Source organism: Glycine max, chromosome 1 (genome assembly GCF_000004515.6).
Source record: "Glycine max cultivar Williams 82 chromosome 1, Glycine_max_v4.0, whole genome shotgun sequence".
Lineage (NCBI taxonomy): Eukaryota > Viridiplantae > Streptophyta > Magnoliopsida > Fabales > Fabaceae > Glycine > Glycine max.
Genome location: NC_016088.4, coordinates 9453854 through 9518846, shown reverse-complemented (window position 1 = coordinate 9518846; position 64993 = coordinate 9453854). Strand labels below are relative to the sequence as shown.

The 64993-nt window shown below is 33.2% G+C and overlaps 1 protein-coding gene and 1 non-coding gene across 2 annotated transcripts; one reads left to right on the top strand and one right to left on the bottom strand.

Moving 5' to 3' along the window:
- Positions 1–21170: 21170 nt before the first annotated feature.
- LOC112998043 (small nucleolar RNA R71) lies at positions 21171–21277 on the top strand. The gene has a single exon (XR_003263065.1). It is a non-coding gene; the product is annotated as a small nucleolar RNA R71 (small nucleolar RNA).
- Positions 21278–36859: 15582 nt separating this feature from the next.
- On the bottom strand, positions 36860–41483 carry LOC100819745 (truncated transcription factor CAULIFLOWER A). The gene is made up of 8 exons (XM_003516406.5): positions 40945–41483; positions 39513–39591; positions 39247–39311; positions 39015–39114; positions 38872–38913; positions 38662–38703; positions 37346–37464; positions 36860–37167 (listed from the first exon to the last, which is right to left on the bottom strand). Exons 1-8 carry the CDS (start codon positions 41127–41129, stop codon positions 37068–37070), a joined length of 732 nt encoding a protein of 243 aa, XP_003516454.1. The 5' UTR covers positions 41130–41483; the 3' UTR covers positions 36860–37067.
- Positions 41484–64993: the final 23510 nt, after the last annotated feature.

Below are 64993 nucleotides of genomic sequence, written 5' to 3'. Positions count from 1 at the left end.
ATGTTTCTTTTATTTTCATAGTATGTTTATGCTAGAGGATAGGCGAGCAGCTCATAAGGCATGTGGTTGAATAACTGTGTTGAAATAATTATACATCTTGATACATTCTTTGTACCAGTGGTGTCCAAATTTGTCACACCTTATGCCAAATTTGGCTTTTAATAATATAATTCGTCATACAATTTTATTGTTTGATCTAGTTCACGCGGAGTGTGCTGTGAACAAAAGAGCCCATGCTGTAGTTTTAGTTGTAGAATTTCATCTTCCAAGTCATTGACTCGTGTTAAGGAAGGATGAAAAGCACAAAAAGAAAATAATTATAAAACATTAAAATTACAAAATTTAACAAATTGGGTTACCGTGTGTCGGCAAAGAATCTCCAATTCAATGCCTATAGCTAGAGGTGTACAAAAACCGGTTTGATAAAAAATCGAATTGAACTGAATCCTTTTAATCAGTTTGGTTTTAAAATCTAAGTTTATGAACTATTTTGGTAAACCAGTTTGAGATCAAACTGGTTCTAAAGAACCGATCCTAAATTGAATTAGTTAATTGATTTTGAATTGGTTTAAAAATCAAATCAGTTTAAAATCATTTTAAAAATTGAATCCCTTTTGTAGAAAAAATTTGATTAAGCGAATCTCTTCTATTCTTCAGTGTAGGTTTTTTTTTTTTCAAACTGATCCAAGTGAAAATAAGTTTGGTTTTGGTTCGATTCCATCGAGTTTTTTTAAATGCCCCTTATAGCTATAAGGAATATAGACATCGAGTTGAGGCACACAAGGAAAATGAGATGGTTCAATTTTAGATGGAAAAAGCCAAGTGCTCCAATCCAACGACATGGGTATTTTTAGTCCAATTTATTTTTAACTTAATTTATTATATTAAATAAAAGTTGGGCCAAACAATTGTTGATAAAAGCTCTTAAAATAAAAAGATATCTTTTTTTTATAAAGGAAAATTTTAAAATAAGGAGTTTTTCACTAAGCCACTCTGAGCAACTTATATTTGACTTGTGCGGAGCTTATTTGTGTGGGTGCTCCCTTGGATACTCAACTAAAGACGAAATTAAAATTAAATTAAGATATACAATAAGGAGATATATTGGATTATAATTTTGATGGATTTTAATATTTTTATAAATAAAAGTTAAATTATTTAATCACGACTTTTAAATGATATAACTAAGTCTTATGATATTTAATTATTATTATGATATTTTAAGGAATACAACAAAATCTAACAATATTCATTTAAGATTTTTTATAACTTAAAAAAAGTCATATGATATAAAAAAAATTTAAAGATTTTGATGGATTCTTTTTTAGTATAGATTTTGATGGATTTTATGTGACTTTTTAATATAAAAAAATTATACATCAAACAATCCTACAAAAAACCTTGAGACTTTTTTGGATTCTTTTTTTTTTCTCATTACTCATAATTTCGTCTCTCTTTCTTGAAGCACTATTGGAGAACGCACATTCTACGTCAGTTAATTTACACATATGACGATTGTTATTAGCCGTCATCATAGACAACATCATAAAAAGTCTTCACTTTTTACGATGGTTAAATAAAAAACCGTCTTAGAAAAATGTACCTTTCTAAGATGGTATTTAGCTAAAAATCATCTTAGAATGATATCTTTTGTTAAAAATCGTTTTAGAATGATAAACTTTCTAAGACGATTTTTCAAAGAACCATCTTAGGATGTATTTTTTTAAAACAAAAAAAAAATTAAAAAATTTGAAGATTCTAAGATGATTTTTGAGAAAACCGTAGACAATTTTTTTAAAACCATCTTTGAATGTATTTTTTTTAAAAAAATAAAATTTAAAATAATGGTTTTCACTTTCTTTTACTCTAATTAAAGAGAATAACGGCTCCAAAAATTTGTGATAGTAAAAATAACCTATCATCTCTTAATTAGAAGAATATATATATATATATATATATATATATATATATAATAAAAATGGTTGTTTTGCCTCTGTCCTTCTATACTTCATGAATGTTCACAACCACACAATCTAGAAAGAAGATTGTAAACAATGAATCATCCTAATTCCTATCATTTAATTAAAGTGCAATTATCATTATCAATAATCAAAATGAATCATGAGGCACATGATAATCCACAAAGTTTGACAAAACTAGAACCAACCAAATTGTATCACTCTACCCTACATCCCTACCAATCAAATTTAAGCTAAAAAATAAAATGTTTCTTAACCAATCTTAGGTACCGATGCTGGATTTAAACTCAAGTTATATCAAACAAATAATGAGGAAAAACAAAGGAAGAAAGTTCCTAATTATTTTTCCATCAAAGTATTCAATCATTACATACAAATAGGAAAATAAAAGTGATTTTTTTCATTAAATAAAAAAAAATCAAGGAAAAATAACCTTAACGGTGTTCAAGTTTGTTACGTCAAATTTTGCTTTCTTCAGGATTGTTTTTTGCATGTATTGAATTGCAAACTTCACATGTAATAGGAAGAACCAAATATAAATGGAAAAATCGTAGGGCAATGACAATCTATTCTCATAAGAAAGAAACAAGGGCCATGAAATCAGATGCTAGTTATGTGTATAAAGTATATAAATATTCATGGAGAGGATTAAAGATACTCATATGTTGCAAAATGCAAACTACAAATATTCACATACCCCTGTCAAAAATAGCAATCATTCATCATAGGTGTTACATTACTCCATAATAAACTATAGCCTAGGTCAATTACTTTTGAAGAAATAGCTTATAAAAAAACCATCTTTACAACATCCTTGTCACTCATCACAAAACATGTTTATGAACCTAATAGATGTCTAGAAAAGCTATAAACTCCAGGCGGGATGGATAGGGACCTTCGTTGGTATTAAAATAAACCTCCCCCAATCTAACTTTTGATCATAATATATGGTTGGTAACAAACCATAGACTAAGCCTGAAGGTGATTTTAATAGCCTCAACGTAAAGAAGCATTAAAATATGAATGAGATTATAGATTAGTAGTTTTGGTTAGATTAATTCTATAAAAAAGGGTGGTAGACACTGGCACCATTCATCAAGAAAATAAAATATGGTGCAAGATGTTCTAGAAATACATTTCATTGAATTATTCTAGGTCAGAGGAGAATTGTACATACACTGGGCCTTAGCTCAGGATTTGTCCGTAGCGTACTTTTAATAAGACCTGGATTGCCAAAAGCGATAAGATAACAAAATGACTAGATCAATCATCAATCATATGGTAAACAATATTAATAATTGATCACTATAAATTAATAAGAAATCCTACTTTAAATCATCTTTGGCTAACCTATACCTGATAAGTTTGGAAAAATTTAGGCAATATATGATGAAAGACGATAAACTTACAGCGTAAAACATGACAATGCAATTTGTAAATGGCAAGATTAATTAACTATTTGATAAAAGACTATAAACTTACAACGAACTAGAATATTTTGTTGGCAGTGGAGCCATTATGGACTTATTAATCTTGTTAATCAATGCATGTATATCCTATTCAAAGATGTTGAAAGCTTAATTAGGTAAATTAAAAAAAGGTTTACAGAAAAGAAATGAAAATAGTAAATATATATTGAATCCAATTCTATATATAAGTATAACCATGCAACTAAATGAGTGTTGCTGATACTATATCATGAAAATCTTAGTTATCAAATAATTATATGATAACCATGAGTTCAAAACATAACAAATTAGGATATAAAGATAATGTAAATTAGCATGATTTCAGTCCACATAACCCAATATAAATGTTCAAACATGGAAGTTTGATGATATCATGTGAGTCAAATGGATTGACAAATGTTTGTCTGATTGATAATAAACTGAAACTTGTTCATCCAATAGCATAGATAAATGTATTAAATATGTTCCACAAAGAAAAGATACAGGAAATAAAAAACTTATAATGAAAAAGAAACTTACAAATGCTATGAATGCAGTCTTATGCGCTGTCATTTCATATATACAACATCCTGGATATTTATGCGCAGTAGATTTCATGAAAGGGGATCTCTTCTAATAAGCACATTATATATAGAACGACAACTAGGACCATTATCCACTAGAAATTAACAAAACCAAAGGAATAAGATATAAAATTTTGTTCTTCCTTATTTTTGTTATTCTTAATGTGTTTGGATGAAGGATTTAAAAATTACTTGGAAATTTAAATACATAGGATTTTGATTGCCTTAATTTAAATTCCTTTCATTTGTAAATATTTTGTTTGGATGAAGCAATTCAATTTCTTATATTTTAATTTCCTTGTTTGGATAAAGTAATTCAATTTCAATGAAATTTAAGTTTTTATTTTTAAATATTTATTTAAAAATTAAAATTTCAATATTGAATGAAAATAAATGAGTCATTTTTTAAATAGTTAAATATTCAAAATAAATTTAATGTTATAAATATATAATAATAAATTTTTTAATATTTAATAATTAAATAATCAAAATAATTGTAATGCTAAAAAATTTTAAATCTTACACAATATTCTTGTAATAACACACAAAAAAACTTGGATTAAATAATACTGCAAAATTAAAAGATAAATGATATATAATTCCTTATTCTTACTAAAAAAAATTAATTACCTAATCTCTTAATAATTTTAAAAAATATATTAAAATTAAATAATTATGTAATTTAATGATAATTATCTCATACAAAATTCAAATAATATTAATTTTAACGGAAGAAAATACTAGTAACATTTACAAGCTATTTTAAGGGTTAGGTTAAGAATGCTTATTTAAGAGAATCAACATATTCTTCCAAAAAAAAAATAAAGAGAATGAACATAAGAATTTACAATTGATTTATAAAGTAGGTCTAATTTAGATTTTAAATAAACTTTCCCAATTATAAATTTTTACCTATTAAGTAAAAAAATCCATAAAAAACACTAAATCTACTTAACTTAAAAAATTATAAAAAGATTGAATGACATAAAAAATTAATAAAACAAAATCCCACATAACCAAAAAAATCAACGAAAAGGAGCTAGTAAAACGTGAATAATGTGATACTTAATTAACAGACACACTACCAGCGAAAGGGATTTCGACAGCAAACTCTATGTAGCAGAAGACGGAGAGCATGGCGGAGAACCCGGACACCACGTAGGACAGCACCACCGCCGGCCCCACCTCCCTTGCCTCGATTCCGGTGAGCACAAATATTTCGGCGCCGATCACCGCCCAGATCCCGAGCCACATCAGATCCCACCAGTTCAACGTTTTCTTCATCTGGTGGCTGCTACGCGCCCTCATCTCCCCCACCTCCGCACTCTCGTTGTACCGCGTCAAGATGCGATCCTTCAGCCTCCACGTCTCCATCAGTGCCCTGAGATGGAGAGAGAGCGTGCGGCTAAGAGAGAGCTATCGTGGTGAGAGTGGCTGAGATGGAGAGAGAGCATGTGGCTGAGAGGGAGAAAGAGCTTGAGAGTGACTGGGAATTTTAATTCCTCTATTTTTTGTGAGAATTTGAAATTCTGCCAATTTACTTTATTAAAATGTTTCAGAAAAATGATGGTATTTTAATTACTTCTAAAATACCTATCCAAACAGATCATTTTACAAGGAAGCATTTTAATATCTCAGTTAAAATACTTTACTCACTTTAATTTCTCTATCCAAACATACACTATAGAAAAAGGTTTGGTAATCTAGAGCACAAAAATACTTCTGGAATAATATACTAAAAATGTCATGCATCAGGCAGGAAAATAACCTAGCACATGTAGCAACCTTAAATACTGGAACCAATAGCAATTGATAAACATATCCAAGGAGAGAGAAGCCACAATCAAAACCAGACATACTATCAGAGAAGAGAGGCATACATATGCAAATCATTTAATATAAAGACAAAAAACAAGGCACACTATAACACATTTAAATTCAGTTTAAATAGTGCAATTACCAAAGCCTCAAATTAAACTTTGAGATCTTATACAATTTAGTTACTTCCATAATTAACTCAGGCTTTCTATTATGTGAAGACACCATGACTAAAAGAACTATAAATTGCAAGACAATTCTAATAGAGGACCAAACAAACCTGAATACGGTTGCGATGAGCAAAATCAGAAACAGCTCGGTGCTCAAACAAGCCTTGCAACTCTCTTTGTCTTTCCCTTTCTATTTTCACAAGCAAATCAACTAGAGCTTGTCTTCGACGCAACCTTGACATGTCCCACCGAACATGCTCTGGCTGACTCTCATCATTATTAGCTACTACATCGTGGGCTTGATCAGCTTGAGCACCTTCATGTAGTTGAGCATCCCTCCGGCTCCCACGCGAACCTCTCTGCTGGCTAATCATTTGCACCAATTCACTGATATTTCTTACCCTTTCTCGCTCCATTTCTCCAAGACATTTTGCTCTCCGACTATTGTTTATCTGACTCACATTAGATAAATGATCACTAATACCATTTTCCATCCATCCCTGAACAATCTGTCTAACTCTCTCCTTTTCAACTTTGCCAAGATCAAGAGATTGCTCTCCCTGCTAGACCCATTATGATCCCCATGTGCATTCCTTGATCCAGTTTGATGATGTGACCAAGTACCATAATCATTTTCACTTTCACTTGCTCCCCCAAACTTCCTTTATTCTCACTGCCTCGACTATCAGACATGGTACTAGACACATTGGTATGAGAGTTAGAATTCCTCTGGTGCCGCAACCTTACCCTCATCCTTTCACATACCCAGTTCAACAAATGTTCATCTTCCAACTCATGCCACATTTGCAAAATAGCATATGCCTAAGTGCTCGGCCTCTCCATAGCCCCCTCTTGCCCAGAAGTTGGAAACTGCGAGCCCCTCAAAAACGAAGAATCCAACTTGACATAAGAAATGTATGTCAGTAGTATGGTGTCAATCATACATATCCACGTACAATTTCACATTTTCATGTCAACATTTGAGAGTAGCTGCTAGGGAAATATTTTAGAAAAAGTAACAAGATAATCATTTAGCGCCCTATTAGAATAACTGTTTAAACCATTGACCTCTATGTGTGCAGATCTATGAGAGCATTCAGTTTGACGAGCAAGGCGAATCTTCTTCAACACATATCTATGTTATCAAGAGACGGAAGTTTAAAAGCATTACCAGTAATGATTTAAGGAATTGTATATATTGTTGTTTAAGCATTAAAGTACACAAGTGAAAAGAAACAGATGAAAAATAAAAGAGGTCAGGTAGGTTTGATTCTCACTTTTTTCTTTTCATGCTTATGTCTCACTAGAAGCACTGAACAAAAAGTACCTTTTCCAATTTGCTCAAGTATTTCACATTGCTCCATGTCATCAATTTAGTAAGAGAATTCCCGCCCCTGGATACATTCCAAGTCAAACACATTAAATCCTTACAAACAGATTAGATGACAAAAAAAAATGGAAGGTAGGTAAATAATTAAACCATATTTGCGATTTACAGTGACAATTATTCTACTACACTAAGCGACTAAGAAGTAAGAAGGGAAACTACACTAGCAGCGGAGTTACTCAAGAATTTGCATATGCTTGCAAGTTAACCTTTCCCCTTTCTGCTTTCTCAAAAAGAATAGGAAAAGTACAATACAATACAATACAACACTGATTATTCTACAAAAAGAAACCAACAAATAGTAACCGATAATCATAAGAAAACAAAAAAAGGAAATAAAGTATTCAAAAAATAGGTCCAACAATGCTCATTAATACATAAAAATAAAGATCGCACGGTTAAAGAGAAGTAACCACGGATCACACTCGGTTATGCACTAAAGTTGAAAAATGATTCACGTGAAGCATTAGTGTCTTTCCACTCGTTTGTAGATAATAGTGTATGTAAAAAATGTTTTGTTTGTTCAACCACGATGAGGCATAATTCATACTTAGCTACTTGAAGTAGCGACAATTATTGAGATCACTACGCATGATTAATGATTTGCTCTCTGACCTACATTTCTTGAAACCATGAGGCACTACAATAATTAAGCAGTAACACAAACACATAGCCGAAAAAACGTTAAAAGCAACGAATCAAAGACAACAAAGTCTAATGCATAAGGAAAAAATAACATGGAAGTGAATGTGAACACCGCAAGTGACGAAAACAGAGAGAAATCTAAACTCCGAAGCAGGTAAGAGAAAAAAGAAGATGAGTGAAGAAAGAGCATGGAGAACAGTTGAATTAGGAGGAGAAATGAAAGGAAAAGAGAAAATGCACCTGAGTTGAGTGAGTTGGTGGTTGCAAGAAGCGAGTTGAAGTTGAACACGAATCCGAGGGATTGAGAATGTAGAAGGGAGAGGAGTCACAAAGCAAAGAATGCGAAGTTAAGTATTGGCAGAGGAGGTGCAAAATGACACCATTGTTTGGGAAGAAGAATAAGCAGGCGAAGTTGCAGAAGAAGCTATTTCTCCATTCTTGCTTAGAAGAAGAAAAGGACAAATCCAGAGAGAGATTGCATTGCAGTATTATTTATTAAACAGCCTGGGTAGACCAAACTGAAGTGGGCATGGAAGAGGGTGGTTAAGGAGGTTGGGATTATCAAGGGTGATGGTTTGATGTAGCGGCGATGTAGGCGAAGTCAAGGCCCACCTTGGAGACGATGTGGAAGGGGAGGGTGAGGGCATCGAGGATGAAGGAGATAAAGGAGGTGGTGTCGTCGAAAGTCTCGACGATGACCTCGCCATCGCGGTGGGGGACGTCATGGCAGTGATGGGTTTGAAGTCTGTGAGCATGAGGTTTGATCGAGATTTAGAGTTGACACGATGGAGGGAGGTGACGAGGGAAGGGGGAAGTCGTGGTTGGTGACATGGAAGGCAGTCCAGTGGGGTAGAAGAGAAAGAGGGGGAGTCGAAGAGTCAGGGAGAGTGAGAAATGAGAGAGGAAAGGGAAAAATAAAAATTAAAACAACTACTTCTAAAACGGTTTTCAAAAAACCGTCTTGGAATTTCTCGAAACTGTTGTAAAATAGTACTTTCTAAGCGGTTTTACGAAAATCGTCTTCATTAAACAATCTCGTATTTACAAAATTGTCATCGCGTGACATTCTAAGACGGTTTAGCATAACCGTCTTAGAATATGCGTTGTAAAAAACAACTTTTTTTAGTAGTGAATGCAATATAAACATTCATGTACAATACTTCATAACCTTTAATACCTTAATAATCTTCAATAACTACATGTTCATTTATCATTCTTATGTATTTATCCCACTTCTCTGTAACAACTTTTCATTATTAAAATATAAATATAATCATTTGCTTGTATTATAGGCACGTAGACATTTTGGCCCATGAGAACTCTATCTTTTTATATTTGTGATTCTTTATGACACTCCTTGTGTCTTATTCAACTTTTCATTATTAATACAAATACAATCATTCTCAATTATATATTCAAATTGAGATTTGCTTCAACACTAGAAAGGATCGTAAACTTAAATACATTTTCTAGCATGCAATGTGTTGGAGGATTTAATTGATGAGGAACAACATCATTTTTAAAAATGGTAGGACGAGCTATCTCGAATCCGTCTCATCTATTAAAACTTGTTCATGGAAGTGATTATTCACCACTAGAAAAACCAGATTTAACATCAGCGTATTAACATCGGTTTTTGACAAAATTGATGTTAACGTAAATGCGGTGGCATAATTGTAAATAATGTGTATCCGTTAACATCGGTTTTGAAGAAAATTGATGTTAACGAAGTGACGCTAACATTGGTTTTGAAGAAAACCGATGTTAACGAAGTGACATTAACATCGGTTTTCAGAAAACCAATGTTAATGTCGCTTCATTAACATCGGTTTTCTTCAAAACCGATGTTAACGTATGATCAGTTAACATCGGTTTGTTGAATAAAACCAATGTTAACATTCACATCAATTTGTTAACATCGTTTTTTTGTTGAAAACCGATGTTGAACTTACATTTTAAATTATATTTGACGCGACCTATTTTGCTTGCGCTCTCTTCTTCTCCGTGTACCCTCTCACGCTCTCTTCTCCATTGCACTGTTAACATCGAAGCTTGTTGTTCTCCATTGCACTGAAGACCGTGATAGGTCACTTTTTGTTGTTCATCCCCAACTTACCTAGGTACATTTCGTCTACCTGTGTTGTTCTATTGAATAGCTAGGTCTGTTTTTGGAACTCGTGGTTAAGCTAAGGACCTTTTTTGGTTTCTAGTGCAAGGATTGAGGAACTCGTGGTCACCTGAGGTACATTTCACTTCCAGTCTCGCCGACATTGTCGCTGTTGGGTTCGAGGTAAGCTTCATGTCTTCATTGTAACTTTGTGCTTCTGCGTACGTGCTCTTTGTTCTTATAGATTGTTAGTTAGTTTGTTAATTAGTTACTACTACAAGGGTTTGGAATGCAACTAGTCTTGCTTCGAAAGTTGTGTCAAAATATTGCCTTATTTTGTTGAGTTGTTTCTTGGAAGCATCTACTTTCTTCCTTCACTGTTGTTGTGTACTCCTTTCTTTCATGCTCTAGTTCTTGTTTCCATGCTTCATATCCTATAGCTTTTTGGGATAGTGCTTGTTCAAGTTGTTTGGCCTTATTGTTCACAGCTTCAACAACTTCTATTGATGATTGCTTAGATTCCCTAACACTGTTGAGCTTCTTTCTCAGTTCTTGAAGTGTCACTTTGGCCTTATCAAGCTCGGAAAGAGTTTTGGATTTTGTGTTCTCAACACTTTGTAGCTGTTTATTTATCTTGTTCAATTCTGTTTGGGCCAAAAGAAGTTGAGTCTCCTTTTCCAACACATTCTGCAAATCACACAAGTTACTAATCATGAATCATATCTTCTCAAAGAAAGACACTATCAATAATGAAAAATGATAGAGTTGTTGGAACCCAAAATCATGCAAATGAAGCACTTATGCAAAATTAGAAATCTCCTAAGGTTTAGGTAACAAAATATAGTCAAAGTAAAGCTGACATCATCACAAAAATAACCTGCAATTAGATATTAACATGTACTTTCTAACTGTTTCTTTATCTTAAGGCTTATTTATAGGACGACTAGTAGTGATCCTGTACTTTTTTTTTCTTACTGGTTTTCATTAATGATTGGTGCTACTATACCATGTTATTAACTACTAAGTAAGCATAGTGGTGTGATTTATTTTAGTTGACTACTTTATTTTGGCTTTATTAATTCAAGTGACATGTATCTTTGTAAGGGTTAAGACTATGAGGACTTTGCTATTTTTCTTTTATTAATCCTTGAAACATAGACACTGGAAAGTGGGCATCGCATTGGTTCTTCTGTTTCAACATTGGTTCCATGAATTGACTGATTTCTATTTTTGGCTTGTTCTTTGTAAGTTGTTGTACCTATGTGCAATTATTTTTTAGTTTGGAATGAGTGATGTGGTGATTGCACGATGGTAGAAGTATGGTTAGTTTGAGTGGTTGTTCATGTCTTTTATGAATAATTGGAATGAGGAAGTTGGTGTTCTTGTAGATTTTGATGAGGGAACAATTTCTCTTTCTGATTTGGGAATTATATTTGGTAGTTGCTACTATGTATAAAGTGAAGCCTCAATTTAAGATTAAATTACTATACAACAAAATGTGATTAATGAAAACAATAGGTTTAGGGATAACATTGCTAAATAATCCTCTTGAACATCAAATTTCTCCCTTGGACACAAATCCTCATCACAAAGCTAAATCAGCTGCATCACCTGTGATATGAGGGTCAACCACATTTGAGATCAATCCCACCTAATTCAAAACACTGTAACCCTTGGTCATATCAAAGGAGGTGAAAGCAAATAACTGATTCACACACACACCATTATTTCCAAAAAAAAGGACAAAAACCAACCAAAATGTAGATATCATAATGAATGAGGTCCAAATGACATCAATATTCACATGTTCTTTTGTGTTATTTTCCCTGCTCAATCAATATATACTAGAGATGTAACAGCCAAAGAAGCATCTGCACAATGTGCATAGGCATGAGCCTTTCACAAAATAGATACGTTATACCTAAGATAACTTTATTCTAAAGCTCAATATGATTGAAAGAAATGAAGCATAACTAACTTTTTTTCTTAATTCTTTTTTCTTTGGTTAATTAATTATTTCCAAATTAGAGGACTAAAAAATTACTTAAATTCAAGGGACTATAAAAATTACTTTCCAATCTAAGGGAGCAAAAGAGTCTAACTTTGTTTACTACATCAACAAGGAGTCTAACTTTGCTTTTAGGTTTCAAACTTGGTCTTAATTTTGACAGCATTAGTTATATTTTGACACTATATCAACATTTTACTCATAACTTAAGCTATAGATCTCTAATTATGACGTTCTTTATATGCTAGGAAAGTTAATAAAGATATCTACAAACTTTGTAAAAAGGATGAATTCGGGAATTTTGGTGTTAAAATTCAGTTTTAGAGTTAGACGAGAAGTATTGGGCGAGCATGCATGACATACCTTTTGTCTTTTGAGCATATATCATTGAATTCGAGTCCAAGTTAGGCAAATGAGATATCGTTGAAAAACTTATTCCATGGGCTAAGGGTAATCTTGGGATTAGGAGATAATTAGTTATAAAAATTACTTTTCAAAATGTTGAACTATATGTATATATAAATGGATTTGCCATGTCCTGATCTGGTTTGTAGTTTTGACACGCTTATTTCAAACCTAATACATTGTTGTCTTTTAAATGTAGGTTGTGAAGGTTCATTAAGATACTTGGTATGTAGACAACACACTAGCACAGACATTGCTCCAAGTCATTGGTAAGCATAAGCTCTTGTCCATCAATATTTTCTTTGAAACATGTAATTAATTAAATTACTTTGCAAGATTTGTAGATACTTCTGTTAAATTATTATATGGATGATAAATTTTTGGAACTGATTGGATGTTTAATATCAAGAAATAGTATGACTTTTAATTGCAATGTTAGCCACTCCACTGTTTCTCTGACAGCTAATTCTCTTTTTGCAATTTTGTATCTTATTGAACCTCTCTGCACTTTTTGAGTCCAGAGTTCAAACTCGTTTTAGTCTATCATAAGTTGAAGCCATCTTGTCTACTGCTTGCTTTTGGGAAGCCCTTGCCACCATTGTGAAAGCTGAAACCAAGTGCATTACATGTGTTGGTTTAAATTTAATCATATATTACTCATATTTTAAAGTTTTTGTGTAACTGTTCGATATTCATGTCAAACTCAAAGTCTGTGTGCTTCATAGACCCTATCCCCTACATATGCATCTCCATTTTTTTTCAAATGAATCATGTTATTGTTGGTTTTATTCTCTCTTGAAATAAAATAACATGTTGGTGCCTTGATTTCATAAGCATTATATATTAATCCAACCTCCCACTGCTGCTCTAGTAGTTGCACACACTGGAAATGACCATGCTGATAATTGTTTCAATTCAATAACAATGAGACATTATTAATTCAAACAATCTCTCAATTTTATTTCATTGAAAATGTGCAACTTTGATTTTTTTCAATCAATCGATTTTAGATATTGCAATTAAATTCAAACTCATGATTGAGTTTTTTTTATTCCCACCTCACATAAATTTCACCCAAACCCACTGATCGAGACCGTACCCGAATCAAATAAACATTAAAATGTAGTAACTAGGAAGTGATCCTAGGTCATTTCCCAACAAGCAATGATCAACCAAATGTTCATAACAGATAGTAGGAAATAGTAACAAAATGAGGGAGGGTTGTTTGCTTTTGTAAATTAAACAGCGAGTAAAATTGAATTAGAAATTATCAGAATTAAAATATGTTGCTTCCCCTTGATTCACAAGCAAGTCTCTTATCCTAGGTTGCGAGAATTTATCCTTTATCAGTTCAACCACTTAATCCAACCCTAAATTAAATTACTAAGTGAAATTTAACATAAAACATTCATTATGTGATTAAGCATCACACACACCAATTACTCATAAACGATCATTAAGCATGAACGTACGTAAATTAAGCGCAGAGACAAATAATCAAGCAATAAGCATGCATGAATTAATAGCAACAAATTCAGAGTAATTAGTGAAGAGGAAAAACTGAACAGAATTTAACAGTAGTAATAGAACCTCAAAGAGAACTGTGCTTGATCCTCAAGAGAAAACAACGCTGTGGACTTAGCCTTCCATTAATCAAATAGAGAATGAAATTTTATTGATAAAACTAAAAGTCTAAACTGGAATTGTAAAAATCGAAAATAAAAGTGAAAGAGAAGAGAGACTAAAACTAAAAACGAAAATAGAAGAGAGAGAGGAGAGAGAGAGCTAAACTAGAACCTTGGCGCTGTTATATAGTTTTTCAGCCCCAAAGCTTACAAATCTGTTTTAAATCCAAGCCCATAAGTAAAATCAAATCAAATCTAGAGAAGATAAGATCTAGATGAAATAATATCTAGATGAGATCAAATCTAAATAATATCTAGATAAGATAAGATCTAATTTTGTAGAATAAATTAGTCTGCCCTCTTCAAGTCCAAGCCCAATTTTGGATTCAAGCCCAATGCTTCATTAATTCCTGAAATTAGATTAAAAACATCAAATTAGCTGAATGGCCCCAAATAATAAAACTGCCTCATAAATTTGACAATTATGACTAATTAGTATTTAAAATGGTGCAAAAGGGTTAAAAAATAGGATAAAATAATGGCACATCAAAACCCCCCATACTTAGCCTTTTGCACTCTTGGGCAAAATGAAATAAAGAACAAAATCCAAGGATATCAAAGAGAGACAAACAAAAACATTTACACATTTCTCAATGAACATCAAGAAATGAAAGGAATGGGTAACATCTAACATGAAGAGATCCAAAGAGTCAAGACATTCGTGAAAATCATCCAAGCAACCCAATCATGGCAAAATAGTTAATCAGCTCAATAATGAAAAATGATTAAGCCTCACAAGATATACACTCTATCTCTCAAGTGTCTAGGCTATTGTTTACTCTCGAAGCACCCATGAAAACAAACACCACATAGACTTGGCAAAATTCTAAAATTGACAAACGACTTGACAACACATGCATATGAGGATCAAGAGGTCTTTAAAGGTTGTAATGGGGCCAAGGACAAGGTAGGGAAAAAAATATGGAATAAGTAGCTAAATCCCAAAGGAATAGAGAAGCAATGGGGAATAAGTGGAAATTAAGCACAAGTAGTAAACCCAAACCCTCTAATATCAACAAAATCAACCAAGACTCCCAAATCAAGTTCTCATATCAAGACCTTATTTATTCAACTTCACTTCTTTTTTTTTTTTGAATAGTACGAAATTGCAGAATTTGCAGCAACTGGATTTTTTTTTTTTGATTTTTTTTCATTTTTCATTTTTTTTTATTGAACAGTACGAAATTGAAGATTAAGAGAAGAGAACTAGGCAATATATATATACATCAAGCATGGCCAAAATAAAACATTAAGCATGGCCAAAAATCATATCTTCCAATGAAACATACCCCCCCACACTTATTCCCAGCTTATTCCCAAAACAATTCCAAAGCTCCAAAATTCCTTAAGGGTAAGGTGATATCATGGTTTTTCACTTAAGGCTTGTAATGAGCTTCAAAACAAAGAAAAGGGAAAATAGGCTCAAAGGGGCTATCAAAGGAATTAATTCATGGTAATTCCATTTGGCTAGAAGCTTATAAGAATGAAATTGCCTAAATCATTTCCAAATATGCATGTGAATTAGGAAGCATCAACAAGAATCAAGCCAAGGCTATTGTGCAAGCAATCAATGGGGCAAAAACACCCCAAAAGATTATGATGATGGATGGCTCGAATTCTCACAAAGGTAAACTTATCACTTTCAAATTGAGCTTTCAAAACTATCATGACATGTAAAGGAAAAACAAGGATTTCAAGTCACAAAATGTCAATAGACTTTTATTTTCAGAACAATTACTCATTACTTGAACATATCCTATAATTCAAAGACAAACATGCAAATTTAACACAACAAAACTAACAAGATTAAACTAGAACCCAACAAAACTAACAAAATTAAACTAATTTGACACAACTAACAAAACCAAAACCAAAGAACACACTCCCCCCCCCCCATACTTAAACAACACATTGTCCTCAATGTGGCACAATTAAAAGATTAAAAGCAATTAAACCATCAAATAGAATCGGACAAATGTAATAAAAGTAAATAAGGAGATAGGAAAGAAAAACTCCCTAAGTCATGGTAGAGGAAGAGTAGGGTGGAGTAAGGAAGTCTCTTCCACCACTACGTCCACTAAAGAAGGGTTTGTGAGGAATGGCTTAAGTCGGTGTCCATTGACCTTGAAGATCTTGTTTGTAGAGTCGCTTTTGATCTCAACTGTACCATAAGGAAAAAACATTAGTAACAACAAAAGGACCAATCCACTTAGACCTCAACTTACCACTCATGAGTCCAAGCTTAGAATTATACAATAACACTTTTTGCCCAACCATGAAGTCCTTCTTAATTATCATGCTATCATGGAACTTCTTGGTCTTTTCTTTGTAGAACTTGGCATTCTCGTAGGCTTCTAGGCAGATCGCATCTAACTCACTCAGTTGCAACTTTCTTTCCTCACCAGCTTGATCCATAGAGAAGTTGCAGGTCTTCACTGCCCAGTATGCTTTGTGCTTAATCTCCACTGGAAGATGACATGCCTTTCCAAAGACAACTCGATAAGGAGACATTCTTATGGGTGCTTTGTAGGCAGTCCTATGTGCCCAAAGAGCATCATCTAGCCTAGTACTCCAATCTTTCCTGCTTGGTTGCACAATCTTCTCTAAAATTCTCTTGATCTCCCTATTAGAAATTTCTGCCTGTCCATTGGTTTGGGGGTGGTATGGTGTGGATACCCTGTGGACAACCCCATACTTTTTAAGTAAGGCATGCATTGATTTGTTGCAAAAATGGGTTCCTTGATCACTAACGATTGCTTTAGGTACTCCAAACCTGCAAAGCAGATTAGATCTGACAAAATCTACAACAACCTTAGCATCATTAGTTCTTGTGGGCTTGGCTTCCACCCATTTTGAAACATAATCAACTGCAAGGAGAATGTAAACATAACCAAAAGATACAGGAAAAGGGCCCATGAAATCTATACCCCAGACATCAAACACCTCACAAAATAGCATAGGTTGCTGAGGCATTTGTTGTTGCCATGTAAGTGCACTTCCTGCTATCTGACACTGCTCACAAGTGCTACAAATCTTCCACGCATCTTTAAAGATTGTGGTCCAATAAAAGCCACAGTCAAGCACTTTGCGGGCTGTCCTTTGAACACCCAGATGACCTCCCGGTGCGGAAGAATGACAGAACTGCAGGACTGAATCAGTCTCATGATCTGGAATGCATCGTCTAATGACCTGATCACTGCACAATTTCCACAAGTAGGGGTCATCCCAAATAAAATGCTTAGCATCACTTTTAATTTTATCTTTTTGGGCCTTAGATGCTAAGGGAGGAAAAACAAAAGCAACTAAATAATTGACAATGTTAGCAAACTAGGGAGTAGAAAGAGAATCAGAAATACTATACAATATATATAAATGATCATCCGGGAAATCATCCCGAATGGGTGAGTCCTCATCAGACACATGTTCGATCCGACTCAAATGATCAGCAACTAAATTTTGTATTCCGCTCCTATCACGGATCTCCAAGTCAAATTCTTGGAGCCAGAGCATCCATCGGATCAACCTAGGCTTTGAATCAGCCTTCTACAACAAGTACTTTAAAGCTGCATGGTCAGTATAAACAATAATGCGAGTACCAAGAAAATAAGAACGAAATTTTTCAAGAGCAAAAACTATGGCTAGTAGCTCTTTCTCAGTAGTAGTATAATTCGCTTGGGCAGCATCTAAAGTCCTAGAAGCATAATATATCACCCTAGGCAATTTATCAATTTTCTAAGCAAGGACAGCCCCCAATGCATAATTTGATGCATCACACATAAGCTCAAAAGGGGCTGTCCAATCGGGTGCCTGGATGATGGGGGTGGTAGTCAATGCTCTTTTGAGGCAATCAAAAACCTCTTTGCATTTATCATTAAAGTCAAACTCCACCTCCTTTTGCAACAAGTTGGATAGTAGAAGGGCTACTTTGCTAAAATCTCTTATAAAGCGCCTGTAGAATCCTGCAAGACCAAGAAAAGATCGCACCTCTCGCATGCAAGAGGGGTAAGGCAATTGTGAAATAACAGAAATTTTTGCAGGATCTACTTCAATGCCCTTATTGGAAATAATGTGGCCTAAAACTATATCTTGCTCAACCATAAAATGACATTTTTCAAAATTTAGAACAAGGTTAGTTTCAGTGCATCTATTCAAAACATTTTCCAGACTATCCAAACATACATCAAAAGAGGATCCATATACAGTGAAATCATCCATAAACACCTCTATGCAATTTTCTAAAAAAATCACTAAAAATACTAATCATGCACCGCTAGAAGGTACCAGGGGCATTGCATAGGCCGAAAGACATCCTCCTATAGGCAAAAGTGCCGAAGGGGCAGGTGAATGTGGTCTTTTCCTGATCCTCAGAAGCAATAGTGATTTGCATATAACCAGAAAAACCATCAAGGAAACAGTAGTGAGATTTACCTGCCATGCGTTCAAGCATCTGGTCAATCAATGGCAGTGGAAAATGGTCCTTTTTAGTAACCTGGTTCAGCCTCCTATAGTCGATGTATACTCTCCAACTATTCTGCACTCGAGTAGGAATCAGCTCATCCTTCTCATTTTTTATCACGGTGAGGCCGGTTTTCTTCGGGACTACCTGGACGGGACTCACCCATTGGCTGTTGGAGATAGGATAAATGATTCCAACTTGCAAAAGCTTGGTTACCTCCTTCTTCACTACATCAAGAATCACCGGGTTGAGTCTTCGCTGTGGCTGTCTTACTGGTTTAGCTCCATCTTCTAAATTTATTCGATGCAGACATGTGGATGGGCTAATACCAAGAATGTCCGCCAGGGTCCAGCCTATAGCCTTCTTATGCTTCTTGAGAACAGATAACAGTTTTTCCTCTTGCTCATCAGTAAGGGAGGCAGATATAATTACCGGGAAACTTTTGCTATCATCCAAGTAAGCATATTTTAAATTTGATGGCAGAGGCTTCAATTCTGGTGTGGATGGCTGGATAGTGGTAGAAAGAGATGGTTTCTCAGCCTGTACCTCATAAAGAAAGTCAGAGGTATGTGTACTTCTTGAAACATGGTTAGTTCTATGTGACTCTATAAAATCAATCTCAAGAGGTAAAACATCAGCAGACATTTAATCAATATCAAATTCAGATTCATTCTCAGCATCAAATTCAGACATATGATCAAGTACAAATTCAGATTCAATGAATGAAGAGTGACATGCATGCAGATTAGAATGAAGATCAGTCATGTATTCATCAACAATATGGTCAATTATTTCAACACAAAATATAGAAAGATCTTCATATGGGTGTTTCATAGCATCAAGAATATTAAAATGAACAGTTATATCACCAAACTCCATAGATAGTGTGCCTGCATATACATCTATCTTAGTTCTAGCAGTTTTCATATACCTCCATATTTAAAATATAAAAATCAACAGGGAAAATCAGCTCACCAACTCTAACTAAGACATCCTCTATGAAACTAGCAAGATAGGCAACACTTCTATTAGCTAAATGAATTACCACATCAGTTGACTGCAAAGGACCTAGAGATAGAGAATTAAAAATAGACAGAAGCATAACACTAACAGAAGCTCCTAAATCTAGCATGACATTGTCAAACTTATTGTTCCCTATAATACAAGGTATGCTGAATGTACCTGGATCTTTACATTTTTCAGGGATTTGGGGAACAAATTTACCAATCAATGCGGAGACATTTCTGCCCATACTAATTCTTTCACTTCCTTTAAGCTTCCGCTTATTAGTGCACAGCTCCTTCAAGAATTTAGCATATCTTGGAATTTGCTTTATTTCATCCAACAGAGGTATGTTTACCTCTACTTTCCTAAATGTTTCCAAGATTTTCTTCTCTGCCTCTTCCATTTTTTTGTTGGAAATTGCTCTTGGAGGGAATAGAAGAGGGATATGCTGCTTCTCTTTAGATTCACCTACATAGAAATTGTTAGGTAACTTACACTTTAAATTTTTGTCATCATCTTTTTCTGGAGTAGAGTGAGGTTGGGCAGGTTCATTGGCGGATGAGGAAGATGCTACTGGTTGAGGTCCTTGACACTACTTTCCTGACCTCAATGTAATGGCACTCACATTTTTGGGGATTCTGGACAGATTAAGAAGGTAATTTATCAGAATTCTGGGACTGTTGTTGATTTAACTGTGTAGCCAACTGTCCCATCTGATTAGTTAAGCTCTGAATGGAGGCTCTGGTCTCTTGCTGAAACCGCATGTTTTGCATAGTCATTTGCCTCACGAGTTCTTCAAGGGAAGGTTGCGAAGGGGCCTCAACTGTTTTTTGTTTCTAGGGCTGTTGTTGTTGTTGTTGCTGGATTGGTGGAGGAACGTATGGTCTGCTTGGGCCACTAGCATTTTGAAAATAAGTCTATTGTTGTTGTTGCTGCTGTTGTGAAGGATTCGACCATCTAAGGTTGGGATGATTCCTCCATCCGGGATTGTACCTGTTGCTGGAGAGGTCATAATTATTCTGTTGTGGCTGATTTTCCTATTGAGGTTGAGGAGGTCAGTTGTAGATGTTTACATCATAAGCTTCAGGCTGTTCAATTGCTTCAGATTGTTGCACAGAAGGGCAAAGGTCTGTGTGGTGGTCGGCAGACGAGCATAAACCACAGAGTCTGGCGACAGGTGCAGATTTTTTATTCATGGCCAGTTGGGTTACCAGGTTAACCAAGGCATCTAGTTTACCTTCAAGCTTCTTAGTCTCACCTGATGAATTCGTGGTTACTTCATGCACTCCTCTAATGACAATAACATCACTTCTGGCACTAAATTGTTGGGAGTTTGAAGCCATCTTCTCAATTAAATTTCTGGCTTCAGCAGGGGTCATGTCTCCAAGGGCTCCACCACTGGCAACATCTATCATACTTCTTTCCATGTTGTCGAGTCCTTCATAAAAATATTGGAGAAGAAGCTGCTCTGAAATCTGGTGGTGAGGGCAACTGGCACATAATTTCTTAAATCTCTCCCAGTATTCATATAGGCTCTCTCCACTGAGTTGTCTAATACCTAAAATATCCTTTCTGATGGTCGTGGTCCTGGAAGCAAGGAATGTTTTTTCTAAGAATACTCTCTTGAGGTCATCCCAGCTCGTGATGGACCGTGAAGCAACGTAATAAAACCAGTCCTTTGCCACTCCCTCTAAAGAATGAGGAAAGGCCTTCAGAAATATGTGATCCTCCTAGACATCTGGGGGTTTCATGGTGGAGCAGACAATATGGAATTCTTACAGATGTTTGTACGGGTCTTCACCTGCAAGGCCATGAAACTTTGGAAGCAAATGGATCAGTCCAGTTTTAAGAACATATGGGACATCCTCATCAGGGTATTGGATGCACAAGCTTTCGTAGGTGAAATTAGGTGCAGCCATTTCCCTTAGAGTCCTCTCACGGGGTGAAGGTTGTGCCATATTCTCAGAATGTACAAAATCAAAATGTTCAAAATTATAATGCTCAAAATCACCAATATTAGAATGCTCAGGATGCTCAAAAGGTACTAAATGATGTCTAACTAATCTATGAAATTTCCTATCTATCTCAGGATCAAAGGGTTGTAAGTCAGATGAATTTCCTCTAGTCATACACTAAATTCAGCATGCACAACTAGTTGCCTTCTTATGCAAGTAACAATGTAGGTTTGAACTACAGCTACCATTAAATGATATCCAAATGACTTGAAATTTTGTGAGCAACCTTATAAAATGATGAGAAGATAGCACCAAAACTTTCAAATGAAAATTCGAAGTCTAACTATATAAGCTAAAAATGATAAGTTAAGAAAAATAAGAGAATAATACTTGAAAAATAAAAAACTTTTGACAAAATCACTTTTTTTGGACGATGGAGACCTCAGCCGGCGCCGGCTACCATGGTGTAGGAAATTTTTTTCTACCCCAAATACATATATAATAATTGCGATTTTGATAACCGGAGCAAAAGTTATGGTCGTTTGAAGTTTTGACAAAAATCAAATTTGCTACTTTTTTGGAACTTTCAAATCTGACCAAACTAAAGGCTCTAGCTATTTTTCCCACAAAATATAGATTAAAAGAAGTTACCACAAAAAAATTCAGCCAAAAATAACAACTCTAGCTACTAAAACAAAAAATCCCAAATAATTCAGCAAAGGTGGTCACTAAAATCCGTCGCTACATAATTTCCACTACTACTTTGTTTTGCCGCAAGCAAAAGTGGTCGCTAAATCCATCGCAAAACACTATTCACAGCAAAACACCCAAAACTGAAACAGGGGAAGCGCTTAACAGAAAAACTAAAACAAAACACACACTAAACAAAATACCAAGACACTAAACAACACTAACACACACACTAACACAACACTAACAATTAAACATAAAACACGAAAGAATTAAACACTAACACAACAGTAGCTATTATGAACCTTTGGACATTGCTCCTCGGCAACGGTGCCAAATTTGATCGAGGTCGTACCCAAATCAAATAAACATTAAAATGTAGTAACTAGGAAGTGATCCTAGGTCGTTTCCCAACGAGCAATAATCAATCAAATGTTCATAAAAAATAGTAGGAAATAGTAACAAATTGAGGGGGGGGGGGGGGGTTGTTTGCTTTTGTAAATTAAACAGCGAGTAAAATTGAATTAGAAATTATCAGAATTAAAATACGTTGCTTCCCCTTGATTCACAAGCAAGTCTCTTATCCTAGGTTGCGAGAATTTATCCTTTATCAGTTCAACCACTTAATCCAACCCTAAATTAAATTACTAAGTGAAATTTAACATAAAGCATTCATTATGTGATTAAGCATCACACACACCAATTACTCATAAATGATCATTAAGAATGAACGTACGTAAATTAAGCGCATAGACAATTAATCAAGCACTAAGCATGCATGAATTAATAGCAACAAATTCAGAGTAATTAGTGAAGAGTAAAAACTGAACAAAATTTAACAGTAATAATAGAACCTCAAAGAGAACTATGCTTGATCCTCAAGAGAAAGCAACGCTGCGGACTTAGCCTTCCATTAATCAAATAGAGAACGAATTTTTATTGATAAAACTAAAAGTTTGAACTGGAATTGTAAAAAACGAAAATAAAAGAGAAAGAGAAGAGAGACTAAAACTAAAAACGAAAAATAGAAGAGAGAGAGGAGAGAGAGAGAGCTAAACTAGAACCTTGGTGCTGTTATATAGTTTTTCAGCCCTAAAGCTTACAAATTTGTTTTAAATCCAAGCCCATAAGTAAAATCAAATCAAATCTAGATAAGATAAGATCTAGATGAAATAATATCTAGATGAGATCAAATCTAAATAATATCTAGATAAGATAAGATAAGATCTAATTTTGTAGAATAAATTAGTCTGCCCTCTTCGAGTCCAAGCCTAATTCTGGATTCAAGCCCAAGCCCAATTCTAGATTCAAGCCAAATGCTTCATTAATTCCTGAAATTAGATTAAAAACATCAAATTAGCTGAATGAGCCCAAATAATAAAACTGCCTCATAAATTTGACAATTAAGACTAATCAGTATTTAAAATGGTGCAAAAAGGGTTAAGAAATAGGATAAAATAATGGCACATCACCCACTCTGCAAAAAGCAGAGATGAGATGGAAAGAGCTAAACCCACTGCTCTACCTTGTTCTCTTGTCATGTCTAATTGGCTTCCTTCAATTTGGCTATTAGATTACTACATTTACGAACTCTTAGCAGGTGTAACGGATGTCCCAGTGTCTCGACTCTCAAGATAAAAGTGCAAGTCATAAAAAATTGAAGTTTTTTTATCAAATAAAAACATTATGAATGTTTAATTGAGGGAAAAAATATAGCTTGATACAATTTAAAATAGTGCTACAATATTTTCCTAGGAGACATATTAACTTCTCTTTTATTTTTTTTTACTTCCATTTTTTAAAAGCCATCTTCGCCTCTTTTTCTGTTTTCCTATTCTTCTTTATAGTCATTCAAACTTCTTATTCAAATCATGTGTCATGGACACGAATAATAAACAGAACAAAGCCAAAAAAATCAGTACAAGTAATCAAAGACAACAAAAAATGAAATACAACTATATTTAAAAAATAAAAATGGGTATTAAGAATTTTATGACTTGTATTAAGAACAAAGCCAGAAAAATCAGTACAATTGGAAAATGACTGTTGAAAGAAATAGAAGCATACAATGTTGAAATGGTGTGTCTCAACTACACAACACAGAGCAATTTATATAGGCTGAATGAAATCATTTCAAATAAATATAGGAGATTTCTAGCCTTGTTGCTATTGTTTTCCCTCTCTTTTACAAACAAACTCCTCCCTTGGCATGTTCTCAGTGTTAGTTATTTCCCTATTTTCTCCTTTCTTGACTCTTTCTTCACACATGATGCCCATCATCACCTTTTAACCCTCTCCCTTTTATTAGCCCATTCTAGTATACACATTGTCACAGGCATATCAGAAATATATTTAAAAAGTGTTTACTACAAGTGAAAGAGAGAAAAATACTTAAATTACTGCAAGGCTACAAATGAAAAGTTTTTCGCATTGACATTGAATCAAATTTAAAATCAATCTAAGCTGCAAAGTTACATAAAGCAATAAATAGTTATTGTAAAATCAATCTAAACCTCGAGGACACTAGACAATTTTAAATAAATAGATAAATGATTCAGTATATACTCCTAAATGCATGTGTAATTGTGTGAATTAGTATGTACATGCATATATGTATGAAAATTCCGCACAGTACAAACACAAATTCATACCTTACCACCCATGAAATTAAATGTGATTGGTCTTGTGTTGCTGTGTTTTCTCTCTAAATAAAGTCAAAAGTATGGGTCCTAACCCCAACTTCACCCATTTTTCCACTCTCATTATCATTGCTAAGAAACCTTGATTAATTTGAGGAACCTTGACAAGTAATTTGAGGTAGATGTCATTGGACTTTGGTGTTGTTCTTTTGGTCTTTTTGCTCTTACCCCCAGCCTTAAGATTGATCCTCTGCCTCAGTTAGTGTTGTTCCTTTTGAGGGTAGGGGAGCTTTAATTGAAGGAAATCTCACAGTAGCTTTTTGTAATTAGGAAAGGATGGTAGCTGTAGTAATCTAAGTAATTAGTGCAGGGTAAATGTATTATGTTTCTTCGGGTTCAGCTTGGTTCTTATTATATGTATCTTGGCATTCAGAACCAGCTGCTAATCCACTCCCATTATGTATCTAAAGTACCTCTGGTAATGTCATACACTAGCATTCACACACACCCTAATCACACACACACACACACACACCCTAATCACACACACACACATCACACATAAAATCTGCTAATATCACCCTCCATCATGGAAGTTACAAATCTGCTAATGTCATACACTAGCATTGTAATATAAGTTTTCTACCTTAGGCCTGCTAATGTCAGCCTGACACAATTGTCCACTTTATTATAAGAACGAGTTGGTGTAGCAAAAACAAAAATGGCTCAACAAATTTTGAAAGAAAAGAATTTCATAATGTACAAATTTACATACTAACTCGTATGTACTATATACCATGTTACTTTCTTTGGGTGGAGACCTTCTTGAACCCTAGACAAAGAGAAAAATGGCTCACCAAATTTGAAATAATTAACAAATTTACATTCAGTAGAAATATACACACTAATTTGTATATACTATACCATGTAACTTTCTTTGGGTGGAGACCTCCGTGAAGCCTAGACAAAAAGAAAAATGGCCCACCAAATTTGAAATAAGAAATTTACACATTGTACAAATTTACATACTAATTGGTATATACTATACCATGTTACTTACTTTAGTCTTGTCATAGAACTTGTCTTTCAGTACATCTTTTTTCTATGAAACATCCAATTATGTTTATTTAGGAGGCAATCATGATTCATGTATAATAAGCTAGAAGGGTTTCTAAATAACCAATCATACATAGAATAATTGAGAAGGAAGAAAACAAAGAAGAGTAAAAAAGCATAACAATAATAGTAATATTAGTGAGACCAAGTACTTGCGTGATCATTATGGGGCCCATTGTGGGGTGATGTACTTGATCTAAGTTATTGAAAGGGACTGCATGGTGCATGAATAATCTGGGTGGATAAAATAGTGCTCCAATATGTCTAAAACATATGTACAATTTCTGCATATGCTTATAACAACTACTTAGGAGAAAAAGGGAAGTTTCCTTTTTATTTTTTTGAAGTAAACTAAAACTTATAGAAAGTATCAAATGAAAAAAAAAATGAAAAATATGAAATTGGAGAAATAAGAGAAAACTAAATTTACATTGGACAAAATATATGCCTTTCGTGTCAGACTCCACAATATTATCCATTTTAAAGAAGGAAATAGGCCATTATCATTTTTAGGTGGATAATTCAGGGCCAATGATGTTTTCTAGTTTTTTTTTCTTTTTGTCAGAAAAGCTATCATTGGTGCACAAGTTGATTTTCACTTAAGGGGGAAATTTGATTCATTTTACCTCCTATATTTTTTTTCTCCTATAAGTGTACTTGAACTTGGTTTGGCTTTGAGTTCTTCTAACGTCATTACTCGTTATATCAACTCCAGGTGAAGACCATGGCTTTTCCTTCTCCTCCTTCCAACGCATCAGCTTCGTCGTCTGCCGTGAAGCGGACACGTAAAGCCTCATGTCTACGATCCTTGTCTACTAGACCACCTGGTGCTGAGAGACCAGTGGTCCATGTTGATCATGCTACTGGCAAGGTCGACGGTCCCCACAGGAAGAAATTAAGAACATATTTGGGAATTGTGGCACGTTATAAGGTGGACGTCACGTACGGGAACTGGAAAGAGGTCCCTACTGCTCAGAGGGACTTGATTTGGGAGGATAGTCAGGTATTTTTCTTTTCTTATTTGATGTTCTTTAATTAATAGCCAAAAAATACATTATTGTAACAAATAAACCTTATTTGTTATTGTCAGGAGGAATTTGAAATCCCACAGGCTTCTGACAGTAAGATGAAAAAAAAGTTACTTTAAACTGTCGGCGAGAGATGGAGGCAGCTTAAATCAGACCTCACGAGGAAATGGGCCCTTGCAACCGATTAGGATGGTGTGGACGACACTGTCTGTGAGAAATACAGTATAAGCAAGGAAAAATGGGCCCAATTTTGCCAGACTCATAGAGACCCTTCTTGGGAGGTATGTACCTTGCCATTTAAGTTGTTTTCCAAAAAACATTAACTTGTTATAATTCATTCTAGCAATTTGAAAGATTATTGTTTTATTTTTGCAGGATGTGAGAAAAAAGGCACAGACCATCTAGAAACAAAACACTGCCCCCCCCCCCCCACGTTTTGTCCCCCGTCAGACGCCACGTGAAGTGGAAAATGGCCCGCACCAAGAAAACAGGGGAGATGACGACTGAGGCCGCAAAGGAAATCGTTGACAAGATCGTAAGTCATTTTCAACTAACCATTAGAATTATATTTCTTTATTTTGTGAATGCCATGTACAAATGTGTCTTTTCTGTTCAGGATTCCTTTGAGGAGCAGGCATCACAGGGATCCTTCATCCCCCATGGACGTCAGGATGTTCTCACCGCTGCTATTAGACATCCAGAGCACCCTGGACGTGTCCGCGCTGCTAGAGCTGGTGTCACCATCAGGCAATACTTCGAATCAGCTCCACGGACATCCCACAGCTCTTCCTCGTTGCCTCTTGAAGAATTGCAGCAGCTGACCCAGCAAATCAGGGACCAGCTAGAAGAGTCCACCATAGAGAAAGTGACTCGGCAGCTCATGGCATCATTAAGCCAGATGCAGTCCCAGTTTCAGTGGGCAGCTGTGTCTAGAAAATTGGCAGTTGTGTTTAGAGGAGTCCATTTAACTTTGTTTCATGAATGGGAAGTTGTGTCTCCGACAAAACCACCTCAAAAGCCGCATTCGGGGATCGATGATCCACTTTATCTGATGACATTGACCATCCCAGAGCTTTTCTTAAGGCCTTACCAGGTTACATGGGATGCCACCATGTTCAAGGTTTTTAATCCAGACTTCCCGCTCTACATAAAGCACAAAGACCTCTCCGAAATCGCACACGGTGGTCAATGTCTCAGCATATCAGTGTTACAGTTGTGGATTCTGTAAGTCATTTTATATTACTTTTAATTACCTAAGTTATTGCTTTCGATTCATAAATATTTAACTTTGACTTACATAAACAGGAATTTGACTGAAACAAGTATGCGAGCGGGGAATTCTGATTTGTATGGATTCCTCGAGCCACAGTCCATTCAGAGGTCTGGGCAACCGCAGTTTGAGGCTGAAAGTTACATAAAGAGTTGGATGCAGAGTTCAAAACGCGATGTCTACCTTCGAGCCTACCTGAATGGGTAAGTCTTATAAATAATTGAATATAATTAATGTTTACTAATATACTAACCCATATTCGTCTCCACTGCAGTGGACACTGACAGATGGTGGTCATCGTGCCCAAGGAACACCTAGTTGTCTGGTTTTGTTCATTGCATAACAGGCCAGACAACTACCTTAAGGGGATAATTAACAAGTCAGTGTTCTTTTCAATACATTTGCATTCAAATACCTCAACAACACCAGTTTTTAATTGTTACACGTCTGGAACAATGCTTTAAAAGGTCTTGATGATGCTCCACAGCCTAAATCAAAGGCTCCTGCTAGGTGGATTGTCGTCAAGGTACATCATTTACATAAAACTTCCACTTATATATACTTCTTATGTGTCTGTACACTAATTGTTTAATTAATATCCAAATCTCACTATGTATTTAGTGTAATCTAAAAAAAGGAAGCACTGAGTGCGACTATTATGTCATGCACTGGATGTCCACCATCATTTTAGGAAGTTTCAGGAATAACTGGGAAACGATACGTTTATTTCAAACAAATTCAATTTTTTTATAATTTGTATTACATTATTAACTTATTATCATTTATTTCATCATGCAATATTTTAACGATCCTAGACCATTGGAGCCAGAGAGATTAAAGGCGATTCGGATCCAGTGGGCACAGTATTATCTCCGAGTTAGAGTTGAGAGCTAGGATTTAGGGACATTAAGTTTGCTTAGTTCACTTTGGTTTAACATTTTTGTCATTTCCTATGTTATTTGAACATTGAATTCATTTGTTGATAGTTGTTAATAATAAATTAATTATTCATTGTTTATTGTGATTAAAACTGCTTGAAAGCATAATAAAATGCTTATTTGTTGTGAATTGGGTCTAAAATTGCATTTTATAGGTACAATTTTGGGTTTATTGTAAAAACATAAAGTTTATATAAAAAAAACTTGAAAACAACATTGGTTATTAAAAAAAAAAACCGATGTCAATATAGCAAACAACATCGGTTATTTAGAAAAACCGATGTTATATATAACTAACTACAACAAAATAAGTGTATAGATGATCGACGTTCACATCTGTTATACATGAAAAATTGATGTTAATGTACAAATGTTAACATCGGTTATTTATAAATAACCGATGTTAATGTACAAACGTTAACATTGGTTTTCTAGAAAATCAATGTTAATCTAATAGTTAACATCGATTTTTTTAGAAAACCGATGTCAACGTTCATCATGTATACAATTATTTTGCTGTAGTTTTTACATATAACATTGACTATTTACAAAATTGATGATAGAATTTTTATGTTAACATCGGTTTTTCAAAACCGATGTTAACAATATTACATTCAATATCGGTACTTTCAACATCGGTTTTAAAACCGATGTAGAATGCCGTAAATAATCAATGTTGAAAGTGTATTTTCTAATAGTGATTGTACATGTCCTGGGGCATGTCTTTCCTCATGACTTGTGGATGTTATTTTTTTGTTTTGATAACCAATACTATATTTTTCTTTTCCTTTAAAAAACAATCTTTTGCTATGAAAAAAAAACTTGCAATTGCAAAAACCTAATTTATTATCTTCAATTGTCAATTGAATAAGATTTACTGTGTTCAAAAGTTGAATCGAATAGGATACAAAAGAAAAAGAGTCATGTGACTCATTTATTTTTCATGGAAAATTTAGGATATTGAAAGTTCGTTGGATTTTTATGAGTGAAGGAAGAATTTACATATTATCAATTATTTTTTTCTAGATTCTTATAATTTTGAATGTTCTCTAAAAATTTATGGAGGTCATTAAAATTTTGTAAATCGATAAAGTCCTTCTAAATCTTATGGATTTATGTTTTATAAACCCATTAAAATCTAAATCATAAAAGTTGTTACATTCTCACAAATTCATGTTTTATAAACCCATTAAAATCTAAATCATAAAAGTTGTTACATTCTCACAAAGTCTTTTAAAATTTATGAAATTTTTTTATACTAAAAAAATCTTTTAAAATCCTAATCAAATACACCCCAAATTTTGGGATTTACCCGCTTTGGCTTACTACTACCAGTGAAAAACCTTTTGGAACTTCGAAATGAGTTGCGATGAAGTTACATTTGATAGATAAAATGCATTTATCTTTGTTAGAGACTATAACACCAACTAATGCCACGTTTTGCTCTAACTTCATGGTAGATTCGCCGTATAGTACATTTTTTTCTTTGTTTGTAAACTTTGAGTAAAAAATGGACATGACAAATTCATAACAATTTTGCTCTAATCTATAATGGGGTGCCATTCAAACTCACTCCTCTGCCAGATATGGCGGTGGACGTAGGTGCCATTCTGTGGGCCATGAAAAATATCAAAAAACTATTAGTTCGAAAATACTTTTTTTTTTAAAAAATTATCCAAACAACTTTATCTTAATTTATTAAGCTATTTGTTTTAACTTTAATTTAAAAGTTACTTATAAGTTTAAAGAAAGTTGGGCCAAACAAATCCTCAAACGTTGGAGATATAAGCTAGGTGGTTCAAAGAGTAAGTGGAGTGTTAAAATTTCTTTCCAAGGTTATCATAATGTGCTAAAATTTTATGATATCTGAAATTTAGATTTTGAAAATATTAAAATTTTAGCACATTCTTGAATATCGATTTTGAACATTTTGAAAACTAAATTTCGAATATATAAATAATAAGTTTGGAAACTAATTTTTCCAGAAAAAGAAGTATTTATTTTAAATTACAACTACGTGAAAAAAGTTGAAAAGGAAAAAGAGAAAGTAAAAACAGAATCCCCTACTTCTTTACCTATTAGCCAATTCAATCTTGGCCTAACCGAATTTGGACTGGAGTATCATGTTTGCTTGGGAGTAAGGGTGCTACTTCAGGCTGGGATTAAGATCAAAAGTTTGGCCTTCTTTAAAATGGAAAAAAAAGAAATATTTGAATAAAAATTATAATAAAGTGGGACAATTTTTATTGTTTCCTTTAATATAGAACGTATTTTTAAATTAATTTATATGAATTAGATTAAAAAAATAATTGAGAAATAAAAATAATTTTATACGGTGTTAATTGGCCTCCAATTTAATCACGTACACTCCGAGAGGCTAAATTATTAAATTAGTCTTGAAATTGTATATATCGATTATTTTAGTCTAAAATATGAAAAATAAATCTTTGTGCTTGAAATTAATAATTGTGAATCATTTCAATCCTTGATGTTAAATGGCTAGTCAATTTAATCATCGACTTTGACACAAGTCATTTGGTCCATTATAAAAAAAAACAAAAAAGTCATTTTGTCTTTAATTTTGATATCAGGCAATTTATTAACCTCTAATTTTATTATATGTTGGTCAATTTGGTTGACAGACGATAACTATTAGATATGAGTTATTTTTTATAATAAAAATATAATGAAAATATCTTTAAAAATATTAATTTAGCTGATCTTTTTAACTTAAATGTTAGGAATTGATATCTTTCTTATTCATGACTTGCATATATGAAAAAGAGGGATAAAATACAAAAAGATGTAGAAAATATAAAAAATATGAATAAGGAAGATTTTTTGCACCAGGCCAAAGTCCACTCCAACGACCATAAAAAGGGAGTCAAGGAGAAAATACACACTGAGTCTCAGAGTACTCTAATACACACCTAAAGCCTAAGAAGTCTTCTTTAGGGAATTTTTTCTTCTCTCTCATCATTTTTTAATTTCATGTATCATTCATCTTTGCATCATCTTTGGGGTTAGGTGCTCAACAGAGGATAATCTTTAATAAAAATACAAGGAAGGTCTTGCATGCATCTGTTTTAGGAATTAGTCACTCGACAGAGGATAATTTTTAATGGAACTAAAAGGAATGAGTATCTTAATAAAATTATTGCTAGACATAGAGTGATTGCATTATGCCCAAGCATCAAAGCAAGCATCTAGAATTAGAACTTCATGCATTTTATCTATTAAATCTTTGCAAAGACATTTGAGAGATAGATAGGTAAAATAGGCTTATCATCATGAGATATCAGGGACAAGTATTCTAATAAATGTGGATAGGAAAAATTCACCTGATTGGTAGAGATAAATATCAAATAATACATATTAGGAAAATAAGGCATGCTAGGTGTCGCAATCTACCCTCCGACGGGAGGGTGTGGCGAAAAGAAAAGAGCGTCTTCCAAAAAGGAAAACACATGGGAGTTGCCACCAACGTTTATTTGGGTGGATTTGTTTCGAGGTATGCATTGAATCATATTGCAAATAAGGTTCATAAAATGCAATTTGTTGGTGTAGGCATGTCTCTTTGTGCAACTTTACTTGGTATGGGTGAAGATTTTTGGCCCCTAGTCTGTAACGATTTGCATAAAGACTTGGGACAATGGTGTGATGGGTATGCAAATATCTTTGGAGGATATGATCACTTCTATCAGATAAAACAATCTTTACTTGTTGATCATGTCTCAATGGTTAGTGTTTTATTACATAGAGATATAACATTTTTAATTTAGCTTTCACACCATATGAATTCAATGTTTTTTATTTAAACATGTTGGTGTGGATAAGTGGATGATTGTACCCGACATGTGGTATGTTATTGCAAGTCGGTATAATGTAGTTCTTATTTTGTTGTCACTGAAGCAAAACATCAATTTTTTCCCTCTCAGAATTCAACCTCATAAAGATAGTTTTATGCATCGTATCATATGCATAGGTCATGTTAATGTGAATCATTTTGTTTAGGTAAACCATTTGTTATGCTAAAAGTCCTGACATATTATAAAGTAGACTTTCACATTGTGACTATATTTTTTATTATGTTATGCAGGTACATTTGACAGATCGATGTCCAATACCAGGGCTTCATGTGTTGTGGTCCACACATTGTCATCCACCAGCAAAAGAATGGGTCACCTCTTAATAGTTGTTAGACATTATTATGTCAAGCTTGGAGATGATTGATTTATGTAACATTTTTGTCAATTCTGTTAAAGTCAGTTATGTTGATGTACCTACTTGCCATTTTTATGTAGTTACTTATTTCTACCGAAAATTTGACATGTTCTCTCCTAAATAAATTACATATGCACAACTTGTTAAATACAATAAATTTTTATATTCACTAAAGATAAAGACAATAAATTCATATATTTACTAATGATAAATACAATAAGTCAAATACTATAACTAATTAGTCAGTCTCAACATAGACATAAAGTGAACAAGTAAATAGAAAATTTGGGCATTAATACATTCCAACAATTATCAACGTCCTTCTCTGTCATGCCCACCTCTGGTGCCACCCCGTCCCCTACTAGTGTTCACAGGACCATCATTAGTTACTTCATGCGCTAATGCTAATGCCTCTTCAGTCACAAAACATGCATTAGTGCCTTGGGTAACCAACCTATGATCAATCATACACTGCAATAGTCGATCAATCCTACGACATGTTTCTTGCCATAGATACAACAAAGAAGTAAGTAAATATCAGAACACTATACATATTATACAATTAATTAAGTTAATTCATTTACACATACAACTGCAAGATGTGCCTGATTCATATTTGCATTAAGGGTGAAACAAAATAGCTTGTTGTATGAAAGGATGCTAGACTCTGTAGAACCACACATAGTACTCTATATCATAATCTGATGGTTGAACTATAGGCACTATGGGCTAACATCTCTCTTTGTGTGATAGTTACTTAAGAGAAGAGAACTTGATCTCTCCCTTAATGCATTTTAAATGTAAATTGGAGTAAAAATTAATTAAGAGAACACAACTTGATCACTCCCTTAATATATTTTAAATGTAAATTAGATAATAACATATTTAAAACATAATTTAGATTTTGTGTGTGTGTGTGTAATCTAGACTGATTTATTAATTTGTTATATATGTTGTTTAGAAATTTGAACTTTATAAATAGTATTTTTTATTTGACATTATCTTATTAGAGTACAATTTTAAATGAGATAGAGAGAAAAATATATTTAGTTTGAACTTTGAATTTAATATTATAATTTTTATTTTAAAGTTGGAGATAATGGATAAAGAAAATATTGTCTTCTTAGTCTTTCTTAAACATCAAATAACTAACTATAAATATAAACATATGGAGTAGAGGTCAAAGCAATGAAACCAACCAAATCCAACACTATGTTGATCAATTTTGCCCAAGTCATCTGATTCAAAAAACCACTCCAGCAAGCTATCTCCAATGAGCTAGGTTTATCAATTTCGCCCAAGTCATCTGTTTTCTGTGTTTATCATAAGTTAATTAGAACCTTATATGAAGAAAGTCAGCATGAGGTTTGTTATGGAGCTTAAGCCAACCTTCATATCCGATGATAATTCTAACAAGGACATCATCATCATTGGATTCTACAATCATTAAGCGGTCTCAGCATTTTCATTGCGTCTAATTTTAGAAAAACATAGAGGCTCTGGAAGTGGAACTAATGGTGTGCGTGTTGTTCATGTTCACCGATAATTACAGGTTAATTAAGGGTATTGGCTACATCAAAAGTTGGATGGTCTATCTATGTGGTTTACCATTTATAATGAATAAGTTAATTAAATTGTGATACAAAATTATTTTTAACTATTGATAAATTTATTTTGTAAAACTATTAAATTCAATTTAGAGATAAAAGAGAATAGTGGTTAAAAAATCAAGATACAAATAAAGTTAAAATGGGATAATTTGAGAAGTTTTAGAGTTGTTTTTTTTTTCTCACTATAGTACGAATAATATGTAAAAGGCATTCAAATTGTCTATTATAATTTATAATATGAGAGTATACTAATGAGACAACTCGCCACATCCAAAAGTATAATTTCTTTTCAAATTCAAGTTACCTAGAACAAAAGAATTTCAATTTAGTTTAAACATTAATTTCTATTGTTAGAAATTAATTTTTGCACATCCTCTTGTCTTATAATAAGAATTAATCACTAAATGCATGTTTGATAGGAAGGAAATAGAGAGGCGGGTGAAAATAGAGAAGAGATCGATAGGAAATGGAGTGTATTTGGTAGAGGGAAAATAGGTGATGAGAGAAATAAAAAATGGGTGGGTTTGACACCTTATTTAGAATAAGAAGGGGTTTAAACACCATGGAGAACCCTAAACTCTAAACAAAACAAATTATATAAATAAATTTGATATCACATTCAACCTGAAACATAAAGGTGTTAGGCTTGCATGTCTTTCTCACTTAGAAATTGTCCAACTTATTCATTTTTTATCCATATTCCATCAGAATATTCAATGGTAGCTCTAGATACTTGCATTGCCTATTAGGCCCTTCCACCTTCCACTATCGCTAGGCCATTAGAGTTTATTCATTGTTGTCAATATGTGCTAGATACTTGAACTACCATTAGCTCACATTAATAGGGCATGTTACCAGATTCACTGTCGCCAAGACTTTTGATATAAGGAATCACTATGAATGAATCTACTGCCAATCCCATTATGAATAGTAATTTGAGTTGGCCACATTGTTACACCATCAACTTTGATACCACATATTAGGAATCAAAGGAAGGTAAAACACTGGAGATTGATATTCATACACCACGAGTCAAATCACATAAGTGAATTTAACATTACATATAACTATTTAACCAAAAAGCTCAAGGCATTTGGTTTGTGGATTCTTATACTTATATGTTACTCAATTTGTGCATTCCTACTCAAAAGGAGACTCCATACTTAAACTTCAACATACCTTTTTATTTCATAAAAAAAACGAGTGAAAATGAACAATAAAAGCTCACCTTATAATATTTTGGGGCAATTTTTTAGTGATTATTAAAAACAGCTAAAAATGGAATTTAATGGCAGTATTGGCATTTTAAAACCACGAAAAACATACACAATCGATTTTCATATATGACAATCTATTTTTATTAAAAACAAATGATTATCTATAATAAAAAAAAAATATTTTTTTCCTATTTTTCCTTTTCCTTTTTTCCCTATTTCACTTCTAAGCACCCTTATTTCAACTCCACTTCTTAGCTATTTCTATACACTTTATTTTTTTTCTCCCTATTTTCATCCATCTTATTTCTCAATTATTTTTTTTCATCCTACCAAACACAATGTATATATAGATTCATTTAATCAAGTATATAGGATCAAAACCAAAAATTAAAAAAATACTACAGAAGGAAAATCTTTCAATTGATGTAATCACCCAAAAAAAAACATTCAAATTTCTGTGATCTTGAGAGTAAGGAAAACCGTATAATTAACATATTTCATAAATACACAATTAGATTTCAAATTCAATATGTTTACAACAGAAGCAATTCAAAATAATGTCTTCAAAGTAGGGAAAAGCCAATGACCAAAATACATATAAAACATTCAAACAGAGTACTTATACTACGTAGTTCATATATGCCAGCAGTTATATAATATTATCCACCTCGAGGAAACAATTTTCAGAAGCATCCAAGGTGGCAAGAATACAGTGGTTCCAGGGTCAGGTCAAGACCATTCCTTCCTAGTTCTGGTGCAGCTTCCTGATTGTAATTATTGCCGCTGCACAAACAAAATTAGACCTGGTGGGAGGGTTGCATTTACCAAAAAAAATTGGGAAGCAGGTAAAGAAATTTTCCAACTAGAGGATGAACAAATGAAAGTTTAAAACTCCTTTAAAAAATAGAAGGGAAATGAAGATGAGAAATTACAATATCATATCATTGAAAGGTTACCCTACCCTATGTTCAAACTGGTGCGAAGGGGTTGCTGCTGTGGCATGAAAGATGTATCAACCCTGTAGTTTGGCTGCTCCCATTGTGCAGCTTGCTGTGCTACTGCCTGCTCTTTCTCCTTGATCTAATTTCATATCACACATATTGTTAAGATATCTACAAATAATATATATATATATATATATATATATATATATATATATATATATATATATATATAAAAGCCTATCAATAAATCATTAACCTATGATAGAATATGGCTAAACTACATTCATAGAGCTCCAATTCCATAACTTCAATAACAATCACTTCCACTTCCAGACAGCTACAAATTAAATTATTGCTACTCAAACACCATGTTTTGAACAACTTTTTTTCTCCATTTCAACTGTATTGAAAATAAAAAGTTGTTTGAAAAATAATAAAAAAACTGAGGCCAGAAGAATGAGCTTGTACTAGTTTCACAAGCAATTGCACCATGATGTGAGTTTATTCAAATATTAAATATGATTCTAAAGTTAAATTTTTTTTTAATAATAAAATGTAGACCGTGGTAGCTGGCTTGGGTATGAAAATATTAGAGAATTTCTATTTAAATTCAGTTAACTTTTAATTTTTAAAATTTGACTGTGATGATGAGACATGATAGTGGTGATATATAAAAAAGAAATAATCAATATACGATTTCAAGCATTAACCTAGAAATGTTTCCAGCTAAGGCAATTCAAATGTACAAACATAGACAATTATTCGGTTACATTGCAAGGTGTATGTAAGTTGTAAGACCTTGCATCTTATTACATGACACAATGGATATTTGTATAATTTACCCAAAAAGAAATGTTAATGAGACACTTTCTAACACACCTTTTTAAATATATTCTATTATTAATTAAAATATATTAAATATTATAAAATCACGAGTGAGACTCATTAAATAAAAAATAAAACTCACAAATTTTATAATTTCTAATAAATTTGAATTGTTATGATACAATGTTTTACTCGTATTTTTCTTTACTCAAATAAATATCATTCATGAGTAATTTTATGTTAACTAGGTATAAGAGAAAATAATACAAATAATTTCACTACACAACAACTTAAGTTCTTATCTGTTAAGTCTACTAGGTTAAAAATTAAAAAGCATAAGAGAGGAGCTGGGAACAAAAGTGGTACAGTAATCAAACCAATTTAACACTCTTATAATAGTGTCGTCAGGCATTGAACTGGATTAAGTTAAGCATTGATTACTGTGGTAAAATGAAGTTTAGTTATTTGGAAAGAAGAAGAAAAAGTTGTAAAGGCAGATCTTGATCACCTTCTTTGCAAGGATGTTATTCTGCTCTTGTATCATTTTCTCCTGTAATACATATAGAGAACAATGACAGCAAAATCTCGTATCAGTTTCTTTATCCAGAGACACACACAACCATTTAAATTATGTTCCCAGTGATACTATAATTATCTTTCACTTTCAGGACAGAAAGCTAAGAATAAAGCCTAGATAAACTTGGAGTTAAAGACATACCTTTTTTTGAAGCTCAGAAATGGAAGCGTACATGAGATCATTCTATTACAACATAACACATAATGATAAGTGCCAAAGTAACACACACACACATGAAGCATGAAAGTGAAATTAACATAATGAATAATGTGCTATATGTATACCCTCCTTGTGCGGATGTTTTTGATAGCAGTATCCAACTGCTGCTCCAAACTCTGAAGCTCTTTGAGGCTCATTGAAGCCAAATCTTCTCCCATATAGTGCCTGGGGAAAAGGGTTCAGAATCATATATATTAAACTCAGTAATACAGTGCCACGTGTGAGTAAATGATCAAATCAAACAATAACGAAATTAAAAGCATGCATGTTGATATATAGATATAGGTCCCTATCTACCTGTGGTTTCTCTGTAAAAGGTCAATCTTTGCCTTCAGTCTAGTGTATTCAATGGTCCAGTTTCCCTGCACAATGTACATGTATAAAGCTAGTGCTCAGGTACTGATATTTAATTGCATCACGTATAATTAGCTACTACAATTTAGACCTAACTTTGTGTCTGTTTGCAGTAGAATCAATTGCCGTTGGAGTCTTTGATGCAAAATGGTGATGCTACAGAGAAACTACATGCTTGAATTTGTGTGTTTATATGTTTCATGACAAACCTGTGTTTCAGAATCATTTGCTACTAGCTGCCTCTCTGCATAGGCATACCTTTCGTGGCGTTCCAGTATCTTCTCCATGCTGTTCAATGATTAATTAAGTAAAATATAATATAGATTAGAGATTACAGCAAGAGTTTTCAATTAAAATTATTCACTTATAAAGATATGAATACATTCTACACTACATATTAATTACTACTTTTGAATAACAATGTCAATGTGTGTTGTTGAATCAAATGATGAAATTGTTATTTATAAAATTGTATGATATAGCTCTTCTTAATTAATTATGAATCACATATTTGATTACTCATTTTTAATCTTCTTTAAGTTAAAAGTTCCTGTTAATTAACAGTAGCTCACCTTAATAGCTATATCATATTGGACAATCTTTAATATAGAAGTTCATAAAAATCTGTGAAATTAACGAATTTTTTCAATTTGACAGTAAACATGAGTTATCTTGGAGGCTGCACCCAACAACAAAAAGTAACCCTTTAATAACAAGAATGTCAAATGTTGCTGCTTTTGAGTTTTGATAATTCAAAAGAAGAAGAAAAGGTGCAGAATACTAAAATAAAAGAAGGTCTAGCAAATCTTGCTTGAGTTGAGGTGCTAAACTGAAAGGACTTGAGGTAGAAAATCAACAAGACAAAATTGAAGTAAGCAAAGACTGCCACAACCTCCTCACGGTTAGCAACAGATTCACCCCTCTTGAATTTCAACAAAATGAAAGCAAAAAAGAAAGAAAAGAAAAGTTAAGGCTCATATACAGATTATGTTTGTACTCTATGATTTTCTAGCTAGGATAGGTACAATTTCTCGTTCGGATAATATTTTGTTCTTTCTGATGAGAGAAACATATACACAAAAAAAGTGTGTGTATATATATACATATATATATATATATATATGCACTTAATTGTAGCTTTACTAAATCATTTACCCCAGTTGTACCTAAAAAATTGAAAACAAATTCATAGAGAAGTGTAAATGTATATTTTGCTAGTTAAATTTGAGCAAATTATCTTCTGCACAACAATATCTCCTTTTCAAAAACAAAAAGGTTCTTGATATGAACAAAAATAAGTATAAAGAAAAACAAGGAAGATGAATGAGAAATTTCTATTACGTTTTTCTACTTGAAACCAAAAAACCCTTCTCATGAGCAAGAGCAAAAACTGAAAAGAAAATTAAAAATAAAATAGTACTTAAATAATCCTAGACTGAAGAGGAAAGCTCAATATACTACATATATCTATATCACCTAATCGACCAACAGACATAATATATTTGTATAATGTAGATCCATATTATATATATATGAATTATAAGCATATATATATATATATATATATATATATATATATATATATATATATATATATAGATATTATAATATAATATAATATAGGGCATTAGTATATATTACCATGAATCAGTAGCATACTCAAAGAGCTTTCCTTTGTGAGAGAAGACAATCAAAGCTACCTCAGCATCACAGAGTACAGAGATCTCATGAGCTTTCTTGAGCAACCCACTTCTCCTTTTGGAGAAAGTTACCTGGCGATTGATCTTGTTCTCTATCCTCTTCAGCTGTACCTTACCCCTTCCCATCTTCGTTTCTTTCTTTCTTTCCTTTAATAACTGATATAAAATATTATACCCTAGATAGATAGATAGATAGGTAACTTAACCAATTAGTTCAAGTTCTTCCCTTTTTCAACCAGGAAAAATGCAAACCCCAAACAAGGAAAAAAAAAAGGAGCAAAATAAACCCAAGAAGTGAGGGTTAAAAGGGTGGCAAATATGGTGAAGCGAGCGTGTGGGAATGTTAGTTCATGGATCTTTCTTCTTCTGGACAAGTATAGATGTGTGTCATGGGAAAGCACAGTGAGTTCAATTGTGTTATGTTTTGTAGTACCCACAAAGCCTCAAAAGGTGAAGTAAAATATTGAAATGGAGAAAAACTATCTGGGCAGGGGTTTGATGACAAGTGGTTTTGGTTTCTGGTTTGGGAAAGGTGAAGTAGTTTGGGAACGGTGTGCTGTCGACGTGTGATTGGTTGGGCAGTGTACTACTGTGTCCATGTGTGTCGTATAGCTCTTTATGGCCAAACAGTGATCATGATATTATTTTTATTTTGACTATGGAGGGACCCATGTGTGATAATAAGGGCTTTTGGAATATGGCTGGCTGGCTCCCTAGTGAGGGCATAGGAGGGGAAGGAGGAATAGGAACAGCTCATAGATGAGAAAGTTAAAAATTGAAATTTCATACATTCTAAGTGTGAGTGTGTATTTGGATTGACCACAGAGAATTAATTATAAGTCTAAAATTAATTTTAATTTAAATACATTTTTACATGTTTAGTTTCACATCAAAGAAAAATTTAAAATTGACTTTGGATACAGAATTAATTTTGGGTTGAAATAATTTTGAATAATTTTTGGTCCAAAATTATGTACTTCATTTTATTCATAACTTAATTTTTTAATAAAACATCCAAACATAAATAATATTACTTCAAAATCAATTTTAACAAAAAAAAAATTATAAAATCAATTTCATTCAAAACTAATTTTTGTCAACGCCTACCCAAACACACACTGATTTTGTGTATTTTTGATAGATAATCATATTGTTGATCTCTAAATATGTGTATATGGATGAGGGTTTGTTAATTAAGTGCACCATTGAGTGAATGTTGCAAAAATTGATTTTGAAGTAGAGATAGATAAAAGGATGGTATGGTATGTTTAAGGTTTGTCTTGTGAAGCTTGCATTTTAGACGGATCAAATAAGCCAATCCATGAAATAAATTGGCTTTTTTCCAAGATTTGTATCTAGCCCATAAAAACTCAGATAAATAAATTGATCCATGGACCCAAATAGTAATTTAAAAATATTTCTTATGAAATAAATATTTTTTAAAAGTGAAAAATGTATAAAATTAGTAATAAAAAATTGACTTCATTTTTTAAGTTAAAATCTATCATACTAAAATATACCACTAGATTAAAAATCAAAATTTTAACATAACAAATTAATAATATGTCCATGGATAAAGACTACTAGATGTGCTAGCTTAATGGACCGAACTAAGAAAAACTTGGATATAGTTATGCGAATTTTCTTTTAAAAAAAGGCTTGTTATCTGCAAAATTCGTGGGTTAAACAGACCGATCCATAGATTTGAGTCCATATACCCACCATCTATTTTCAAGTGATAAGATTTATATATATATTTGGATATTTATATTTTGAAAGTAAATTAGTAGCAAAACACAATATAATTTTTTCAACTAACTATCACAAAACATAATATAATTTTTTTAACTAACTATCACAAATTAATATTGGTCTTCCAGAAAAAAAAAAACCTAAAAAATCAACTTCTGAAGCAAATCTGTATTTTAAAGTTAGAACTTAATTTTCGGCTAAAGAATAAGGTAGAAGAAAAAAGTGAGATGGTTGAAATTTCAACACTCTCTCTCCACCATTATCCTCGAGGGTTTCCGTGTGTCTTTAAGCAGCTACTACCCTTGGGAGCTGGGACTTGTTACTATAACCATGATACATGTGCAGATCATTTATTTTGTTCACACACACGAAAGAAAAAATAAACAAATTGTAATGAAATATGTAAACATCTTCGATATTTTTGTGTAAGCATCTTTACAGTTTTTCCTATTGATTTTGAAGTGTATGTGCTGATGTGAACATTTGTTTGTACAGGTCACCGCATTATATATATACCTGCATCCATTTATGCTGTAATGACAGGCCAATATTAAATATGCCATTTTCTAAAGTAATCTTAGAATACTTATAGGAGTGACTATTCAATCCATGCATTTACTAATCACCCAATCCATCTAGTTATAAACATAAAAAAAATAATAAATTGGTTGGATTGGATGGATATCCTTTAATATTCGTAGATAATGAATCTTCCAGCACATTTATGAACTCCGTTTGGTCAAGTAGTCCCCAGTTCATTGGTTAGGAAGTCATAAGTGTCATATAATAATTATTTTTTGGATTAACGTATTAATACTTATCTTTTTATTATAATAATTTTCTTATAAACTCTAATTCTAGTTATTTTCACCATTAGAAAATAAGTTTTTAATATTGGTTATTTTTTAGTTTCAACATCGGTTTTTAACCGATGTTGAAACTATCGACATTAATTTAATCAACATTAACATCGGTTTTCAAAAAATTGATGTTAACATACTTTACACGAAATCGGTTATTACGAAAATCAATGTCATACAATAAGAAATATATAAAAGAAAAAACAAAAATAAAATCGATTTTAATCAAAATTGATATTGTAAGGTGCATAACAACACCAATTTTTTAAAAAATGATGTTGAATTATGTATTTTGAAACATTTTTTACATCAGTTTTAAGAAAATCGATATAGAAAGTACCTTTATAATATCAGTTTTAGGCCAAACCGAAGTAGAAAGTGCATATACAACATCAATTTTTGGCAAAATTGATGTTGAATGTTCTTCCGACATCGGTTTTGGTCAAAATCGATGTTATAAGGGAACTTTCTACATCAATTTTAAATCAACCGATGTTTTTTTATAAAAAAAATTAATATTTTATTTGTTTTTCAATAAACCCACTAAAATCAATTTATAAAAAATATTAATTTTAAATTAAAATATTTAAATATATTATTTTCATTATAATATCACATTACTTACAATCTCATAATATTAATCTAGAAACAAATTTAAAATATAGTTATCAAACTATAAGATATAAATATTACTCATTTTCAACTTACATATATATCCTACCACAAAATAAGTAAAAAATTAGATTTTTTTAAACTAAAACTTAAAATAGGACAATTACTTAGGCAAGACAAGTAACTAATGTTTTTTAAACAATATTGGTCCACCAAGCACTTGTTATTTTTATAAGTTATTGATATTTTCATTTTAAAAATGAAAATTGCAACCTAGTCACTGTATAAGTCATATTAAGAGTATATGTTAAGTAAACTAATTATCCAAGTTGAATATTGAATAAGATAATAACATAGTTTACTGTTAATATTGAATAAGATAGAAAAATATATTTCATTTTAGTGTGCCATTATAAAGATCTAGCTTTCTAAGGCATACCTAGCTATTATCCAAGTTGCACCTTATTAGAGATAAGCATAATATGTACATTTACATTTATGATTATGATTTCACTGTAATTTCATAATGAAAATAATATGCTTAAATAACAAACTTTAAGTTAATAATTAATTAAGTTAGAAGATTGAATCTTACCAAATATCTACTTTTACTCATCACCCCATGTTATCCCATTCAAAACATCAATATCCTAAAATATAAAAGATCTAAAAATAAGTGCAACAGTACACCTACTGAGAATGACTGATTGATGTCAAAACTAAAGATGATTCACACTTTAAAGCAGCTTCGTAGAGACTAAAGGTTGCATAGAGAAGAAAAATACCCCCTAGAGACTTGTTTATCCTACCCAAAAATAAACCTGAAAAATACTACCTGTTGGAGTGGGTTTGGGATAAGATTTTGCTCTCTCAACTAAATATCATATCCATGGGAAAATGATAAATCACTGTATAAATTATGCAAGACAAAATTCACAATAAAAATGAATGAGTTTTATATATATAATTACTAAATTTTAAGTTTAGATTGATAAATTAAATATTTCTTTAGTGTTGTATTATATCAAATATTTATTAACTAGTTTTACATTTATTTTTATCAAATACTTTTAATTAATTATTTAATTAATTAATTTATCAACCTTTAACTTTTTCTTAATTACGTAATCAAATATTTCTCGAATTTCTTAAATTTCTGTTTAAATTTTATCTTCTAGTTAGACTCACCAACTTAGTGTCAACCAATGGTTCTAAATACATCATTATGTTTTTACAAGTCTGCCAATTGTTTTTTAAGGTGAGGAGTATGAAACGCGATTTAAAATTGGATGTAAAATGACATCCATATAGAAACTCAGACATAAGCAAAAAGGGATACTAAAAACTAATTGAGTTTTATTGCAACGAGAGTAGCATCCGCAAAATTTCACTTAATAAGGTTAATTTTAAACTAGTACCACTAGATTCGGAACTTTTTTACCCTTACTTTTCTGTTTAGCTTCATTCACTTTATTTTTCTTTTATACCACGTAGCTCTTAGCTTCATTTACACTCACCAACTCTTTGATCAGTTTTTGACAACAAGCTTAGACTATATGGTGCCCTTCTTTAAAAGAAAAAAAAAAAAACAAAAGCTCTAATAAAAATAAGGAACGATGAAAAAAATTAACGTCAATCGCCATTTTTAAAAATAACAAAAAATTACATACAACACATGGGAAATATATAGTAGAATTTATTAATTAATGGCAGTATTTAAATAAATCCAAGTCATTGGTGTGACATCACATAGATTCAATAATGCCAAACAAAGGTATAGTAGTAACTACAACGAACCTTACCTCTTCTTCATTTAATTTCTCGACCTTGGTCACACACATATACTTACTATATAATGTCATCACATCACTCCCTCACTCTCACCAATTAGTAGTAAACTCTCTTCATTCTATATGGATCAAGAAACAACAACGACAAGCGCCATATTAGGAACACTTTTTCCTTTTCATCCAGAAACAAGAGGTTCTAAGGACTTCAAATATGCATCTTTACAAATTATTGATATGTAGGAATTTAAACAAATAGTAAATTCAAATAAATTATATAACAACAACAAATAACAAATTAACATTTCACACATATAGACCTTTATTCTCGCAGGTAAACTTTCAATGGTAGGTTATATGTAAGTATCACACTAAGCACTCATTAACCTTGGAATTTCAATGAGAACAATGCTTTTAATGGATATGGGATTTTTTTATGAAGAAAAGTATGAAGCTATATTTTCCTGAACATAATACAGTAAATGGCTTCCAAATTGACAGGTAAAAAAAATTTCCCTCTGAATAACCATGTACTTATGAAGAATCTATGCTTACTAGCTGAAGTTCTCAATGATTTCCAAGTCAAGATCACCATGAGTAGAATTGTTAAGTCTTGAATCACAATTATCTATGCTAGCATCCAATCAACTTAGTGTCTGTTAATCAAACATAGGGTAAGGTGTGTAGATGAATGATGATATAAAAATTATTCAAGGGATAATGAATCAATTAGTGAAATGCAAAACTCGGACGTTACTACTGCAGAAAGTAAGAAAATATTTAAAGGCAAAGAGGACAAATGGTCTGTCTCCCAAGGACTAAGAGAAAACTATATTCCATTCCACCCACATGCTTCAATAATTCCTCATTTACATTGATACAAAACATAATGCCTAGCTGAACCCACTTACATTTTTGCAAAGACAAGAGGCTCATTAAAATAACCAATAAATTGAATTTTAGTAAATAGAGTCAGCTAGACTTACTTTTTAATAATCAATTATTTATTAAACATATAGTTTGGATTATCTGGTTGGTTGGCTGGCTCCAATCTTACCCATAAACATCTTTAACAGTAAAATAGAACATAGGTAGCAGAATAAATAGAGAAGAAAAAGAAAACAACAATTAAAGTGAAACCTTAATTCTTTGAGTTCAAATCCGTGGTGGTGTATGTTAGAAATATGATATAAAAAGCCAGTTATGGGACTTCGCTGATTAGCTAATTCCACTTGATTATTTCAAATTTGGTATTAACATCAAATTTTAGATTTGAAGAAGTGTTCAAACGAAACCGAATAATACTTACTGGTTCGATTAAAAGTTCTATTTTTTACAAGCCAAGAAATTGGGAAAAATAAACAAATGTCAATTCAAAAGATAAAACGTGTCTAAAAAATTGGGAAAAATAAACGAAACAAAAATTGAAACAGAGGTAACAAGATTTGCATGCAGAAAGAATGAGATTTACCTTCGTTGATTTCAAACTCTTCAAAATCGTCATCGTCTTCAAAGAGGTCAATCTTGACGTCCTTGGTGGCTGCTTTTGGTTCGTGGCCATGGATGGTCTCGCAGTACTCTGATGAAACAACCTTGCAAATCCTTTAGCTTCTTCTTCAAGCCATTGACCACGGATGTCTGGGTCCAGTCCGAGGACGAACCCAGTCCACAACTAGGCAAGTTACAGTTCCTTGGAGCAATAGACGTAGATGTTGCCGATGGCAGCGATGTGTGGGCATCGGTGCAACTTCGACAAGTCCAGGACAACGACAATTCCAAAGGCGGTGCGAACAGGCTTGGCATGGAGATTGGGGAGAAGGGTCTCGCGCTCGGCAATGGGGAGCACCACCTGAGAGCCCGTACTTGTAGCACACCATGTACACTCGGCTTCTCCTTGCTCAGGTCATGCGCTTTGTACTAGCCCTTGCCCGCCGCGGAGAGTTGCGAGTGATCATGAGAGTGAGACCAAGATCCTAGAGTGGAAGCACTGTGAGAGTGAGTAAGGGAGTAAGTTTGCAATGTCTAGGGTTTGGGTGCCAGAGTTTATTATAAAAAACCCAAATAAAACCGATGTTCTTCACGCAATCCACGACATTGGTTTTCAAAAACCGATGTTAATATGAACTAACAACATCATTTTTTTAAACAAACTGGTGCTAACTATTAACTAATAACATTGGTTTTTGGAAAATCGTTGTTAACATTATGCTAATAAGAAAAACCGATGTTAATGATATCCTTTTATTTACGGAAATGCCACCGTGAGTAGTTTAACATTGGTTTTTCTTATAACTGATGTTAAACTGATGACGTTGAATGTACATTTTGTATTAGTGTTTATATATTGTATATTTATTAATGTTTTTGTTTAAATATGGAAGATTCGTCCATGTATTCTTTATGTTTTGATGATTGTTTATTAGATCTAGAAACCAAGCCAAAGATGAAGGGCAAAAAGGTCATTTTTACAATATTTCAGAGTATCATTCGCCTAGGCTAGCAATCAACTCGCATGGGCTAGTGAAGTTTCTTCAAACTTAAGCAAACAACTCGCTAGGGTGAGTACAACTCACCTGGGCGAGTGAGTGTCTTCAGCCTTAAGCAACCAACTTGCCTGGGCGAGTTGCTCTAGCTCCTCTTGGCTAAATTTCTATAAAAGCCATGCAAACTAAAGGAAGAGAAGCGAATCAGTGTAGAATTAAAAGGAAGAACCCACAAAGCTTGGAGAGAGAAGAGAGAAAAGTACAGTTAGAGCTGCAAAGAAGTGACTGTGCACTACAAGAAAATAGGCTTTTAACATCAGTTATTAAAAACTTTTAACATTGGTTATTAACTAATGTTGAAATTACCGATGTTAAAAGTATCAACGTTAAGATCGATTTTTTAAAACCGATGTTAAACTAAACTACACAACATTGGTTTTCCGAAAAACAAATGTTGTTTTCTGCTCACCAACATTAGTTTTTAAAAAAATCAATGTTTTTGCTCAAAAACATCAAGTTTTCTAAAAATCAATGTTGTATTTTGGATTTTCTTTTAATATCTTGTCTGTTTTTTTAATTACCAATTGTAATTATACATAGCATAGCTTATCATTCAAAGTTGTACAAACTCTAAAAATAAACATAAGTCATCCTTGAAAAGAAGTAAATGAAAACTAAATGTAATAAAATTAGAATATGCAATATATTTTATATAATAAATTGTCTATGCACAAAACGATAAGTTGACAAAAAGATTCCTAGCAGAAACATTCTAAGCATCATTTCCCATAAAATATATCACCAAGAGTTATAAACAAAAATTTACAGATATTAGTATAGAATAATGTACTTAAATTACAAACAAATAAAAAAAACAAAGTTAGTTGTTGCATCTGGTAATTTGAGTTCCAACTTCCAAATATTGTGATTGTGCAAGAGTCCTCCATCCATAGCCAATTTTTGCAAACTTCCTCCAATGATTATAAACAATCCTGCTTTTTGTAATCTCTTCCAAATTCAGATGGGTGAATCTTGCACCTTTCATAAATGAGTACATGGTACTCGACACATCCTGAAATTAACATTAAGTTCATCTTAGATATGTATATGATTTTAAAATTTGACAGACAAATGTGCTTTTGTACTGATTATATATAGTGCTAAGTTACTCACCAAATTGTTGCAAGTCACTTTATACTCATTCAAGAGGACTTTAAAAGTGACTGAGTTAGAAATTTGGTGGTACAAGGAGTGTCATTTAGGATAAGCTTTTAGTTGAGTGCTGCTTTTGAAGATGGTTAGAAAGAAAACACTCTGTTCAAAATGGGTCATGGTCACTTGATGATTTCCTGTGAGTTCATAGAAATCCTTGAATTCTGTCCATCCAGCCAGTATAGTTGGGTTCACCAGATCTTGGTTGTATGTAACAGAGTGCATGTTGTCATTAATGTCTAGCAGATTCCAAGTATGCTCTAGTTAATCCTTCCATCTTACAGCAAAAGACCTACTCACTTCACCATAAGGCTATATTTAAAGTAAACTAATATAACCAATACTAATGTGTTATGTCATGTCATGCTTATTTGAGAATAGTCTTGAAATTCCTAACCCGATCCTTAATATGAACTATGTTGAACATTTCCTCTGGTTTTCTGTTAATCTTCATCATTGTCTTAGCCATTTCATTCCAATTATTTTGATCTTCATTCATCGTTTCTAAAGTCCATTACAATATAAAAGTTACTATTATTAAATGGTGAAGCATAAATAAACATATAAAAAGAATAACATCTCAATAAGCTTAGTATACAATTGTATGACAAATTTGTTCTTACACTAATACTAGAACACTAATCTTTTTGTTTTCTTTGAACCATTCATAAAGCTCCATGCCAATTAAAATTAAATGAGTAGTATAACTATTTGTAGCAAAAAGTAAAATACTAGAATACTAATAATGCTTATTTTATGGATTAATTCAAAGATGATGATAAAAGAAAAGGAGTGTGCGCATTGGTAAAAAATGCTCATTTTTTCTATTTTAAGAACCATAGATTTGCTTAAAGCAGTGGTATCTTTTAAGTACTATACCACATATGGAAGAAAACCAACAACCAAAAAACATGATAACATGATTGGTTATCATCTAATTTATACATCTTAATTGATTGAGACCAGCTAATGCAACAAAATTGTAACTATTGGTACAACTAACTACCATGACTACTAGAGCTTCATATGACCTGTTATGTATTAGGTACATTGTCACTTATGAAAATTTTATAAAACCACCATATATGCAACATTATAGAAACAGAAGGGTTCCACCAAAGAGTTTTACAAAGAACAACCATTAACCTCATATCATGTACATGAAGCTGCTACCATATACATAACCCACAAGGCCACAACTATATACAAAAGGATGCACTACCATAACTTAAAAACACAAGCATACTTTAACTTCCACGAGCATAACTAAAAAGCAAGAAAAAAAACAACACTTTTAGAAAGCATAATTTTTTTTAAAAAAAATAGCAACATTTTCAGGTCAACCAACACATTTTTAGAATGCACAATTTTAGACACGAAGCAAAGGCATTGCTCAGAGAGCACATTTTCAGGTACTAACACTGGGAGGAAGTCGCGAGGTATTGAGAAGACGAAATGTTGACAGCGTCGCAGTAGAACGCGGGTGAAGCGGTGATGGCGTCGCAGCAGAATGTGGGGGAGCACCTTCGTGAGTGATGGTGGTGAGTCAGAGTCGTGAGGGAGAGGACTATTGTGAGATTGAAGGGAGAGAGTGAGAGCAAGACTAAAGCGCCATAGAGAAAGAGAGTGAGAGTTAGAGTGAGCGCGAGAAGCATGAAAAAGTATTATAAATAAGATAACACAACGTCGGTGTTTTCTGATAACCGATGTTAACGAAATCACATTATTTACGATTATGCCATACATTTTCATTTACATCGGTTTTCTATAGAACTGATGTTATTCTAACGATGTTAAAATTATATTTTCTAGTAGTGGTGGATTGCATCCTTCATCATTTCTTTTGTTGATCTTGTGCTCTACACAATGATCAACTAGTTTCTCCAAAGGATTAAATGTAATCTTCATACCCTTCTGTATCTCTTTTGATATTTTATATATGTATGAACCTTTTCTACTCATTAGTGGTGATTTCATTCTATTTGTAGTGCTTGATTCTATTTGATCACTAGTTCTATGAAATTGGATTTTCATTTTGATTGGAAAGTACTCTTAGAATTTGACTGAATTAATTTATGAGATATCTTTTGTTTCCCCTTACAAAGATTCAAGGGACTAACCGCCTAAGAATTCTTTGTCTTAACACATTGGAGCGTACATCCTTTGGGGTACAAGTAGAGCGTACATCTACTTGGGTTGTTATACTGAGAACAAGAGATGGTACATCTCTTGTGGATCAGTTCAAGTGGAGCGTACTTCCACTTGGTTGTTCAAAGAGAACAAGGGAGGGTACATCCCTTGTGGATCTTTTCTTGTAAAGGATTTTACAAGGTTATTGGAAATCTCAAGAACCGGTGGTTGCTTGGGGACTGGATGTAGGCACAACTTGTTATCGAACCAGTATAAATCTTGTGTTTGTCTTCTTCTTCCCTACACTCTTTAATTTTCGTTGTGTACTTTTCATTTCTTCTTTACTTTTTGTCTAAGTTATTGTTTATGTTCTTTACTTTCTCATAACTTAGTAGTAAAGCCTAATTGAGTCTAGTAACATTAAGAAGGATAAATTTTTAATTAGTCAAGACACGTTCATAATTAATGCAACCCCCCTTCTTAATTATTTCGAGGCCACTTGATCCAACAAGTGGTATTAGAGCAGGTTTCTTGAGAAAAGTTTCACAACTTCAAGATTCATGGCCTCCTCAAATTCTCTATTTCCCAAGGGAAACTCCATCCATAGGCCACCTATCTTTAATGTTGAGGGTTACCACTATTGGAAAACCCGAATGCAAATCTTTATTGAAGCCATAGATTTAAACATTTGGGAAGCAATAGAAATAGGACCTTATGTACCCACCATAGTAGATGCAAGCACAAGCACAACAACAGAAAAACCTAGAGATAAATGGACTGAAGAGGATAGAAGAAGAATCCAATATAATCTTAAAGCCAAAAACATTATTACTTTTGCCCTAGGAATAGATGAATATTTTAGAGTGTCTAATTGTTCAAATGCAAAGGAGATGTGGGGTACTCTCCAACTTACACATGAAGGCACCACTGATGTGAAAAGATCTAGAGTCAATACCCTTACACATGAATATGAATTATTTAGGATGAACACTAATGAGAACATCCAAAGCATGCAAAAAAGATTCACACACATAGTAAATCACCTTGCCTCCTTAGGAAAAACCTTTCCTAATGAAGATTTAATTAATAAAGTTTTGAGATGCTTAAGTAGGGAATGGTAGCCCAAGGTAACTGTCATTTCTAAAAGTAAAGATCTTTCTTATATGTCTCTTGCCACTCTTTTTGGCAAACTGCAGGAACATGAAATGGAACTTCAACGTCTCAATCAAAAATGAAGAGACCGACAAAAGGAAAAGAAGCATAGCACTTAAAGCCTCCTCCTCAATGCAAGAAGAAGAAGAAAAAGAAGAATCTGATGATGAAGAGGACTTTTCACTCTCTGTGAAGAAGTTTCATAAATTTGTTAAAAATAGAAGAATGGAGAGACCCCATAACTTCGACAATGGCAAGAGATCTCAAGAAGGTTCCCTAACACTTAAATGCTATAAGTGTAATCGACCCGGTCACATAAAGGCACACTGCCCCACAAATGAATCATGGCCAGAGAAGAATGAGAAGAAAAACCATGAAGAAAGAAGATCCAAGAAGGCATATATTGCTTGGGATGACAATGACTCATCTGATGGTTCGGAGAAGGAAATCAACCTTCTATCCAAAGACTATGAGAGTGATGAGAACATCTCTCAAGAAGATTAAGCAAAAAGCAAACGTCTGACTTCCATGTTTGAAGATCTAAGCACTTACATCATGAAAAAGGTAACATCAAAACCATTTTCTTTTAAATTAAGTAGGTTGAAAATTTTCTTCTAAATTAACTTGATATATGATGACTAAAAAAATTTTATTTGTTTGTCTTGATTGTTTTCTATTGTGAATATTTGCTTATATGTTTGATTGAGTTTTTTTTAAAAGCATGAAGTTTTTTTTTTATTTAATGATGTCTATGATTATTGCATGATTTTTTGTATGATATGTGAATTACATGCTTAAAAAGTCATTCATAAATTTTTTCAAAAATTTATTATGATTTATACATTTATTTTATATAAGACTTTTTAAATATAAAGTATTTTGACCCTTTTTCAAATCCTTTCACCCTAAGAATTCTTTCAGCACTTAGTTCTGCTGAAATACTCTCTGGTAATCGATTACTACAATATGTAATCGATTACAGTGAGGCAGGCTAAGTGTAATCGATTACCAAAAAGATGTAATAAACTACAACGCGTCCCTGGTGCTTATAAATTCAAATTTCAGAATACACGAAACTGCAACTTCGTCTCTCTCGCGAAACCCTTATTCCTAAATTTCTTTATGCCATAACTTACTCATTTCTTATCCAAATCACGTCTCACAAAGCCCAAAATTCATCTTTTTTCATTCTCTTTCATTTAAACCGATTGAAATTTCAAATAAGTCTCTCAAATGGAGGAACCATCAAAGAAGCACAAAGGTTCTTCGAGTAGAAGCCAACAACACTTCGAGGCTTAAGATACTCCAATTCCTTCCTCCATTTCCTCATCCTCATTATTCTCATCGGAAGAACAACATACACGGTACATAAACCTCTTCTCCTCTCGTTCTATCATTGACGCTAAGTTCATAGATATGGATTTCTTTTCTGATGAGAGTTTCGAATGCATTCAAGCATTTCATAACTCAAATCTCATTCCCTTTATGTCTTTAAAACTGCCTGTGTATTCTGAATTGGTAAAAGTCTTTTATTCTAACCTTGAAATTCAAGAAAGTACCTTGATTTCTGAGGTCTATGGGATAAAGATGGTCATTGACCAATCCCTCTTCTATGATTTGACCCAATTGTCTAGTGACGGTGTACCATTTGAAGGTGCACTGGATGATGATTGGAAGTTTGATTTTTCTGTGCATGATGCCTGTCGGTTGGTTTGCACCAACCTAGCGGATATGACCGGAAGACTAATTGCCTGTTCATTGGCTTTTGTTTCCCCTTACAAAGATTCAAGGGACTAACCGCCTAAGAATTCTTTGTCTTAACACATTGGAGCGTACATCCTTTGTGGTATAACTAGAGCGTACATCTACTTGGGTTGTAATACTGAGAACAAGAGAGGTTACATCTCTTATGGATCAGTTCAAGTGGAGCGTACATCTACTTGGTTGTTCAAAGAGAACAAGGGAGGGTACATCCCTTGTGGATCTTTGCTTGTAAAGGAGTTTACAAGGTTATTAGAAATCTCAAGAGCCGGTGGTTGCTTGGGGACTGGATGTAGGCACGGGTTGTTGCCGAACCAGTATAAATCTTGTGTTTGTCTTCTTCTTCCCTACACTCTTTAATTTTCGCTGTGAACTTTTCATTTCCGCTTTACTTTTTGTCTAAGTTATTGTTTCTGTTCTTTACTTTCTCATAACTTAGTAGTAAAGCCTAATTGAGTCTAGTAACATTAAGAACGATAAATTTATGATTAGTCAAGACACGTTCATAATTGATTCAACCCCCTCCCCCCTCTTAATTATTCCAAGGCCACTTGATCCAACAATTTACTCTTTATGTAACGTTGCTAGGAATAAAGCATAACATTTTGATTGCAAATAGCATGAGATTATGATTGTAATGCTGGGATATTTATTTGATATGCAAAAAATCAATATTCGGTAAATATTCTTAAAATTCTCGAATGCGAGGGATCAATTTGGGGTGATTTAATGTGTGCATCAGTAATGTTAGAAAATTATTCATATGTATTAATGTTATTTGGATACTGAGGGTATGAACGATGAAATCCAATCCTACATTTTTCTTGAATTAATTAAATCTATTTTAATTGTTTCCGTAATTTTACATATTTCCGAAGCACTAATTTTGTTGTTTTTGTGATTTCTGCTATTCTGTTACTTTCATTATTTTCATTACTTTTGTTAAACCCATGATATTTCGATTGAATTTGTTGTATTGAACTATTGAATTGTTTACTTTTATTGGGAGAAATTGAGTAACTCAGGTCCTTGGGGAGGCAATCTCTTTTATAATATTTGTAATCTAGGACAACATTGGTATGTTTGCCAATAGTCTAACAAGTTTCCGGCGTCTTTGTCGGGGACTTGAGTCACCCACACAGTTCTTTCGGATTTAAATTTTCAGTTAGATAGACTATTTTCCTTAATTTTGTATTTATTTCTTTTATTTTGATTTTGTATAAATTCTCTCCTGTTATATTTTATTTTCGCTAACCTTGGTTCTTACGGTTTATTGTAGTTTGTTCTTTTTCCTTTATATGAGGTAAATTTCCTGAAGATAAATCGCTATTTGATCTGGAAATTACCAAGACTAAAAGGAAGAACAAGAAGAAAAAGAAACAAACAACAAATAAGCCATCATGTGAATGTTCTTCTACTGATTATCCTTCAACTAAAAAGCCATTTGTAATTGATAACATGGTTGATCGAGAAGGAGGTGGAAATAAACCACCAAGAAGGACTCTTGATGAATATGCTTACCAACAAGAACCAAAGTATTACAATAACATAGTCATTCATCCTTTCAGTAATAAGGTTGTGGAGTTAAAACCAACATTGCTTAGTCTGATTAGTACACATCCTTTTGCTGGAATGGATGATGAAGATCCATACACACAATTGTTTACCTTCATGGAACTATGTGGTACCATGGGAGCTTCTGACAAAGATGCTAAAGCTATCTACCTCAGAGCTTTCCCATTCTCATTAACAGGTAAGGCAAAGACATGGCTCTAATCACATCCAAACAAAAGTCTCAACACTTGGGAAGAAGTGGAGGAAAAATTCATTGCAAGGTTCTTTCCTACATCTAGATTGATCAGTAAAAAATTCGCCATTGCTACTTTTTCCCAAAGGTTTGACGAACCTCTCTATGAAACATGGGAGAGATTCAAGACTTTGTTGCGAAGGTGCCCAAACCATAGTTTTGATGATGCTACATAACTATATCTTCTACAATGGTTTGAGACCCTAAACAAAAATGATTCTCGATGCCTCAGTTGGAGGTACTATGATGTCTAAGAGCCCTGAGGAAGCAATTGTAATCATTGACTCCATTTCAACCAATTATTGTCAGAGTCACCATGATAGGCGTCCTATTCAAAGAAAGGGTATAATGGAGTTGGATACTCAAAATGCATTTCTGACTCAAAACAAATTCTTGACTCAAGAAATAAAGGCCTTAGCTAAACATATAGGCCAACCTCCTCAACAATTTCAAAATGTTGGATCATAGAAAACAGACCAAGCTCATCAAGTTTAACAAGTTCTGAGATGTGACTTTTGTGGTGGTGACCATCAAAATGGCCACTATTCAGCACCTAGTGATTGCCAACAAGAAGAGTAAGCCCATTATTTATAGAACCAAGGCAGACCTCAACAGAGCTTCCAAGGAAACTACCAAGGCTACAGAGGTGGGTCAGGTTCAAATAAGCCTTATGGTTGGAGGCCACAAAATAATAATGCATATTCTGGTCCCACTAACACTTCTTTTGCAAGTTCTTCTAACAACTCTTACGCAAGTCTTTCAAATATGGGCCACAACAACAACAAGCTCAGCCGGATAGAATGTCAAAGATGGAAGATACTTTAACTTAGTTTATGCAGATGTCCATCATAAACTAGAAGACCATTGAGGCTTCCATTAAAAATCTTGAAGTTTAGGTTGGACAACTTGCAATACAACTTTCTAAGCATGGAAGTGGATTTTTCTCAACAAACACACAAGTTAACCCAAAGAAACAATGTAATTCAATTACAACAAGGTGGGGGACTGTGGTTGGTTTGAAGGATAATGGTGAGAAAAAGAATAAAGAAGGAGCTGAAAAAGAAAAAGAGAAAATGATGAAGTGGTAACTACTGAAAAAATGGAAGAGAAAGTGGTAAGTGAAAAAGAGAAGCAGAAATTAAAGAAACAAGCCACTAACAAAGGTAAGGCTGTAGTAAACCATCCACCAATTGAGCATCTTCCTTATCCATATGCTCTATCAAAGAAAGATAAGGAAAGGTAGTAGAAGAATTTCTTATACATTTTCAAATGACTACAGATTAACATTCCTTTTTTTGAGGTGTTAGAGTAGATGCCAACATATGCTAAATTCATGAAGGATTTGCTTACAAAGAAGAGAAGAATTATGGATTATGAAATAGTAGAAGCCATTGGCTCACCACTATTGTCCAATTGCAGGAAGCCTAAGCCATAACAAGGACGTCTAACATAAAAGACGTTATGGAAGCACTCCTACGAGGAAACCCAATGTTTCTAAACTTTGTCTTAATTTGTGTTACTTTAATCTTATGTCTTATATTTCTGAAATTTACTTTTGAGTCTTTATTCGCGAATTATGTTTTTGAATGTATAATCTATTTTGTTAGTTATCATTGCATGGCTTGGGGACATGACTATTTTTTCAGGAGGAAGAAGAGCAGAGGAGGATGAAGACATGACAAATCCTGTTGATTATTTCATTGGAGGAGACTGAGCTCCTCAACCATTATCTTCAAAAATTCATGACTTGTCTTTATGTTCGTTTACAGTTATGTATTAAAATTTAGTACTTTATCCCCTTATTTACTATTTTTGGATTTTTGTTTGGAAACTTATGTGAGTTTGTGTTTTTGACTGATTTATGCGTGCTTTGGTATATTTTGTTCCGTTAGTATAGTTATAGATTATATATAACTCTTTTAGGACTTAAACAAAAAAGAAAATCTTGGACATAATATGCTTTGGAAAGAATTAGCAACTAGTGTTTTTTTAACTTACTTTTGATTGGATCAGAACACAACAAAATGATTTTTGGAACCATTGAGAATGAAAACAATGAATGACTTTCTCAAATACCAAATGAATTCATATGTTTTTGCATGGACTTGATAAAAGAACAACTTTCAAAACACTGATTTGATTTGAACATGGAAACATGCCTTAAGCTTTAGTGACTGTGTGCAACCACAAATTTTAGATTGAGTGTCCCCATTGATATGTTCTACTGTTGTTTTTGCATGAATTTCTAATTGTCATAACATATGATTCATGGATATGATTTAGGCATTCTTTCTTTCCATACATTTTAAGCCACTAGCCAAAAAGCTATCCCAATGTAAATTGTTTTACCATTTGCAAGCCCTTTAAGCCAAACACTTCATATTTTGTTGGAACACTAACCTAGGATAAAAGTTTCCTACCTTACCTTAGGATAGGAGAACAAAGGTGTTTTGTTGGGGATTTCAATCATTTGGTGGCTAATGTGATGTAGATACTTTGTTTTTAAATGAGGGTATTGCGGTAAATTAAGTATTTAATTATTGTATAGAAAAGAAAAAAAAGGAAACATGTTCTTTTTTAATAAATAAGTGTTTGAATTATGTACATTATGTTATGAGCTGTACAGAGTTGTTGTAAAGGGAAGCGATAGAAAGTGATGATTCATTTGAATTGCTAGCTTGTTTTAATGTTGCTTTCCTATTCTCAAGGTATTTTTGAATACCTAGAAAAACCAAGATTTTTTTCAAAGCCAGGTCCAACCCTAAAAGCCCTAATGATCCATAATGATTATGTACTTTATCTTTGATTTTATGGGAAATGATTTGCAAAATTGATTTATGACATATCAGTGATTGGAATTGAAATGAAACATTTACATGGGTGAGAATTATACAGCTTTGAGAGGTTTTCCTCTGTCTAAGTGAATCAGGTGTTTTCTTTGATGTTCTTTAGAAACAAAATGCAAATTGATCTACATCTCATTTGTTTCTGTGAATTTCATCTTTGTGCTTTCATTTCTCATTGTTGCATTTTGAAAAATGTTGTTCTGATCAGTTTGGAGGTTGATTCCTTACAAAACATGTTCATAGTTTTCGGTGTAGAAATATTGAAGCTTTTTTATATTATACTTATACAATTGTTATTTGTAGTTTTATTTCTATACTTTGCTTGAGGACAAGAAAAATTCTAGGTTTGGTGGAGTTGATAAGTGTCATATTTTAGTTATTTTTGGGATTAAAATGTTTGCACTTATCTTTTGATTGTAATAGTTTTCTTATAAACTTCCCTTAATTCTAGTTGTTTTATATATTGTACATTTATTAATGTTTTTGTTTAAATATGGAAGATTCATCCATGCATTCCTTATGTTTTGATGGTAGTTTGTTAGATATAGAAACCAAGCCCAAGATGAAGGGAAAAAGGGTCATTTTTACAATATTTCGGAGTATCATTCGCCCAGGCTAGCAACCAACTCGTCTGGACTAGTGAAGTTTCTTCAAACATAAGCAAACAATTTGCCTGGGCGAGTGAGTGTTTTCATACTTAAGCAATCAACTCTCTTGGGAGAGTTGGTCTAGCACCTCTTGGCTTAATTTCTATAAAAGCCATGCAAACCAGAGGAAGAGAAGAGAATCGGTGCAAAACTTGAAGGAAGAACCCACGAAGCTTGGAGAGAGAAGAGAGAAAAGTGGAGCTGAAGCTGTAGAGAAGTGGTTGTGGATTGCATCCTTCACCATTTCTTCTATTGATCTTGTGCTCTACACAATGATCGGCTAGTTTCTCCAATGGATTAGACGTAATCTTCGTACTCGTATGTATCTCTTTGGATATTATATATGTGTATGAATCTTTTCTACTCATTACTAGTGATTTCATTTTGCTTGAAATGCTTGATTCTATTTGATCACTAGTTTCATGAAATTGGATTTTAAGTTTGACGGGAAAGTACTCTTAGAATTTGAGTTGAATGAAATTACTTTTTATGTTACGTTGCTAGCAATAGAGCATAACATTTAATTGCAAATAGTACGAGATTATGATTCTAGTGTTGGGATATTTATTTCATATGCGATGAATCAATATTTGGTAAATATTCTTAGGATTCTCGAATGTGAGGAATCGATTCGGGGTGTGTGCATCAGTAATGTTAGAAAATGATTCATATGCATTAATGTTATTTGGATACTCAGGATATGAAAGATGAAATCCAATCCTACTTTTTTCTTGAATTAATTAAATTTGTTTTAGTTATTTTTGTAATTTTATGTATTTCTGACGCACTAATTCCGTTGTTTCTGTGATTTTCGTTATTTCGTTACTTTCATTATTTTCATTATTTTTGTTAAACCCATGATATTTTGATTGAATTTTTTGTATATAACTGTTGAACTGTTTACTTTTTTCCAGAGAAACTGAGTAACTCCAATCCCTGTGGAGACAATCTCTTTTATAAAATTTGTAAGTTGCGACAAATCCAAGTAGTTTCACATGACAAATTTTTATATTATTATTGAATAATTACTATCAATTATAAGAAATAGTTAAAGAAAACAATATTGTCAATACATAAAATCATCTACTATAATCAAGTCTAATTAAACTATTTATAAAATTGTAAAATTCCTTAAACACCCAGTGTTTCATTTTTAACTCTGAGATAACATCTTGCACACCGAATACAAATTGTCTTTAATCTCTTTGGTTCCAATGGTCTTGGATCAGTAAAATACTGCACGATATAATAAAACATAACTTAATCAGTATAAATAATAACAAGTATAAAAGATGAAATTAGTTTTGAAGAAAACAATTATCATTTCTCAATTATCCTTGAAATCTCCTAGGATTATCGTTGACATCCAATGCATCACACAATAGCCGCACTCAATGCTTCCTCTTTGCTTATTACACTAAATTCAATAAGATATTCAAAGTTAATTGAATATTAGTGTACACGGTAATAAAATGTAATTTTTAAGACATTAACCATTGTTTAAATGACTTACTTTAACTAGAATGCATTTAGCAGTAGCCTTGGACTTACTTCCTTGAATATCATTGAATCCCTTCAAAGCACTGGGTAAGAGAAACATGCATGCATATTGTACAATTAAAATATCTTACAAATGATAAATTAAATGTCTTACAAATTACAACTGACCTATTAATAATTCCTTTCAAGTAGTTCTTAGACTTATTGTGCATGGAACAAAACCAGGCGACAACATCGTCCTTAGGACATATAATGACCAGTTGCCAATGTACACTGCATTGGAGAACATTAAGTTATTATTGTGCATACATTATTTAAATTGACTTGTTCAATTTTACTTACCCATTCAAGTAGGCTCCTAGGTAGACATCTCTTCGTTAATTTTGCATCTATTTCTTGATATAATCCTCATATTCAAATTGCGATTGTCCAAATCTCTATATGAACTGTGGCTCAAGGAATCCATACACAAAGGCATTCCCCGATCCCATACTTAACTCATTCATATGCCTATTGTTGTTAAAGTAAATTATGCATCAATTTAAAACAATTAGTTATGTCAGTCCCTCAACTCCCTGTTTATCCTACACAGTTAATAAACATAAGTCAATGACAATCAACACTTTATTTGTAATAAATTCTTTTTTAATAATAACAAACACAACAAAAGGAAATACATGTTCTGAAAAATGCAGTACAAGATGTGTCAGCCAAGCAAGGAAGGTGTTAAGGGCTTGCCCCACTAACTGAACCTCTTGATGGGTACAAGGAAAAGAGCATCAACATCTTGAACTTCCTCAACACCGACCTTCACTTGATCATTTCCCAAAGGGATGTTGTGGATAGTTGCTGACCCCTCATAAACTCTTCCAAGGGAAACCAGGCGGGGAGGATTGTCATCAATATACAACCCATAATTCTCTGATTCACCCACGTCTGGGTCCTACCCCAAGGGACCGGCGCAGCTTCCCTTTGTGCTGACACGAGCAACAGAAGGACCAGCCTCAAGCTCAGGAGGTAGTACGAGTCCCTAGGATTACATCTGGCTAAAGGACAACATTAGTTGTCGAGTCACTTTTGTAGTGATCGACTAAAAGACAACAGTAGTCACTTTTGTAGTGATCATCTCTGATTTTTTGTGTTAGCTACTTTGTAATATTTTTTCTTAATCGATGCAACTCTTTGAGGTTAATCGACACAGATATGCAGGAGCCTGCTAAAGCCGGTCCAAAGTATTGTTTGATCGTAACACCGGCTCCAGCAACACGGGCACAACCAGAGTGCTCTGATATTCCAATGGTAGCAGTAAGTACATCCTGACTTCCATGGCCGACAAAGTTGCCCTGTGCTGACTACTCTTCAGGGGAATCTTCCAGTCAATAAAATACTGTGTGAGTTTACGGACTACTGTTGTTATTATATAAATTGACCATTGAAATAAAAAAAAACTTTCAATCCTATTTGCAATTTCACGTGCTGCCTCAGATGTCATCTTTCCAAATTTTTTGGTGCAAGCCATCTTCCACTTCACGTGTCTTCCAATGGGAGATGGAGGATCAACGGTTGTTTTTGTGCTCCCGAATTGGGCTGCTTGCTCCAATCGTTTCTTTTGTTTTTCCTCCATTAGCTTTTCTTTTAGTCAATCATAACTCCCACGAGATAACATGCGAGGGGCAGTGTTTAGTTTCTGGATGGCCTAAGCCTTCTTTCTAACATCTTGTCACAATTAGACAAAAACTTGTCAACAAAATGGGCTTGAAAATAATGTGTAATTGTCAAATTTATAAACAATGCAAGTCAACTAACCTCCATGAAGGGTCTCGATGACTCTAACAAAAATTTTGCCACTTTTCTTTGCTAATACTGTACTTCTAATAGACAGTGTCATCCTCCTCATCCTTGCCTTATGCTAGAGTCCATTAGGAGGTCAAATCTGACTTAAACTGCCTCCATCGCTCTCCTACGATCTTAAGGATTTTCTTCTTTGTCCTTTGGTCTGACGCTTTTGGAATATCAAACTCAGTCTGTGATACAAAAATTACATTGAATAGTTAGTCAATAACATTCAACATTATAAGATTTTTAGTACAACCAACTACAATAACATTCAACATTTAATTCAAATACTTGAATGTCCACCCAAATCAAATCCTTCTGAGTTGCAGGAACTTATTTCCAATTAACAAATATAGCATCCACTTTGTCTTGAGCGGCGATCCCCAAATACGTCCTTAATTCGTTTTTATGGGCACCATCAGCTTTCCCAGTGGTAGGATCCACATGAATCACCGGTCTCTCCATCCTGATGGGTCTAGTAGCCAATGATCTGAGCCGCGTTGCTTTACTAGTTTTCTTTGACGTAGATGGTAAAGGTGTTGACTTAGGAGGAGAAAGGGAGATCGGTGGTGTAGTCATGTGCCTATTAAAAAACAACATTAATTAAACTCAACTCAAAAGTATAGTAAGTTATGTAATTGTAAATGTGGAAACAAGTAAATATAAAAAAGATTGCATTATATTATCATTTGTGTGGAGAAAAGAGTGAGACAAGTATCAAGGGTTGAATCATCATCTTCAAGATTAAGACCAATGGTTTTTCCGTGTAGAACCATTGACCACCTTTCATCACAAGGATCTTGAACATAAAACACCAGTTTAGCTTGTTTTGCCATGATGAAAGACTCATTATGATAAGCTAGCTTCTTTAGATCTACCAAAGTAAATCCAAAATCATTGGTTCAGACACCCATATTTCTATCAACCCACTTACACTTGAAAACACACACATTGAATTTAACATAATTAAGGGATCATGTGTAGGGATGAGTTACTCACACTTGGGGATTAGAAGAAGTATGTATAGGGATCCTTAGAGGATCAATTCTGGGTTATTTTGGGTTGTTTCTTTTTCTTTTTTTTCTTCTCTAAAATTAAGTTCTATTTTTTTTTTAAATTGTTTCGCTTGTCATTTTGACCGAATTTTACTCGTGTAAGATTTGTTTTTTTTATATGTTTCCAGCTTTGAATTTTACGTGAATCATTTACATGTTTCCAACTTTGATTTCAAATTTTGAATTGTATAATATACGCGTTAATTCCTTTTTATATACGATCCCCTAACGTGAATGACCAAACCTCAAATGGATTTTTTTTTTTTTGTATGAATGATTCTTATGGCCTGGACTTTTTAAGTTTGGCATTAAGCAGCATCGCACCCCTATGTCCTTTGGTTATAATAATTAACTGTGTGAATATGGATATAAGAGTTGATTTCCAAATGTTTAATGGCCTAAAAAGAATTGCAGTGGGTAAAGAAAAAAGTACTGGTACGTTAAGGTGCAGTATGTATGTTTAATATGTTAATGAATTTTTAATATTGAATTGATAAACGGATTGTGGTAGGTGAACATTCTTTCAAGGTGCAATAATGTATGTTAATAA

What these genes read in the sequence shown, in the direction of transcription:
- LOC100819745 (XM_003516406.5), bottom strand. Translation starts at nt 41,129, where the DNA reads ATGGGAAGGGGTAAGGTACAGCTGAAGAGGATAGAGAACAAGATCAAT. An exon ending in GAGTATGCTACTGATTCATG is followed by an intron (nt 39,592 to 40,944) that starts GTAATATATACT and finishes ATCATTGAACAG; the next exon opens with CATGGAGAAGATACTGGAAC. An exon ending in CAAATGATTCTGAAACACAG is followed by an intron (nt 39,312 to 39,512) that starts GTTTGTCATGAA and finishes TACATTGTGCAG; the next exon opens with GGAAACTGGACCATTGAATA.